The sequence below is a fragment of the Haematobia irritans genome, chromosome 1 (assembly GCF_050003625.1).
Source record: "Haematobia irritans isolate KBUSLIRL chromosome 1, ASM5000362v1, whole genome shotgun sequence".
Taxonomy (NCBI): domain Eukaryota; kingdom Metazoa; phylum Arthropoda; class Insecta; order Diptera; family Muscidae; genus Haematobia; species Haematobia irritans.
The window spans coordinates 37,857,391-37,925,561 of record NC_134397.1 but is presented as its reverse complement, the minus strand read 5'-3'; the positions used below and the strand labels follow the sequence as shown (position 1 = coordinate 37,925,561).

Genomic DNA, 68,171 nt, shown 5'->3' with positions numbered 1-68,171 from the left:
AACTCAATTAAAATTTTAATTGGAAAAATTTTCGTGAAATTTTTTTGTGTGTATGCATTTTTGGATATTTTCAGCCAGTTCCTGGCTCTTCCTCATTGTGCTTCTATTTTGCAGAAATCTGTATTTGTTATTTCTCATGAGATTTCGCAAGTACGCAATTTTCCGAGCTTTAATATTTCGTAGTAATTGTCTATCCAAGCCCATTCTTCTTAAAAATTCCTGGTTTGTTACGTGGTCTGACCAAGCAATCTTCAAAATTCTTCGATGCCTCCATATTTCTGTTCTCATCAGTATTGTTGATAGTCCACGCCTCAACTGCGTACATACAATTTTTTTTCTGATTCAATCACGAAATTAATTGATGCAATTAATTTTTTAGTTGGAATGTCTTCAATCACGAAAATAATAGTGTCAATCACAGTTTTAATTGGACATTTAAAAAATCTTAATTAAAAAATTAATTGATTTCATTACCAAATTTCAATTAAATATTTAATTGATTCAATTAAAAATTTAATTGATGTTGTTCTTTCATTCAAAACGTAACTATTTTCAATTACTTTCTGAACTGGCATAGTGTTTGTTTTTAGTTTAATTAAAAAATTGATTTTTGAAATAAATTTTTAGTTAAAAATTAAAAAAATTTCCATTACTTCTTTTAATTGACTTAGTCTTCCGTGTTTGATTAAAAAGTTAATCTTATCAATTAATTTTTTAATTAAAAATGTTCAATGATTGACTTAATTGAATTACCCCCATTTTCATGAAGCTCCGTTAGTGCTACATTAGCAAACTAACTTTTAAACCAAACTATAGATATATTTGTCATCTTGTCTATACATTCTATATGCCAGGTAGGAGCTTAACTGCTAGAAATTGTTCAGTTAAAGTTAATTGGAGAAAAGACATTTGCAATTTACTGTCTGTTAACTGGCAGTTAAAGCCTAACAGAGCTACATGAAAATGGCCGTTAATGTTTCTATCTTGATAAAAAAAGTGAATTGTATCAATTAATTTATTAATTGGAAAAAAATTTCAATTTCAATCAACTTTTTAATTGGAAAAAATTTGGTAATGTTTTTTTTCTGTGTAGTACAGATCATATATAACGTTTTAATATTCTAACTTATGTTGATAGGTTTATGTTATGATTTGTAAAAACCTTTTTATATTTGAAAGAATTCCATTTTTCGTTTAATGATACACCAAGGTATGTGAAGTTTGTAACTCGTTCGATATTGCATTTAATAATTTTTAGTGTGGTAAATTAATCGAATTTAATTCGGCGTTAAAAATATCGCATAATCCTGTCTTCAAAATATTTTCGCATTTGCCAATACTCTCCTTCAACTCCACAGATACTTCTGAAGCACACAGTATATGTAGACTATCTTGTGTATCATACATGTCCACAAACTTTATTTTTGGCGCCCTACTAAACTTTTTAAAGGGCTTATCTTAGTTAGCAAAATAAAATCAATTCTAAATGTGGAAGACCTCTATTTTTCTGTTCCATTTTTACAAAAAGTTCGTATTCTATCTTTTAGAGATGGTTATTGCTCATTCAAAATATTTATTTTTCAAACTTGGCCATTAACAAAAGTGAATACAACATCGCTCTTCTCTTGTTATACTGCATACACAGAAAAAAATTTCACGAAAATTTTTCCAATTAAAATCTTAATTGAGTTTTAAAAAATATTCAATTAAAAATTTAATTGAATCAACAAATTTTTTAATTGAAATAAAAATCAATCACACAAATTAATAGTATCAATTATTTTTTTTTTTAATTTGATCAATTAATTTTTCTGTGATTGAAGACATTTCAATTAAAAAGTTAATTGGATCAATTAATTTCGTGATTGAATCAGAAAGATATTTTTATGTGTGTATTAAAGAACGACATAACTGAGAAAACTCAAAAAATCGCAACGTGTAATTATTGAAATAAACTCAAGGTTATGTCACAATAATCAGTTCAATCAAATCTGTCGACTTACCTCTAATTTGCATACCATCAATTTTATTTTCCATATTTAAATTGAATTGTTATATTTTGTTAAACGTTCAACAGATTACAAATTCTCATTGACCGGTGGACCCACAAACTTAGCTTTCACACAAAGAAAAAATTATATTGATATCTTTATCCATTCAAAAGTGGCAGAATTATTAAAAAAAAAAAAAAAAACTATTTGGAACCACTGTGCGACGTAATAATTATGTGTTACCCGATTGTTAGAAAAAGGCAGTAAACAGTCATTTAGTTTAAGGTTATTTTTATAAAATGCAAAAAAAAAATGACTTTTCGTCACAAAAAAGGATCAATTACCTATAGAGCTATGTAGGGATAAAAGTAGAAAAATTAAGAAATAAATTATTTTTTCATTGTGTTTATAGTCTCTGGGTTATGATTAAATAAAATAATAGAATGAATGAATTAATATTTATTATTTTGTAATAAAAAGGAATATATTCATGCCTGTTCTGAGTCTGATTGCATTCAACTGATTTTGCTCAATAAAATGTGCAATACATATAAAAAACACATTGAAGTTTCAAAACATTTATTTGTGTTAAAATAAAAAATCTTCTAAATTTGCATATGATCGCCGTACACTAACATAAGCCTACACACAACAAATATTCGTGTACATTTTTCAGGTCTGTGACGGTGTAAAGTATAGTCCAGAACACCTTTTAAGTCTGACACCACACAAAAATGATACATGTGTGTCGCAGAACAGGCACGATTGTTTCAACGTAAATGTTAGCCTTTTTTAATGAATTGTACCGAAAATTTTAGTCGGTCCGAGCCGTTTTAATCGACAGAAATATTTAGTGGCAATATGTTGAAGACGGCGAGATTCGCTGGTTTCGTTCGCTGATCTGAGAGATCTACAAATTTTTGATTGGTTTTCCAAAGGATAAAATTTCGACACCGTCAACACAGTGGATCTTACTTAAATCACTTACTTCTTAAATCACCACTACCCTTGTTCGGGAGTATTCAATTTGAATATTATTCTTCCTAAAGAAGATATTTTGAATAGAAGAATATACAAATTTGTCGACGAGGGTATCTGCGACAATTACATAGACGAACACTATATATGACACAAGCCGAAAAAGAAATTTGCATAAGTTTTGATGAACTTAATATAACCGTTGGATATCACGATGAAAAGGCAATTATATTCAATATGCATGGCATTGTCAGCGGATGGCAGATTTTGCTTTGCTATTTTGGAACAAAAAAGGGGTTTAAAAGCAAATAAATTCACCAATCTCATACAAACGGCAATTACCACAACCGAAGCAATCGGATTTTACGTGCAGTGCATAACATGCGACCAAAGCAAACCTAATGTGTCCTTTAAAAAATACTGTTGCATTACCGACGAAAATTGGGCATCATACTTAAGAACAGAAATTTTTAATGCTCATAGAGTGTATATGGTGTACGATATGTGTCATTTGATTGATGACATCCGAAAGTAATTTCTTAACAATAACCTAAGCCAAGACATGGAATACACGGATCAAATAAAATCGAAATTATTAAGAAAATCAAACTTTGCGAAATGCTACATGAAAATAATATTGTGTCAACTGAAGCACAAATGGGTCGGAGTATTGATGAGAGGAATATATTTAATTTATTTAAAGATTAGTTAAAAAACGAAATTTATGATCCAGAATTAGTTGATTACATTGCTGTTAAAGGCATAATAACTACAATGGCTGAATTTAATGATGTTGCAAATATTATTTTTGATAAATACGATAATTTACAAGTACACTGAAAAAACAGTGAACCCACCAGGAAGAAAACTTTCGGTTAATTTTAGAAAATTTTGAATATTTGTAGAAAATTTTATCTAAAGGGTATTACAAACGTTGGCATCACGCCGATGTCATAAAAATAAGTAAATATTTTTCGACAAATTCAAGAAAATTTATTAGACATAACTAAGTTTTTTCAATAGTTAAAGAAAATTTTGTAGTTTGAAGGAAAAACTTGGAGTTCAAAATTGCAAGAATGTCTTTAGTGACATACGAAGTTCATGATGGACGCATTTTTGGTAAAATTTACAAATTTAAAGAAATTCTGAACTATTTTGTGGAAGATACGAATTTAGTTAATCTTTATGCTTCATTTGAGTATATTTTTTTCCTTGGGTGTAGTTAATTTAACTAACGTACACAAAAAATTATTAGAGTAAAGAAAACTTTCTCCAAACATAATAATTCTATGAACTAAAATAAAGTTAAATTGGCTTTAGTAAAATAGAGAGTTCACTTTTTTTTGAGTATATTTGATGTTGGTTCAATATCAACACAACATTCGGAAGCGGTTTCCCAGGCATTCCGAAATTGCACTTTGCGAACAATATCAAATTACAATGATTTCAAATTGCTGTTTTTGGGAGCCACCGTGGTGCAATGGTTAGCATGCCCGCCTTGCATACACAAGGTAGTGGGTTCGATTCCTGCTTCGACCGAACACCAAAAAGTTTTTCAGCGGTGGATTATCCCACCTCAGTAATGCTGGTGACATTTCTGATGGTTTCAAAGTTTCTCTAAGTGGTTTCACTGCAATGTGGAACGCCGTTCGGACTCAGCTATAAAAAGGAGGTCCCTTGTCATTGAGCTTAACATGGAATCGGGCAGCACTCAGTGATAAGAGAGAAGTTCACCAATGTGGTATCACAATGGACTGAATAGTCTAAGTGAGCCTGATACATCGGGCTGCCACATAACCTAACCTAACCTAAAGCTAAAAAGTGTAATTTTTAAAATGTTGTATAGAAACATATTATTTCAAATTAATTTTGTTGCTAAATACAAAAAATAAATGCTAACTGCAAAAATGCTACAATGGCCACACTGATACGATTAATGAACATCTACGTCACAATGCCTTAAAGGCTTAGACGGATACCTCCAAGAACATAAACTATGCCACTGGGCACGACCAATATTATCTTGTGTGTGAGCCAGGACATTGGCTTGGTAATTTCAATTTGAATTCATTAACATACAGATAACCACATATGTATACAAATTTTGCAATTTTGTTCACTATCTTAATTTGGATCCCCATGTCAAAGTTATATTTATGCATCAGATTTTGGTCTCCGCTCTTTCATCATATTTATTAAAAAATCAGCCTCCGGCCACCATTTGATACGCACCTCATCTTCATGCCCATCTCTTAAGATGCGTGCAATGGCCGACCGGAGGCTTGTGTATTTCGCCCTCGCTGTTGCATAGTTGCAATAGTTATAATCATAAAATTGACGAAATACCGCAGCAATCCCATCTCTGTCAGCTTTTAGCTGACGGAGGGGATACACCGCCGAGGGCTTCGCTGTGAAAGCATCTGGACATTCCCTTAGTTTCCAAAGGAAAGTCAGATTGAGTTCCAGCGATTGGTCTCGTGTTAATGCTAAAATTATAATTATAATACATTCAAAAATACTTTACTAGTATTGACTACTACTACTAGTGGAAGACAATTACCCGGACAATTCTCACGGATTTCTTTTTCTTCATAGAGCTTCGCTCTTTTGCAAGAATCAAAATGAAAATCGAAAATCCAATAAAAATTCGATCCCGAAAGAGAGCCCTAGTGGCAACCGATTAATGATAAGGAGGATAGGATCAGTGTGACCAGATCTAAATTAAATTAAAATGCTAAAAACAATAGTAAAATGCCAAAACTAAAAAGTGGGAGCCACCGTGGTGCAATGGTTAGCATGCCCGCCTTGCATACACAAGGTCGTGGGTTCGATTCCTGCTACGACCGAACACCAAAAAGTTTTTCAGCGGTGGATTATCCCACCTCAGTAATGCTGGTGACATTTCTGAGGGTTTCAAAGCTTCTCTAAGTGGTTTCACTGCAATGTGGAACGCCGTTCGGACTCGGCTATAAAAAGGAGGTCCCTTGTCATTCAGCTTAACATGGAATCGGGCAGCACTCAGTGATGCCTGACACATCGGGCTGCCACATAACCTAACCTAACCTAAAGCTAAAAAGTGTAATTTTTAAAATGTTGTATAGAAACATATTATTTCAAATTAATTTTGTTGCTAAATACAAAAAATAAATGCTAACTGCAAAAATGCTACAATGGCCACACTGATACGATTAATGAACATCTACGTCACAATGCCTTAAAGGCTTAGACGGATCCAAGAACATAAACTATGCCACTGGGCACGACCAATATTATCTTGTGGGTGAGCCAGGACATTGGCTTGGTAATTTCAATTTGAATTCATTAACATACAGATAACCACATATGTATACAAATTTTGCAATTTTGTTCACTATCTTAATTTGGATCCCCATGTCAAAGTTATATTTATGCATTTATTCTATGGTAGTTATATTTTGTCTGTTTTTTTATATAAGTACACTTTAGCCTTCTCTAATACCTTTTTTTGTTGTAAATCTGAGGCAATAATATATTAACAACCATGTATATGTGTATATTTGTCAACTGTGTACTTTTGTGTATGTACCTTCCTTCCTTTTAACACAATTTCATTGCCAACTTAATACAATTTTCTGTTAAAAAAAAAAAACAACAAAACAAAAAAATAGCCTTTAATATATATTGTCCTTATTATTATAATTATTATTATTATTATTAATAACAGTTAATATTAATCTAAACAATTTCTTACATGAAGAATATTATACGTTGATTATAATATGTAAAAACAACAAAAATATATCAATATGGTCAATGACCTAAAACAATAACCCAATTTTATCAAATTTATAAATTGCTATATAAGTATATCATACAATAGACCTGTTTTAAAAATGTCACTTGTCGCTGTACAAAGTCATTGCGGCAAGTATATAAAGGACATGATTTTTTTTTTAATCATAAGTTTTGATATCTTCTAACAAACCCAGTTCGGCTAAGCTGTAATATAATTTAATTTACCACATATCCAAACACACATATTTTATTGTGGCTTTAATTAATGTAGTCTTTCTATCAAAATACCTTGAGTTATGTAAATTTTACGTTACGTTTTGTTTAAGAAATATATAATTTTTTTGTAGTGAAAAAATAAAATATATATACAAACACAATATAATCAGATTATGGTTTTATTCAACGAGAGGGATACAATCCACGATTGCCAATATTGGTAGAATTCTACCAAAATGGAAGGTTTTTCTACCAAAATGGTAGATTGGTAGAATTCTTGAAGTTTTGATAGATATTGCAAAATATTCCTCTCCAACTAAGAAGTACTACATTTTGAGAAAATTTTCTATAGAAATAAAATTTTGGCTAAATTTTCTATAGCAATAAAATTTTGAGAAAACTTTCTAACGACATACATTTTGAGAAATTTTTCTATTGAAATAAAATTTTGACAAAATTTTCTCTAGAATTAAAATGTTGACAAAATTTTCCATAGAAATCAAATTTTGACAATTTTTTCCATATAAATAAAATTTTGATAAATCTTTTTATAATAATAAAATTTTGATAAATTTTTCTATAATAATAAAATTTTGCCAAAAAATTTTCTATAGAAATAACATTTTGTCAAAATTTTAAATTGAAATAATATTTTGAAAAAAAAAAATCTATAGAAATAACATTTTTATATAGAAATAAAATATTGACAAAATTTTCTATAGAAATAAAATTTTGACAAAATCTTTTATAGAAATAAAATATTGTCAAAATTTTCTACAGAAATAAAATTTTGACAAAATTTTCTATAGAAATAAATTTTCTATAGAACAAAATTTTCTATAGAAATAATAGAAAAAGAATAGAATAAAAATAATATTTGACAAAATTTTCTATAAATATAAAATTTTGAGACAATTTTCTATAGAAATGAAATTTTCGATAGAAATAAAATTTTGACAAAATTTTCTATAGAAATAAAATTTTGACAAAATTTTCTATAGAAATAAAATTTTGAAAAAATTTTCAATAGAAATAAAATTTTGACAAAGTTTTCCATAGAAATAAAATTTTGACAAAATTTTCTATAGAAATAAAATTTTGACAAAATTTTCTATAGAAATAAAATTTTGACAAAATTTTCTACAGAAATAAAATTTTGACAATTTTTTCCATAGAAATAAAATTTTGATAAATCTTTCTAAAGGGTGATTCTTTTGAGGTTAGGATTTTCATGCATTAGTATTTGACAGATCACGTGGGATTTCAGACATGGTGTCAAAGAGAAAGATGCTCAGTATGCTTTGACATTTCATCATGAATAGACTTACTAACGAGCCACAACGTCGAATTTTCAGTGAATGGGCCCTAGAAAAGTTGGCAGAAAATCCGCTTTTTTATCGACAAATTTTGTTCAGCGATGAGGCTCATTTCTGGTTGAATGGCTACGTAAATAAGCAAAATAGCCGCATTTGGAGTGAAGAGCAACCAGAAGCCGTTCAAGAACTGCCCATGCATCCCGAAAAATGCACTGTTTGGTGTGGTTTGTACGCTGGTGGAATCATTGGACCGTATTTTTTCAAAGATGCTGTTGGACGCAACGTTACGGTGAATGGCGATCGCTATCGTTCGATGCTAACAAACTTTTTGTTGCCAAAAATGGAAGAACTGAACTTGGTTGACATGTGGTTTCAACAAGATGGCGCTACATGCCACACAGCTCGCGATTCTATGGCCATTTTGAGGGAAAACTTCGGAGAACAATTCATCTCAAGAAATGGACCGGTAAGTTGGCCACCAAGATCATGCGATTTGACGCCTTTAGACTATTTTTTGTGGGGCTACGTCAAGTCTAAAGTCTACAGAAATAAGCCAGCAACTATTCCAGCTTTGGAAGACAACATTTCCGAAGAAATTCGGGCTATTCCGGCCGAAATGCTCGAAAAAGTTGCCCAAAATTGGACTTTCCGAATGGACCACCTAAGACGCAGCCGCGGTCAACATTTAAATGAAATTATCTTCAAAAAGTAAATGTCATGGACCAATCTAACGTTTCAAATAAAGAACCGATGAGATTTTGCAAATTTTATGCGTTTTTAGAAAAAAAAAAGTTTTCAAGCTCTTAACAAATCACCCTTTAATAAAATTTTGATAAATTTTTCTATAATAATAAAATTTTGTCAAAAAATTTTCTATAGAAATAACATTTTGTCAAAATTTTAAATTGAAATAAAATTTTGAAAAAAATTTTCTATAGAAATAAAATTTTTACAAAATTTTCTATAGAAATAAAATTTTGACAACATTTTCTATAGAAATAAAATTTTGACAAAATTTTCTATAGAAATAAAATTTTGACAAAATTTTCTATAAAATTTTTTAATTTTGTCAGAATTTTATTTCTATAGAAAATTCTGTCAAAATTTTATTTCTATAGAAAAGATTTTTCTAGAAAATTTTGACAAAATTTCTATATAAAAATAAAATTTTGACAAAACTGTATATAGAAATAATAGTTTGACAATATTTTCTTTCCATAGAAATAAAATTTTGACAAAATTTTCTATAAAAATAAAATTTTAAGACAATTTTCTATAGAAATACAATTTTCGATAGAAATAAAATTTTTACAAAATTTTCTATAGAAATAAAATTTTGACAAAATTTTCTATAGAAATAAAATTTATACAAAATTTTCTATAGAAATAAAATTTTGACAACATTTTCTATAGAATTAAAATTTTGACAAAATTTTCCATAGAAATAAAATTTTGATAAATTTTTCTATAATAAAAATTTGTCAAAAAAAATTCTAAAGAAATAAAATTTTGACAAAAATTTCTATAGAATTAAAATTTTCCATAGAAATAAAATTTTGATAAATTTTTCTATAAAAATAAAATTTTGTCAAAAAATTTTCTATAGAAATACAATTTTGACAACATTTTCTATAGAAATAAAATTTTGACAAAATTTTCTATAGAAATAAAATTTGGACAAAATTTTCTATAGAAATAAATTTTTCTATAATAATAAAATTTTGTCAAAAAAAATTTTATAGAAATAAAATTTTAACAAAATTTTATATAGAAATAAAATTTTGACAAAATTGTCGATAAAAATAAAATTTCGACAAAATTTTCTATAGAAATAAAATTTTGACAAAATTTTCAATTGAATGCAATTTTGACAAAATTTTCAATTGAAATAAAATTTTGACAAAATTTTCTATAGAAATAAAATTTTGGCAAAATTTGCTATAGAAATAAAATTTGCACAACATTTTCTATAGAAATAAAATTTTGACAAAATTTTCTATAGAAATAAAATTTTGACAAAAATTTTCTATAGAAATAAAATTTTGTCAAAATATTTTCTACAGAAATAAAATTTTGACAAAATTTTCTAAAGAAATAAAATTTTGACAAAATTTTCGATAAAAATAAAATTTTGACAAAATTTTCGATAAAAATAAAATTTGGACAAAATTTTCTATAGAAATAGAATTTTGACAAAATTTTCTATAGAAATAAAAGTTTGACAAAAATTTCTATAGAAATAAAATTTTGACAACATTTTCTATAGAAATAAATTTTTATCTAATTATACAATTATTTTTCGAGCTTTATGGACAGATATAGATTAAGGAACATGGTTAAAAATGATTTCTCCATAAGGAGTTAGCATAAAGGGCCCAAAATTGAGTTATCTCTCCCAGCCAGATCTATACTAAAGGCTGTGGAAAGGTTCATTCGCCCGAACCGAAACATGTACAGTCCAGGCGTGTATAGATTTGTATCTGGCGTTTTCTTTTCAATGGCTCTATTAACCATGTTCCTTAATCTATATCTGTCCATAAAGCTCGAAAAATAATTGTATAATTAGATATAATGCATTTGGACGTCAATTGCCTGTTTCGGTATCAGGCTAACATGAAATATAAATTTTTGATAAATTTTGATAAATTTTTCTATAATAATAAAATTTTGTCAAAAAAAATTTATAGAAATAAAATTTTGACAAAATTTTCTATAGAAATAAAATTTTGACAAAATTTTCGATAAAAATAAAATTTGGACAAAATTTTCACTAGAAATAAAATTTTGACAACATTTTCAATTGAAATAAAATTTTGACAAAATTTTCTATAGAAATACAATTTTGGCAAAATTTGCTATAGAAATAAAATTTGCACAACATTTTCTATAGAAATAAAATTTTGACAAAATTTTCTATAGAAATAAAATTTTGACAAAAATTTTCTATAGAAATAAAATTTTGTCAAAATATTTTCTACAGAAATAAAACTTTGACAAAATTTTCTAAAGAAATAAAATTTTGACAAAATTTTCGATAAAAATAAAATTTTGACAAAATTTTCGATAAAAATAAAATTTGGACAAAATTTTCGATAAAAATAAAATTTGGACAAAATTTTCTATAGAAATAAAATTGACACAATTTTCAATTGAAATAAAATTTTGTCAAAAAATTTATGCTATTTTGGTGAATGCTTTCACTTTTTCAGCAGCGTTTTTGACATTTTAGCAAACTTTTCTGCTCTGTCTACTAAAAAGAATTTCTTTGGGTGTATTGTCCTCTGCATGAAAACGAATGCGAGATTTCAAGGAACTCAATCTCAATTCTAGTAAATATCATTTCTGGTTTAAGAACTCGCAAGACAACAGATTTTCACTAGTGCCCATCTAGAATTGTTTCATTATATTTTCCAACAATAAATTATGCGACACAACTTGTGATTTTATAAATCGGATTTATTGTAAAATCGATATAGGAATATTGTAAAATACTGCATCTGACATCGAAATAATATTGTTGTGCATCTAGTAAATCATAACACCAATAATACATCCAAATGTAAGTAAAAAAATATATACGTAAGTTTTTGCAAAATTAGATACAGGTTTACCAAAAATATGCAATGTAAAAAAGATTATTTGCGCCATATAAGTGGCGGTATACATTTTAAGCTTAAAGGGGGAAAATAGTAAACATAAAACAACACTTCCTCTATGGATTTTAATTGTTCATCTCGTATAGAATATTGGATATAGTACCACTAGATTCGACATTACTAAGAGCAATATTGGCCAGATGAGGTTCATAACGACGAATATTGCGTTTTGCCGTTGAGGTATAAACTACCAGATTACGTAGAATAAGGGCTGCGGTTAAGCGAATGCTTTTGGTAACGGGACCTTCGTTTTCGTCCATTAATTCCTTGCTGTTCATAAAATCAGCAGTATGCCGTTTAATAGCTTGTAATGCTGAAGAGCCCATTGTTGTAGCTGCAGCCTGTGACGACGACGATGAAGATGTGGATGGTGATGGGGAGGCCGTGTTCGTTCTCTGTGACAATTCAATATTTCGTACAATAGTAACGGGTGGTTTGGATGGTGCAATATTATGGACTCCAGTTGCAATTCTACGTTGAACAGATGACCTAAGACTTTCCACTGTCAAGTGGCGATCTATCAGATGGGTCATGAGGGAGAAACGTTTACGTGGTATACCATCACAAAGGCCCGGACCAACACCCCATTGACAAAATATTTCTGCCGATGGGTCCAAGTGGTCGGGAGCATGAGAGGTACATACATGATGTTGCAAATCACTAAGAGATTTAAACATTTTTCGAGGACAATTGCGCCAGTCACAAATAAAAAGCCATTGAGCATCAGCCGCCGATAGTTGAGGTATAGCTGGTTGTGGTGGTGTTGACGATTGTGGCGGCATAAGAGAAGCTGCAGGTGTTGTGACCGATGACGATGTCGTGGGTGTATTATTACCACTTGTATTGGATGTCGTATTGATAGTACCTTGTGCCTGAGTAGTGGTTGGCGTATTATTACCTGGGGCTATCTGAGATACTACAGGTGCTGCAGTAGTTACAGGTGGTATTTTTGTCATCGCATCTTCTTTTTTATCTTCTTTTTCAGCTGGAGGATTTGGTTTAGTAATATTGGCTACTACTGGTGTAGCGGGGCTACTACTATTGACTGCTGCCAATGGTGGTGGACCACTACCAATACCAGGAGGCAATTTAACTGTTGGTAACGATGGTTTTATAAGACTTGGCGGTGTAGGCAATGGTGCCACCCCACACTTTTTGAAGTTGCTTTGATTTGAAGTTTGTATCAGGGAAGGTGGTGCGGATTCGGTAGTCTGTAAAAGTACATTGGAATTATTATAATTTATATAATTTATTGTTAGGAAAATAATATATGTTTATTTGTTTATAAGGATTCAAATCAAAAGTTTTGTTTTTCAAAGCAGCCACTACAAATGAAAAAAGATTTACCAATTTGTAACTAAAGTTATATGTACAAATTGGGCTACAAGTTACAAGTTTTCCGCTTAACTTTAGCAAAATTCTATTTGTATTTTTGTTTTATATCAATTTGCTGGGCTAAAGGTAAAAAATTATAAAAAAAAGTTGTTCGACAAATATTGCTCTATCCCAATTCATATAGTTTTTTTGTTTTTGAGAAGTATTTGAAAAAGCTCTATATCGTCGTAAAAATAGAAAAAGTAATTGAAAACAATAATTGGTTTTATGGGTTTTTGTATTACGAATGCTTGAAATAAATAAATAAAAAAATAATTTGGATTGCAATCACGGATGCCACAGTTGGTAGAATTCTACCAAAAATGGTAGATTGGTAGAATTCTTGATGTTTTGGTAGATTTCGCAAAATATTTTCTCAAACTAAGAGGAACTTAACAAAAAATAAAATGTTGTCAAAAATTTCTATAGAAATAAAATTTTAACAAAATTTTCTACAGAAATAAAAATTTTGATAACATTTTCTATAGCAATAAAATTTTGACAAAATTTTCTAAAGAAATAAAATTATGATAACATTTTCTATAGCAATTTTCAATAGAATAAAATTTTCTATAAAATAAAATTTTGACAAGATTTTATATAGAAATAAAATTTTGACAAAATTTTCTATAAAATTTTCTTTTAATTTTCTATAGAAATAAAATTTTGACAAAAATTTTCTATAGAAATAAAATTTTGACAAAATTTTCCATAGAAATAAAATTTTGATAAAAAAATTTATAAAACCAAACTTTTAACAAAATTTTGTATACAAATAAAAATTTTCTATAGCAATAAAACTTTGACAAATTTTTCTGTAGCAATAAAACTTTGACAAATTTTTCTGTAGAAATAAAACTTTCACAAATTTTTCTGTAGAAATAAAATTTTGACAAAACTTTCTGTAAAAAAAATTTTGACAAAATTTTCTGTAACAATAAAATTTTGACAAAATTTTCTATAGCCATAAAATTTTAACAAAATTTTCTATAAAAATAAAATACACATATAAGAGGTGTACTGGACTATACTTCAAATTGGACTGCACTTCACAGACCTGAAAATGTACATTTTTGTGTGTGTGGGCCAAGTGCGCAGCTATCGTATACAAAGTTAGAAGATTTTTAACCCAAATATATAACGGATTCTGAAACCTTAATTTGTTTCTTATATATTTTGCACTTGCAAATTAAAGTCAGTGTATGTATGCAGGGATCGTTTTTCCCACAGCCTACTGTAATTCTACCGATGAAATAGGTTCAGTTTATAGTTTCTGTCAGCAAATAGGTTAAAGATTAGGCTAAAGTGGCAGCCCAATTAAGATTCAGGCCCACTTAGAATATTCAGTCCATTATGATAAAATTCATATTTCGAACAGAAGTCTGAAAAAAGTTCTGACGTGTGTGAAGAATGTGTATTGTGTGGTGTACAGTGCGATGAGACCCAGAACAGACATATATATAAGATTATTAGATTAAATTTCCGCCGGTAATCTTGGATTTAGATTTTTTGATGAAGGAAACCGTTTTTGCTACAGGGTTGCTCGTTTTTTTCGCAACATTATGCTATCGAGTGTCATTACTTTTAATTGTAATTCACTTTTTTCTGCATTTTTATTATTGTAGTCAGTGTATTGTTTTTGTAAAAAAGAAAGTGCCTGTACGGAGACTTTTTTGTATTAGTGTATATCTCAATTTCAGTAGAATCGCATTTGGGCATTAATAGGGACATTTTTAACTTTAACCTAGTACGACAAATCACATAAAAGATTGTATATTTCGTTTTAAAACATCGATTTGTAGACAAATCGACACGTGACTGCAATAGGTCTTTCCAAAATTTTATATGACTAAATAATAAATTTAAAATAATAAATTTCATTCACATGTGTCTATCAAAGCAAATAGACAATTTTGCCAATTTTGAAATTTCGTTTTGATATAAAGAGGGCTTCAACATTGCATGTATAGTGGAACCCCTCAAAATTGGACAAATCCCTTAAAGTTTAGGCAACCGTGGATGTCCACCTCTGAGAGAGTTCACTGTATACGAAATTTGGTTGAAGATATGCGGAAATTTTGTAATTGAATTACTCTGCGTGACACTGCAATCTAGATAAATGGCATGGAAATAACTAAACGGAAAACAAAGAGCAAGCATGCATATAAGCAATAATAAATATGAATATTTATCTGATAATCTTTTTGCCCTCCCCTCCCCCTTTCTGTATGGTAACAAGGACACACCTTTACAGCTGCTATTAGTGTCGGTGTTTGTGATGTCATTGTCGCCGCAGTTGATGTTACTTGACACTTTCCACTTGTAACATTAAACGTGTTTATATTTCCAGTGGATGCCGCCGAAGAAGTTGCAGTTATTATCGTTGTGGGTTGTTGAGTTGTAATAATTGTCTGTGAATTCAATTGGCATTGTTGAGCTTGCGAAATTGGCTGGGCTGGAGTTATGAGTGTCTCTTTTATTTCGATAGTTCTACCTCCTCCAACAATTACATGACGTTTTTCTGCTGGTCCTGATATTATATGCTGCTGAATAATTGATTGGTGTTGCTGCAAAGGCGGTATTGGAGTCGTTGGTATTGGGATGGTCGCTGATGTTGCTCCTTGGACTATGGCTACACCCTTACCACCAATAGTCATTCTTGACACTGTATTTGGTTGTGAGACCAGGGTTGGATTTTGTTGAGCTACGGGATGATGAAGTTTTACTGTAGCTGGTATCTGATTTAGCTGATTAAGAAGAGAGGGGGACATTTGTCCTGTTTGCAATTGAGAACCCTGATGTGAGCTAGGTAGAGCTTGGGCAGTAGTTGTTTGTATTATTTGTCTGGATTGTACGGGTACGTGTTGTATATGTGTGGCCGTACCGGTTTGAGGATTTATGAAAATCTTTTGCGGTGTCTGAGGCCTTTGAGTCACCAAAACCTGTTGTCCTTGAGGAGTTGTCATAATCATTTTCTGTTGCTGACCACCTGTAGTTATGATTTGTCCTCCTGCTGGATTTTGCATTGTATTTTGTTGTAAAATAATTATAGTTTTTCCGCCGGTCGATTGTTGATTGGGCGTTTGTGTAACCAAAACGGTTTGGGTCGGCGGAGGTGGAGGCTGTACAACGGGTGGTGGTGGTTGCGATTGTTGTGCCACTAAATAGGTTTGACCTTGTTGATTTGTGGCAAGAACATATTGTGTCTGCGTCTGAGGAACAGAAGGCTGTATAATCTGATGGGTTTGGCTATGTTGAGTACCATCCAAGGGTTTTTGATGCAATATAACTGGAACCGTTTGTAGACCTTGGTCAGTTTTAATAGTAGCCATAGCATTGGGAATTTGATGTGTGGTTTGACCTGGTGCGGCTATAGTTTGGCTACTGACTTTCAGTTGAGGAGGTTGATTTGTTTGAAACATCAATTGCCGGGGAACATTTTGGACTGTGGGCTGGATTTTAGCTGCCGGAATAATAAGAGATGGTGGCTGGTGTGTTTCGCTTACAATTGTCTGTTGCCCTGCCAATTCTTCTAGATCTTCATCTTCTAATATCGAAGCCGCCATTTCAGCATATAAATTAGCGGCATTTTTGGAAGGAGTAACTGGAGGATCAGAGTCACCCGAAGGATCTGTTGCCAAGCGCTTGTTCTGTGATGTCACATCGTCCAATTTGCGTTTCTGCATCATAGCTGACGGAATGGGTGGTTCAATCATTTTCTTATCCAAAATATCAACAAGCATTTGGTTTGCCAAAAGAATAGGCCTTCCCGAGGCATCTTTGGCAACATTTGCCCCACTGAGTGGAGCCAATGGAGGTGGAGTCGATTCGGAAATATGAGTTGGTTTCTTCTCCATCGGCACGGTTGGATTCAAAGGCTTTATAGTTGTTTGCCCAACTTTAACGGGGGTATTTTGCATCAGAGGATTATTAACTAATGCCGTAATGGCGGTACTAGCAACTTTTATCGGCTGTGGAGAAGCACTTACCGGTATCTGAGAAGTTCCAACGGATGCATTGGTATTTACATTCACTGCTGTTGTATGATCCTTTTGTTTCTGCTGCCTCTGATTCACTTTATTTGCCAAAAGGCTCTTAATCAGAGATGTTTGGTTCGCCTGTTGGTTAGACTGTATTTGCTGTTCTGATATAGATGAAGTATCGATGCTGTGAGAAAGTGGAGGTGGCTGCATTTGCGATTCTTCGGGCTTTGTTATTTCTTCAGACTCTTCTTCTATATCCATTTTCTCGTCACATTTTATTTGAACATCATCTGTTTGTTTGACAGATTCCGGACCAATTTCGGGTTCATTTAAAGTTGTTGTTGTGGTAGGGTTTGGGCTCATAGTTTTTACTGGTGGTTTCATGGTGCTTTCAGCAATAATGGGTGGCATTGATTCGCCAGTATTCCCCGTCACAGCAACTGGAGCCACGTTAGCCTCTACTTTCAATTTCTTTTTAGGCTTCCTTGCTGGAGAATTCTCACCTTGTTTAACAACTGGAGAACTTGGTCCTGATGGGACAATATTCGATTTTTGTTGCAACGGTAAAGGTTGTGCCCGCATCCTTAGTGAAATGTAGTAAGTTCCTGGCAACTCGGTTCCATCTGTTCGGCGCACTATTGCAGGGCCCACGGCAGAGGTAAATATCAAACGAATCAATTTAGGAAAGTGCATATGATTCACCACAGAGTGTTTACCCGATTTTTGACAATGTGATAAATACATGCGATACAATTCTTGTTGTTCAATATGACATTCAGGAGACGCACGCTCAAATGTGGCTCCCAACCAAGCCAACGCGTATTGGTCATCGTCTTGGGTAAAGTTGTGAGGCATTTGAGTTGGATTTTGTTCAACTGGAGTGGCAGCAACAATATTCGGCGCATGGAATGGAGCTATATTGTCCGCCATGTCTGGGATTATATTTGGATTGGGGACTACCTGCTGCTGCTGCTTATGCATCATAGAGGAATGGGGATTGGATTTGTGCATTACGGCAGCATTTTGTAAGTTTGCAATATTTTGCGCCACCAAAGGCAACATATTTCCGGGAACTGTTTCAACCACTCGCATCAAAATGCATCCATCTGGACCATATGATTGAGCTTCGACTGTAATCAAAGATATCAATTGATCGAATATACCTCTGATTTGCATCATGGCTTGACAGCTTTTTGAACCCATGCAAGTCAATGCATATATAGCTTCCAGCGTAAAAAGCAAAAGCATGATATCATTAAGGGATAGAAAAAGAGCAATGGTACTATAGAATTTTGAATTTAAACACTTGAGAACATATTCCTCATTAGCTTCCCGTTGGCATAGTTTGTAAAGTATTTCAAGACAGTTTATAATGACACCCCTATCGGGACCTTCAATCCCATCACATATTGTTGCCATCAGACAACGACTGAGATCATCCGTGGTGGGATCTGCAATTTCCAATTCCCCAGCAATGTTACTAGTTATTTCCAATGCCTGTATGTGTACATTGCTCCATCGAATGTTCGAACTCATCACAAGGAATCGTAATAGTGTTTTGTTTTTAACCAGTACAGGTAAATTTTCTCCTATAAAGCTGAGATTTCGTAAAATGGCCACGACTTGCAATATTCGTTGGCCCACATAGTCATGGGTACCAAGGCCACGACCCAAATTTAAATAGTAGTATTCTTTAGAATCATACCAAATTCCTTCTTCCACACCAGGTTTGCCGTCGTCCCAATCATCAATTATACCAGCATCCATCAAAGTTTGCTCATCGGTGTATAGTTCCAAGATTTGAGGTTGGTCGTTTAGCAAATCATACCAAAAACCATATAGGGAATGGTGTCTTACGCCGCTATAGATATGTTGGAATAACTTCCTCATGGTGTAGTCGGAGAAAACACCTGTATGTGCCAACAAAGCATCTAATAATTTCGGATATTCATTTACTTTTAGAGTATGCTTGCTTTCATTAGCCATTAAAGTGCAAGCATTGATGGCAAAATCCTGTTCATTCGGTAATGGCGATAGAAGAGACAACATCAGCTTTTCATAAGGCGATGGCTTATGTAAATCCGTGGACAATTTGAATTGTCGCCTTCGGTCCATGTTAACGTGATGTTGTTTGTGATTGTAAGTCATCGCTACGTTATTCATTGTTGATGCTGCACTACCAAACAGTGAAGATGGATATCGAGAATTCCCTCTTCCACCTCTGCCACCACCGGGTGTACCCATTATTTCTGCCATTTCAGCAGCCTCTTGGGCATCAATTTTCTCTGGATCTTCGCCAAAGAAACTAACGCGTTCATACTTTTCCAAAAAACGCCGGTAAATGTATTTCAATCCCGCCGAACCATTTACAATTTTCTCCTTCCAACCCAGCTCAGATAACACTGTGTCCCAGTCATCTCTGGCATTAACTTTTAGAAAGCCTCCCCGCTCGGTTACTACACAATATAGGCGATGAAGATTTACTTCGCGTCCAGATATACGTGGTATATTCCTAATAGTAGTTCTGCAAATATACCAGTCTCAATTGACGCACAAGAGAAAATAACTAACCTTCAAGTGACTTACCCTCTCTTATCATGAAATTGCTGTAAATCCTTATAGAATTCATCTGGAGGCTTTGGTGGATTTTTACCTTTACTAGTGGAGCTGTTATTGTCATCTGTCTGCCTATCTCCTCGATTCCTTGATGACCTTAGTGGTGTTGTTGTTGCCGCTTGTTGGCTTACGACTGTAGCAGCACCACTCGCTGATATATTGTCCATTTGTTGGGCTTTTTGCAAATGATTAGTTTTTGGCGGCTCAGTAATCAACATATTTTATTATCAACGAGAAAACTCCCTGCGGAAATTTGGCATTTTCCGATTAAAATGAATACATTAATAACAACGCGTCTCTGCCACCGCCGTCAATTTTTGTTGAACCGGCTTTTGAATTTTTTTTGAAGCATCAATTTTTGTTGTCAAATCGAAGCAGTGATGGCACAACTTATTGCGAGCAAACACAATCAAGCGATTGTCGGCAAACGGCCTCTTGTTGACGTTAATGCGCTGTCCAGACTATAAGTTTATCCGGACGGATTACAGTGTGGGCGAACGCTACGAATTGTCGGAGGTAAGTTAAATATCGACAATTGTGTTATCGATCCCATTAACAAGCTACAGTATCGATTATGTCTTCGAACATAACTTATACTTTGGTCAATGTCTGAGATATATTTCACACGAACACTGACGTCCGGATAAACTCAGGACTGCACATAATGCATTCTTATGCGCCGTGCAGATTATAAATTTATCTGGACGACAATGCTCGTGTCGAACATATCCCATATCTTGGCCACATTATAAGTTAAGTCCGAAGGCATAATATATACTGCTGCATGTTTGTGGGATCAATAACACATTTACCGATTATTTCAACGAATCGTCGTATCGATTGGATACACTTTACGATTCTTTACAAACACAGACATTTCGTCCGGAAAAACTTATAGTCTGGAAAATGCATTACTCAAGGTGAAATCTAAAGGCCGCTTGCACATGATGAAGACTCCAATTTATTAATAAATTATGCTAAGAAGCCACCAGTTAAACAAATTGGAATTAGATTTTCGAGATCCCAAAAATCCCGGGATTAATCCCGTCCCAAACCTACTAGGGCTGTCACACGGGATTCTTTTATAACTATCTTAAAATGCACTTTGTCTGATTGTTTGAAGGGGCTCTTATTGGCGTCCTTCTAAATGTATCCAGAAGGGCTCCTAATAATTGCACTCATGCGATACTTTTTTGTAGTAACTTGGCGTGGTACAACTTCTCAATAGTGACGGCGCTTTTCCGAGGAGTTTTGGATATCCTATACGACTGTTTTCGACGTAGTGGGGATTCTCTGAAGCGCCCCCAAATTCAAAAAATGTTGGCAGGGCAGCTGTTTAAAAACAATCACAGAAAAAAGTGAAATCTAGCATTTTTAATGTATGAAATGCTCCAATTAGTAATAAATATTTACTGCTGCGATTATTTATGACACTGTACCACTTTGTTTCATGTTTTTCGAAAAAAATAGTCACGATAAATTGCTATTGTGAATCGATGAAGCGTCACTTTATCAAAATACAATCTGGCAACATCGGCGAGACTTGCACTGATATGATGTTCTAGATAGAACACCAGTGCAACGATGTTCTGGATAGCCCATACAAATGTTGCATCCAGTGCAAAAAGAAAACAGCCCTACTAATATCTCGATATTTGTCTTTTATTTGGAGGACTTTTTTTGGGATTTTATATTTATTTTATAGAAATAGGAGTACAATTCTTGCTTGAATTGCCATGGTTTTATTGTGAAATCTCCAAGAAATGTCTTTAATTATGTTTTGCACACTACCCCAACTTTCTATTATGATTTATTGTACTATAATATCACGTCTTGTGAACGGCACATAGCACGCTACTACTTGTGAACAGCCCATAAAAACAAAATTGGATTGTAAATCTCATTTCATAGCGCAACATTTTTCAACTGTGATTTAATTTTGTGTAATTATTAGATTTTTTAAAAATAGACGATTGTCAGAATCATGTCCAAAGACGATAAAGATGTTAAAATACCTATTGTTGACAAAGAACTAGATCTCTCAAACGCTGGAAGAGGAGTTTGGTTAGTGAAAGTGCCGAAATACATAGCTCAAAAGTGGGAGAAGGCACCATCTAATATGGACGTAGGCAAATTAAGAATTAGCAAAACGCCAGGACAAAAAGCACAAGTTTCACTTAGCCTCTCCCAAGCAATTGTAAAATTGGATCCCGATGAGGAAATCCCGACTGAGCATATCTTGGACGTGTCTGTGGTAACTAAACAGACATTAGGTGTTTTTTCACACATGGTGCCATCTGAAAACACAAGTAGCAAAGATACATCCTCCTCCCAAAACACAGAAAAGCTATATATGGAAGGCAGAATAGTACAAAAATTAGAATGTAGGCCGATTGCAGATAATTGTTATATGAAACTCAAATTGGAATCTATACGCAAAGCATCTGTGCCCGTAAGGAAAGTTCAGCCTATCGATAAGATTGTTCAAAACTTCAAACCTGTCAAAGATCATGCACACAATGTAATTATGAAACATCACTATTTCAATTCTGTTTTGTTTGCTTAATCCAATCTGTATATATATATTTCTTTTAGATTGAATATAGAGAACGCAAGAAGGCCGAAGGCAAAAAGGCTCGTGATGACAAAAATGCTGTTATGGATATGCTATTCCACGCTTTCGAAAAACATCAATATTACAATATCAAAGATTTGGTTAAAATTACTAAGCAACCTATTGGTTATTTGAAAGAAATTCTCAAAGATGTCTGCGATTACAACATGAAGAATCCACACAAGAATATGTGGGAGTTGAAGAAAGAATATCGCCATTATAAGACTGATGCTGAAAAGAAAGACGAAGATAAACCACCAACAGATAGTGACTCTGACTAGCAGTAAATGCATTTGTCAGATACTCCCATAAAGACTTAACTATGAAAAAAGGCAAACGTATTCTCCATGTTCAGCATGAGTAAAATTTACAAAAACAAAAAGGAGGAACGATTTGTTCAACTATTATCTATTTATGGTTCCCGGTTTCATATTCTCCTGTAATCAAACAATAAGTTAAAGAGAAAAAAAATATACAAAATATCATTTTATACAAATTTTATTACAATTTTTTAATTTGATTTTAATTATGCAGAAGCGATTAGTATAGGTAATATTGGTATAATGAGGTGATTCAACGGTTCAATCTCAAAATTGTGTTGGTGACACTTGTGATTTTTTCAGAACATCTAAAAACCATATCCCTTACCATTGAGCTAAATACAGAATTGGGCAGTACATCAACACCAGAGACGTTAACACCTTTGGTATTGCAATATATAGTGTAAGTGGACCTAAAATCTCTGGCTTCCACTAACCCTAGCCTAATAATAGGCTTCATGGTGATTTTAGATTATTTTAAGTTATAAGATCGCCGGTAGTAAATGGCCGGTAGTCTTGCATGGCCAAAGTTCCATGTTCGATCCCCGGCCATTGTGGAACTTGCAAGAATAATTAATTAAGTTCATTAATTATTAAGTTCATTACTTGTTCAGGAGGTTTACGTACCATGGGTCAATCTGTCCAAAAAATCGAATAGTCGATTTTTCAAAATTAAAAAAAAAAAAATAAATTTTTGAAGTCGGAAATTTTAAAAATTTACTTTTCTGGATACAATCCCTAATTACAAAATTGTGCTTCTTTTGTCCAAGTTTTGAAAGTTATTTATCTTATTAAAGTAGCCGGATCATTGGGCATTAATGAGAATAGAATTATTCAGATATACAATGCAATTAATCTCCATACAATCCTAAATGTAAATTTTGTCGAATAAAATAAAGAAAAACATTTCTAAATTAAAAAAAACATTATTGTTTTGATTTGAGCTTAAAAAAATGTGTTGGATAAACTACAAGATTAGCTTAACCAACAGAGGAAAAGTATGTTTGTCTAATTTATTTGGGCAAAGCCCTTTAGACACAAGATGGTTGGATGGACGGCAATTTCGGAATTACCACATTTTTAATCAGCATCCTCTACTTGCAGCAAAATTATCAACTAGTTATCAGAATTAAATTAAGAAAATCCGAAAAAATGTAAAATCGTTATTTATGTTTGCAAACAAATATTGATTTCCTTTTTCAGCAGACAAAAACTGTTAAAACACCTAACATTTTTATTGTTGTAATAACTATTTCTTTTGAGTGCAAGAATAGAATAAATATTAAATTTATCCGATTCTGTATTGAAGCATTCATTTGTTTTTGTTTTATTATATTCCTATGCTTTCTCGAACCATTTGCTGACTATAAACTATTGAAGCTCTTCAAGAAAATAATCACGCATTTATACTTAATTTTAATTTGTTTTTATTTAAAATGATGTATGCATTGATTTTGTTTTTTTTTGTTTGTTTGTTTTTACAATATTATTTATTAATAGACTTGATTTCGTACTGTAAAAGTATTAGCATCTAATTTTATTTTTTTGTTTGTGTTATCCTTTTTTTATAGTTTATTTGTAAAAATGTTCCTTGTCAATTTTCAAATTATGTTAAAGTTCTCACATTCTCTACAGTCAGACTGTCATGTATGTAATGTGGTATGTATGTCGTATGTATGTATATATATATATTTATTTTAATAATGCACAGATGAAAAATTTTTTATTTGTTATAGTGAATAATTGAAATTGTACAATAGTATGGCAAAATAGGCAATGCGTGATGTGATTGTGTATGTGTTAAATCAATAAGAAAACTATGTAAGTTATAAATGGAAAAACAAGATCTTGGAGTCTCAATTAGTGGGTCAACAGGTTGTTTTTAAAATCTTAAACTAAATATAATAGTTCATAATGTTTTATAATCGAAGAAGGAATTTAAAAACACTCGTAGAATTTTTTGGATTAACTTGGCCACTTGGAAAGGCATAATGCTCGCTAGAATAGCTAAGGTTTTTTCTCGATTAGGCATAGTGGCAGTCCGAAGTTTTGGGCCCACATAGACTTTTCAGTCCATTGTGATACCTATATTAAGCTCACTGACAAGAGATCTTCTTCTTATAACCGATTTCGAATGTTGTTTCACATTACGGTGAAGCCACTTTTTGTAAAAGTTTGATACACTCAGAAATTTTCACCGGATTTACTTAGAGGATGGTTGAGTTAGGTTAGGTATAGTGGCAGCCCGATATTTCAGGCTCACTTAGACTATTCAGTCCATTGTGATACCACAGTGGTGAACTTATCTCTTATCACCGGGTGCTGCCCGATTCTATGTTAAGCTCAATGACAAGGGATCTAATTTTTATAGCCGAGTCCGAACGGCGTTCCACATTGCAATGAAACCACTTAGAGAAGCTTTGAAACACTCAGAAATGTCACCATCATTACTGAAAAGAGATAATCCAGAACTGAAAAACTTTTTGCTGTTTGGTCGAAACTGGCTTCGAACCCTCGACGCTGTGTATGCAAGACGGGCATGCTACCCATTGCACCACGGTGGCTCCCGTGGTGCTTAGAGGATAAACCACCGCTGAAAACCTTCTTGATGTTCGGTCGAAAAAAAATTAAAATTAAGCATTCTCTCTCGGATATATTAGGATCCAATGCCCGATGTCAAACCAATGAAGAGAATACAATAACACCTTTGACATGTATACACCTAAAACAACGTACATAATTAGTTTTTCCGATATACTATAGGCACGTTGTGGTCAACTGTTAGAGCCCTTTTGAATATCCATAGTGATATGATGGGGCATTAATCACTCGTGAATATGGAAAAGCTATTCGTGACAATTCCAATACCACTGCAGAAATAACTGTGCAAATATTTGGCTTAAATTTTTTCGATTTATTTTAACTGTGGGTCTATAATTGTAACATTTTCATTTGAATAAAATATTTCTATAGACCAGAAATACCCCGGAATTGCTGCATGAAGTTTTAGGGTTTTTATTTTATATTTATTTAAAAAATTAAAACCATAATAAATTATGGTATTAAATGAGGGAGGGTTTTAACACATGATCACACTAGGCAAATATTTGGCCAAAATGATCGAAAAAAAACTTTTTCCAGGACCATTTTTGGAATATTTGGATACCGGTTTTGAAAATAAGGCTACCATGATGAGTTAATGGTTTGACTGTGGCGACGAATTCTTTTTTGATTTCTGTCAAATATTTGTATGCGATTTAACACACAAACATTTCAGCATACTTTTTAAGCTTTATTCAGGGTCCTATTTAGAGCGTAAAGACGAATGTTACAAAAAAGTAGCTCCCCAAATCTGGCGACAGAGAAAACTAACCAGGAAACAAATGCTACGAACAGGCCATAACCGAACAAACATACTGAACTAAACGGAGCAAAATGCCAAAAACAAAACAAATATTGGAGTAGCTTTAGCTATAAAAATGTCCAAAGTCAAAGTTGGGGAGTATGACCATCTGTTTTTTTCGGCTCGTAATTTTTATTGGAGTTCCCTAAATCTCCAAAAACTTGAACAATTTGAATAAAATCTGATATTATCTTGGAAAATCTTCGATTAGAACATGTTGACTTGAGATTTTACAAAAAACGTTAATAAATTAAATAATTGTACTTAAAAAAAACTTTAAAAAATTTTGTTTGGTGAAACTGGAAATTTCATGAAAATGAAAAATGCTTTTTTAAATCATAAAGAAAAAGGTTGTAAAATGCATTGATTGCAGTTTAAGGGATTATATTATATACTATTAAGAAAACAATTTTAAAATTTATAGTTATTTAATAAATAATATATGTACTTAGATTTGGGCAAATTGAAATATATGTTGTTCCATATTTTTATTTTTACTAAAGGAGAGCAATATGTAAAAAGGTATGTATATGTGATGAGATCGATTCAAATTGAAAAAAAAAAAACCTTCCATCATCCCTAATATATATTTTTTATGGAATTTCTTTAATTATAAATGTTTTGTTTTTTTCTAACTGAACTTTTTGATGATAAAAAATAGTTTGTATGTTAGCTGGTCACGTTCGTTGCGATGAGAGAACTGATGTTTGTATAGCTTTATATATATATATATATATTTGCAGTGGATACTAGGCTTATAGTTTGCCAATGAGATTCAATTCTTATTCAAAGAGTCCATTTGTTTTCAAAAAAAAAAAAAATATTTTGTTTACTTAATTAAAATATTATTTATATTTGTTTTTTGTTTTATTATCAAAAATTATGTTTATTTATTTAAATTGTTTACTAAATGCTAAACTTAAAAAATATGTTACTAACAAATGTACAGTATGTAAAATTTACAGTTTAATACTAACAATATAATTATGCAATTAGCTTAAAAATAAATTGTTTTGTTTCACTTCTTGTTTTTTAATTCATTTCATTTTCTTTTGTATGTATAATCAAATAAATGATTGATCAAGTATTCTGATTAATAAATATTAGAATCACAATTAATTGATTAATCAGAAGGCCTGATTAATCAATGAAATTCGATCAATCGATCATCTATCAGCAATTTGATTATTCCATAGTTATGTATGTTTTAAAGTGTATTTTGTTTTTAATAAAAAGTTTTCTCATGGTTTTCTTTTTTTATATAATTTTTGTTTTTCTTTATTTATTTATTGGCATATATTTTATTTTTATTTAAAGCAATATTTGTATATTTTTCTTTTGTTGTTGTTGGAAAATGTGTGTGTGTGTGTTTTATGTATATTAACAAAATTTTTATGTTTATTCGAGTAAAATATATATATGTAATTTCAGTATTCGTTTTCGATAAATTAAATAATTAATAATAAGATTTTTTCTTTCAATACACAAAACAACGAAAAAGAAATTTTAAAAACTCATTTGTATATATATAAAAAAAATAAAATAAAAAATGGTTACATTGTATACATTACGTCGATTATGATTATATTGCATAAAAGGGGGAGGGGTCGGGGCAAAAGATTATGAGAAAAAAATTGTATATATGTATGAATTATATAAATATTTGAGTATATGGTGAAAAAAGTTTATAACGCTTTCATGATTTTTTGTGTTGTATTTTCATTTTTATTTTCAAAGGAATTATTAGACAAGATTTTCGGACTTTACTAGGACTTAATTGAGAGCTTTTACCATCTTCTTGGATTTAAAACCAATTTATCAATACTCGCTGGCTACCAATACGACAGGTGTTTGGTGTGGCATTTTGCGTACTCTACAATATTTGTTTATAGACATGCAGGAATCACTGTTTTACATTTTTATTCTATGAACTTGAATTGGGAAGAAAGTTGTTGTCGTTTAAGAATCAAAAAATTGATTTGTCCCTCATAAGATGTGAGTGGGTAAGAGCTATACATGTTTCTTACAGCCTATATCTAACGAAAATCTGCAGATCATAGAAATAGCTAAATCAAACTAAGCGTATCATTCCTTCCTTCCAATGTTTCAATCAAAACAAACATCATTCAATGATTATTTTAATTAGACTTTTGTAAATGGCGTGCGCGATTTTTATTATCACTATTGAATGAATTAAAAATTTTTTGCACCAATTAATTTAGTGATTAAAAAGATTGATTCAATTATTTTCTTTAATCAAAACAAAATTAATTGAATCAATTAAATTTTTTAATTGAAACTGTTTCTATATCTGCAAGACTTCAAGGCACTTCCTTTGAGGATATCAACGTTGGATTTTTTCGGAAAACTTTTCGTTTTCTAAGCCATATTTATTAATCCAGATATGAAATAAAGCAGATATATTACACTTTAATGCTTTTAGGAATTGTATATCAGACCAGTATATACTAGCTTTACATAAATATCACAGCTTTTCAACTCTAGAATTTTAAAAGTTAGCTGTTTAGCTGGCGTAAATTGATAAGTTCAATCACTATTTGTAAAAGAATTCAAACTTTGAATTGTAATCTCAGAATTCTTAATAATTTCTCTATATTTTAAAAAATTCTAAAAAATTTTAAAATATGCTATCAATTTAGCAAACTGTGAAATTAATTTATCGTTATTATAAAATTCTTTCTATTTTTTCCTCCATTGAAATCCCCTCTTTCACTTTTGAATTGACACAATCGTACCCACCTTTAGGGAAATTTTCAATTTGTAAATATAATATCACAAAAACAAAAGAAATTTTCCTCTATGTCTATTAACGGGTGTTCTTACCAATATATAAACTATTAATGTTTGTTTATTTAAACCTAAAAGTAATAATTAATCCAAATCTAGCACTCTGAAAAAAATGTAAAACAGATTCATATTACTTTTGCTAATCCTGTACATGTATATTTGTGGGGGGTTATATTTTCGAAATATGATCTTCCATATTTCTTTATTTCAATGCCAATTATGGTATCGTTTCGAGTTATATACGAGCAGGATAATCCATGTCAAATTGTTCTTGACTAGAACTTGAGGTATAAGGCAAGAAGAAATTGGTTACATTGGGATGGCTGTATTGGCTATAGTGAACATTTTGTTTAAGTCGTCGGGGATTCATGCTGGCATTTGTATTGTACATAGTATTTGTATCGTTGACATGTCCCACAATTCGGGCCTCATTGTTTGTTAAATTGATATTGACAGTATTCGAGCCGGTGTTTGTTTTAAGACCCGTTACCCAAGAGATCAACGTTATGATTGCTATCTCAATTAAGCGCAAAGAAAACTGATAGCCCCATTGAAACCAGTCTATTTCGGCAGTCACTTGGGTTATCATTGGCCTTGTGGACGATATACTAATGGCACCGAAAATTTGCAAGGCTGCCAATAGAACAAACAATAATGCTGTGGCTATGGTTATGTGTATAGCATACGACAGATTTTGATAGCCATGTATATAATTCTGAGATTTGTTTCTCAGGACACGTTTTAGAATGCGATACAAATACAGATAGAGAAGTCCTAAACTAAAGCATACAAAGATGTAGATTATTTGGCAAATCAACGATAATACTCTTGGTGGATTTGGTGGAAGTGGAGCCACACCGGCCGCTGCCAAATTGTGATAATTCCCTGTTTGGCCTGTTGCCGCCGCCGATAGTGGTGAATTGAATGCCATACTTTCCAAATATGAGTATTGATTCTGGGCGAAATTGTGATGGACGTAAGATTGTAATTGCTGTTGTTGCCGTTTCATTAACAATTTTTGTTGCTGTTGGTGATTTTGCAAGGTATACGATTCCACATAATGCAATGTGATACACAGCATTACATGGACCCCACACCCAACCACCACAGTGAGCGGACGTATTAAAGCCGAGTATCGATTCTTATGATTCAGAGATTTAAGCGAAAGAAATAATATGAGAACGGCAAAAGATATGGTCAGGAATGTGGCCGGTAAATTTAGTAAAATCTCCGATATGAATATATGAAAACTGGAATGAATATTATAAGCGTCATAGCATAAATAGAAGGTACGTATGGAACATATGGTAATCAAAATAATATGAATGCATAGGAAATAAGATTGGGAAAATAAATGCGTGAGCTTATTGTATGTAACCATTTTGTAGAGCGAATAAACAGCCAATATGGTAAAGAGTATAACGGATAGGTAGACGTGAATGTTCCAGGCCAAAGATGAAGTCGCCAGACCAGATGCAGCCGCCAATGTTGACGATGAGGTTGATGAGGTGTCATCGCCTCTGTGTGTCGGTGATGAAGATGAGGAATAATTCGTATTACTAGATACTGATACTGTTCTGGAAGTGGGCACTATGACGGTGTTCGTTTTAATACCACCAATTGCAGCTGCCGAAGGAGTTGAAGTTGAACTATTTGTGGCATACATATGACCCGTTACCGATTTGGTGGTAATTTCTGGTTGTTGAGGCTCACCATCATTGCCGTCTATTCCCTCAATTTCCTTCATGTTTTTGATTTTATTAATATTTTGCTTATTATCCACATTGGCATCAGCTGGTATAATAGTTTCCCCATTCTGGCTCATGTATGTATTAATAACAACAGGTGACGATGGAGGTTGATGGTAGTTTGGCCGCGTTGTCACTTGTTTCAATAACACTTCAGGTATATCACCTTTGCGACCATTCGAACCACTTAATATTCGTCTAATGCTTGGAAGGACTTCTTTGCGCACCTTGGAGTTATATGAATTGCGGAAGTTATCCGAGGTATCTAAAAACATGCTACCCGATGATGGACTTTGGATAACATCGGTATTTAAAGAGTTATCTGATTTAACATCCGGTGGTGGAGATTCTACAGTTGCCGCTTTCGTGGCATTATTTGAGATTTTCTTGTCATTATCCACTAGGTGATGTCCATTTGATGAAGCCAGAGGATTAACTGATGTAGATATACTACCAGTTTGTGGTAGATGTGGGCCGGGATTTGCCACATTTGTTTGTGGCATTCCTCCATTACTGCTTGGTGCTCCATTTGCCAAATCAGGAGGTCTAAACGGTATTCTTTCGTGTCCTGGCATTAAACTCGGTGGTGGTATGGGACGGCGATTTATATAACTACCTGTGTTCGGTACAATACCTCCCTCATTGTTCGTTCCCCTCAATGTTGGCTTATCGGCAAATGGATGTTGGTACTCTGGAGGTAATGGCGGAGTGAAAAATGAACGAGCTGGTGGTGAGTATGAGGGAATGTCAGCACCCGAAAACATGGGTATTGTGGGTGTATGGCCATTGGATTTTTTCAATACTTCCGGTATTGATGGTAGCGGTGTTGAATTAATCACATGTCTATGTCGGTCCCGATCATTGTTGTGATGACGATTTGGATTTGGGTATGTAGGATTACTGTTGCTCTTCAAAATATCAGCATTTGGAGCAGTTGTTGGCAAGGCATGATCCCTTTCCAAATCCAATTCATAATTACGATGATGAACATTCAATTGGGGCTGTCGAGACTTCTCATGGTATCTTTGCGTAGTCAAGAGTGGAGTAGCTATTGTTGTTAGGCTTGAGGCAAATGTATTATCCGGAATACTGCGTTTAGTTGTCGATGTTGTGCCATAGGCCACTTTTATTAAAACTGCAGCCAAACTACGTTCCAAATTATCCAATTTATCGAGATAGGCACCACTTCCAGCAGATGATATGCTTAAACTCTTACTTTTGGAGGAGGATGACGAGGGAAACTTATCGACGTCTATACCCTCTGCTTCGTGTTCTAAAGATAATAGAGATGTTTTTGTTAAACTATAATTATTCTTAATACTATTTGAGCTGCTGCTGCTGTTAGATGAGTTGGAACTGCTGCCGCTATTGAAATTTTGCATTGATAAATCGCTAGTAATATCGGCATCTAATGGGGCCAAATCCAAGCCATATGCTGGAGATTTAGCCGCTAATAAACCTTGCGTGCTGCCAGAATATTGTGCTAATGTTATGAGTAAGACGAAAAACAAATGACATAAATTATCGGCCTTGATATGGAAATTTGACAATGAGTTCCATAGCCAGGACGTGGTGCAATGAGGAGAGTATTTGGGGTAATCCAAACGCTTAACATGTCTATGATGACAATCGATATTTTCTTCTTTTGCCAACACATTTTCCCTGTTCATATTTTTTCTCTTAGAGTGATGCTTAACACTTAACTCTTCTTCTGTTCTGGCATTCGGTTCACTTCGCTCAATTATCATATTTGATGTTCTGGATGATTTAGTTGTTGTATCGACAGTTAAATTAATTTCCTTATTTGATATTTTTGTAAATATACATGTATTCGAATTGTCTACTATTAAATTATATGGTACAGCATAAGTATCCAAGTGAGTGCAAAATGTCCCTTTGGAGAATGCCGATGATTCTGTGTCATGATTTCTTGAACGTGGTGGTGGTGGTTGTGGTGGATCTGGTGTTATTGATGAGCAGTAGTTTGAGCTTGTTTTTCTTATCATCCTTAGAGATGAGCTAAGTACCTGCTGACAACAATGCTGTCGCTGGTTATTGTGCTGGCGAGGATCTTTCTCCTCATATCCGTCTGTTTGTTGATGTTGCAACAGATGAAGTCGTCTCGCTGTTGCTTCATCATCATTTTCCCCTTCGTATTTGCGTTTTAAGTAACATTGACACGTCTGGAGTTGTTTGCTGTCTGCCTTCCCAAAAACGGTAGTTATAATCTTGTTGTTTTCGCATTCTTTTACAGCGCTCTCATCGTCACTAACATCGCTCAGATTAATGAAATTTGAATTCATGATTACATCAAGACTCTTTCATTAGATGTTATCATGCATTTGCCTATATCAATTTGGCGATATTTTCGAAGAATAAGACCGATTGAATTATACAAAAGTCTCCATCACTATATATTCGTTTATGTTTATCTTATTCTGAAACCATTAGGAGGAAACATTGCAATCGTTCGGGAGTGTTTTGTGTTTTTTACATTCGGCTTCGTTGTGGCTGAAAGTAGAGAAAGTTTATAATTATTAGAGAATTTGTTTTTGCCGACGTGAAGACTCGAGAATTTTAGATATAATATTAGAACGATAATTTTAAGGGATGAATTAAAAACAAAAGTGGAAAATGGAAGACACTCACTATATTTATTTATTTATTAAAAAATTCTGTAATACTAAGTCAATAGAGGCCTATAAAAATATATTACATCATAACAGAAATACTGAGCAATCGATATAATGTAAACAAGTTAATACATTAAACTAAGAAGAAACTGATTTAATTGGCTCCCCAGCCGCAAGAGTAGTGATTATTTAAATAGCGATGATATAAAGATAATAGTCCTATGAAGTTCCAGATTTTGGACTTAGGAGAGAAATTTACTCCCACTCTTCTAAGGGCGGAGGTATACATAGCATCAATATTTCGCCCACGTTTTTTTCCCAAAAACTTACTTCTCTGGATCGCCAGGGGGGGGGTCAAACAATATCATTCTTTTAGACACTTTCCCCCCAATAACTATATTTCTAAGCCCGCACATTCTAATTTATAAATACAAATAAATTTCAAACTCTGAGTAAATAAACTCATGTGAGAAAATATTACTTAAAAGTGGATCCTGACCAATAAAACAACACAATTGAAGTTCAGTGTGCCTTTATTTGTATCTTTTATTCGACAAAGCACCAGGACTGCCGATATATTGGAAATTGGTCAATTGTTATTTTGTCAAAAATATCATACAAATATTTTGAATGTATTTGACAACATACGATGAGATAAACTTAAAAATTCGAAAGTTATGCTGTTTCTCACGATTCTATATCTCCCGATGGCAGCCACCGTGGTGCAATGGTTAGCATGCCCGCATTGCATACACAAGGTCGTGGGTTCGATTCCTGCTTCGACCGAACACCAAAAAGCTTTTCAGTGGTGGATTATCCCATCTCAGTAATGCTGGTGATGGTGGTTTCACTGCAATGAGGAACACCGTTCGGACTCGGCTATAAAAAGGAGGTTCCTTGTCTCTGAGCTTAACATGGAATCGGGCAGCACTCAGTGATAAGAGAGAAGTTCACCAATGTGGTATCACAGTGGACTGATAAGTCTAAGTGAGCCTGATACATCGGGCTGCCACCTAACCTAACCAAACCATATCTCCCGATCTAGGACAGATATGAAAAATCTGTAAAGACAGAAAGATGCGCCTTCAAAAACTATACACAACATAAAATTTTTGAGAAATTGTCCTATATGGACTTATGAGGTTTTGTCATAATTCCACAGATATGTAAATAAAAGAATTTTTTTCTCAAGGAACACTACGGTCTCATATTGTACAAGATGAGTTTTTTCCAGATCTATTTCTCCCATATAAATATGGATGTTCATTTTTTCCATTTGGTCAAACGTTTTTCTCTGTTTCGTATTTTTGGCAAACTTGTTACCAATGAGATTTTTTGAATGGTTATCAAATTGTACATAAAAAAAAGTCTTTTCGCATAGAATCACAACTATGATTACATTCACTTATTGATTAGCATCCAATCAAACGAGTCTGATGTTCGTCCCACTTCAATAAATGCCCATTAGTACAATGGGTTACGAGGATACGAGGTCGAGTGGAAACAATGTGCTAAAAATGTTTGTAGTTCTTTTTTATTAGCCTTTTGCGAACAAAAAGCGGCGGATGCTATGAATGAACTGAATCAACTAAAACAAAAACAACAACAACATCATCATCATCATCATGGAGACAAAGGGTTTAATTGGCAGTTTCTATGTTATTCTATGCATCTTATTTGGGCAAAAAAGGAGGAACACACTCATTCAACACTGTAAATACACAAAGCTTTTAATGAAAAATGCATATATGTCTCCTGCAAAACTTTTCCATACTTAATAGTTGAATGACATTTGAAGAATTACATGCAGCTAGTTATGTTATGTTTCTACAACTTGTCCATCTTTTTTTATGTGTAAACAACTAAAGGAATAGAAATACATGTACAACGCATGATTACGTTGAAAACTAAATCCCATGAGTTCAGATAAAAAAATTTTAAAAAATATCCCATCAAAAATATGTCCGAAAAATTTGTGATACATCTTAAAAATATTTTTCATCTCTGAAGTCATAGTTTTAGTGCCAATTTTAAGAATGAAGGTGCGCCAAACGCCAGCAATGAGGACAATATCCCTGAGGTCTATAAACTTGATGGGCCAAAAATGTAGTGTGATGAGAGCACGTGCAATAAATGGAAAAAAGCTAATAGACTACTGTCTATTAAAGCAAATAGAAAAATGGACAAAAACTAAATTTTTAAATTTGGCTTACCATTGGGGGGTTAATTTACTCTAATTGGCATGATGGCTTTAACGAACACATATATTCATTTACGCATATTAAATATATGTTTTCGACATTTTTCATAAAGGAATAAAGGAAACATTGATTTAGAAAAACATCTTTAAAACTTTATTTTGTTTTCTATTCGAACAACAACAACTTTGTCTATTTGGTGGTCATATACATATAATATACGAAAACTGCTACTCAGCGGCGGAATCGAGAAGAACCTTGCAAATTCAGGCATGTTAAATGCCTTAAATTGGAAGGAGTTGAGTTTATAAGGCATGCATGTGTACTGATTTTACAATAATCGTAGGCCCTCTAAAATCAGACCTGTAATTAAGCATTGCGTTTCATTTACTTTTTCATTTTATACACCCGGACATTCTGTTTGCCTTCTTTATAGAAGTTGTAAAGGGTGATTCTTTGAGGTTAGGATTTTCATGCATTAGTATTTGACAGATCACGTGGGATTTCAGACATGGTGTCAAAGAGAAAGATGCTCAGTATGCTTTGACATTTCATCATGAATAGACTTACTAACGAGCCACAACGTCGAATTTTCAGTGAATGGGCCCTAGAAAAGTTGGCAGAAAATCCGCTTTTTTATCGACAAATTTTGTTCAGCGATGAGGCTCATTTCTGGTTGAATGGCTACGTAAATAAGCAAAATTGCCGCATTTGGAGTGAAGAGCAACCAGAAGCCGTTCAAGAACTGCCCATGCATCCCGAAAAATGCACTGTTTGGTGTGGTTTGTACGCTGGTGGAATCATTGGACCGTATTTTTTCAAAGATGCTGTTGGACGCAACGTTACGGTGAATGGCGATCGCTATCGTTCGATGCTAACAAACTTTTTGTTGCCAAAAATGGAAGAACTGAACTTGGTTGACATGTGGTTTCAACAAGATGGCGCTACATGCCACACAGCTCGCGATTCTATGGCCATTTTGAGGGAAAACTTCGGAGAACAATTCATCTCAAGAAATGGACCGGTAAGTTGGCCACCAAGATCATGCGATTTGACGCCTTTAGACTATTTTTTGTGGGGCTACGTCAAGTCTAAAGTCTACAGAAATAAGCCAGCAACTATTCCAGCTTTGGAAGACAACATTTCCGAAGAAATTCGGGCTATTCCGGCCGAAATGCTCGAAAAAGTTGCCCAAAATTGGACTTTCCGAATGGACCACCTAAGACGCAGCCGCGGTCAACATTTAAATGAAATTATCTTCAAAAAGTAAATGTCATGGACCAATCTAACGTTTCAAATAAAGAACCGATGAGATTTTGCAAATTTTATGCGTTTTTTTTTTAAAAAAAGTTATCAAGCTCTTAACAAATCACCCTTTATAACATGGGTGTTAAAGTTATGCAGCAGGAGATTTGCTTTGAGCTCTCTATTAAAAGAGAGTTTTAAAATTGTTTGCATTTCTATTTAATTAAAATTAGAATGCATTTTCAAGGCCTTTCTAAGTCAATCGCTCATTTTATAAAATCATACTTACAAATAGAAGAAGAAGCATCTAATTGGATTGCCTTCAACTTCCCAAAATCTGCCATTATTTTCTTTAATTTCTTGAATTTAAATTCTTCTAGCTCTCGACAACAAATGTGGCGAAAGGAGTCCAGACTGGAAACAAAAAATAATTGTGAATTAAAACAATAACTATGCAGTATCGTATTATTTAGTAATAAAAAAGCCATTCTTTTGAGTACGTATACACACACAAAATTATCACCAAAATTTTTTCAATTAAACACTTAATTGAATTTGGAAACGGATTCAATTAATATGTTAATTGATTCAATTAATTATTTAATCAAATCCGAATAAAATCCAATTAAAAAAATGATTGATATTTGTTACGTTACCAATTAAAATATTAATTGATTCAATCAATTTGTTAATTAATTCGGAAATAATTTTCAATTACAAACGTGATTGAATTTTTTTCCGTTTCCAATTACATATGTGATTGATCCAATCACCTTTGTGATTGAAACTGAATAATTTTTAGCAATGGAAAGAGCGAAAAGAGAACAAGAGAATGGGTATTTATTCAACAATGTATGATGGAGAGATCAGTCTGTGGAAGTAACTCGTAACGAACGGTTGGGTTTTTGTTTTTCGCGTAAATTGAAAAACATGATTGGCGACACTCTGTCTGCTGCTTTCAAAATGTGTGCATAAATATTTTGAACGCAACAACAAATCATAGCAAAGGGTTGAAATAAATAAAGTGTGCAACAACAAACGGACACGTGGTAAAGGTTTGAAAAAAATATATGACAGAACGCATTTGAAATTACCTGTGTTTGTGTTTTGTGGTATTGTAAAAATGGAAAACAATCTACGTTTATTGAAGGTAAAAAATTGTGAATACCGTTTTCCATTGAAGCCTGTTTACATTAAACGGACTAAAATAATATATTTTTTATTCATTTCTTTTAGTGACCAATTTTATTTCGTGAAATTGACCAATCAATCCCACCAACTCCATCATTTTATCAAATATATAATAATATGTTTGCAATAAAAAAGTGGGTACCGTATTGATCTTTTAAAATTATAAATTTTTTTCACTCCTAGTTTTCTTAAAACCAAGAGCGGTATGGGTTTGTTGGAAGATTCACCTTGAAGTTGCGAAGTAGCGTTGGCATTAAATTGCATTTTTGTTTTACCTGTCTTTTTCAGTTTGAACCCAAGTAGAGAGCAGTATATCTGGTATATAAACTAATGAGCTGAATTATGTAATGGTAAAAAAGTTCTTTCTTTTGGATTTAAAAATATGAAAAATATCCGATAATAATAAAAATATGTATTTTCCATTTATATTTTTTCTATTTCCAGAATTTGCAAAGTATCATCAATATAATACCAAATATTACATTGCTTTCCAATTATTTTTGTCTTTGATTGGTTCAAATTTTAATAGACGATTTTAATGTGTGGAAATTTTGGAAAGGAATTGTTACTAAAATTAAATTACCGAGCTCCTTAATACACCTTTTTATGCTAAAAGACTACAACTGCAAAAGAAGATTATAAATCTGCAACCTGGAACTAAGAATTGAACTTGATATTCTATGCAGGTAATGTTTAACTAAATTAACTTTTAGTTGTACAAAATTAAGTTCTAATTATTCTGTATACTTTCAAAAAAATTAATTTAGCTTACAGGCTGCTGAATTATTGGAAATCTAGGCGCATCTACATATTAGAAGGAACATGCTAACATGGTTATTATTATAAGGAAGATAATGATTTATATAATTTATTTTTTCACCCTATAGTTGTTATTGATAGTAGTTGTATTTGTAAGTTATGTTAGAACAAAACACAAATGACAAGAACCAAATTTATTTGTCTATTGCATAATTCAAATAATAATAAAATATTAAATATGTTTTATAAGAAACACATATTTTCTTTTATTTCAAAAGAAAAAAACTAAATACGATTTTGGGTTCGCAATATATAATTTTTTTGATCGAAATTTATAGCCAATTTCAATTAATTATTTAATTGAATGAATCAAATAGTTGATTGATTTTTGTCGCGAAATTAATTAAAATTTTAATTGATTCAATTAAAACTGTGATTGAATTTTATGTTAAAAATCAATCACGTTTTTAATTGATTCAATCACACAATTAATTGATTCCGTGACAAAAGTCAATTAAATTTTTAATTAAAAATCGTGTTGGTTTTCAATCAAAATGGGTGATTGATACTATCATTTTCGTGATTGAAGACATTTCAATTAAAAAAATGATTGAATCCGCGATTTTCGTGATTGAAATCAAAAAATTTTTTTTTGTGTGTAGGGAAGACCTTCCTGTACTATAAAACATCTTCTTGGCGTAGCGCTGCAATATGCCTGTAATCAGCAGGGGAGGTGTGGTTCTATTTTCAGTAATTATGTAGGAATTCTAATAAACACCCCTGTACAACTCCTTCTGTTTAGAGGGCTCGTGATCGCCCTTTTATGTAAGCTACAAAGAAGGCCTTGTCCTCCAATCTCACCCTATGTTAAATGGAAAGGAAGGTGTAATGTCCTAAACAGGCCTCCGTAAAGCCTAAACAGGCCTGGAAAAAGGCATTCCAAGCATATGAACTACGCCGCTGGGTATGTTCAACATAACATACAAGAGTAGCTTCAAAACTTTCCCTTGTTATGTGATGTTAATATTTCTTAGGCCGATTTGATCACAAAGCTGCTTCAGTCTGATAAGTTTTAATTGTTTTGTCATCAAGTCTGCCAATTGATTTTGAGTTGAAATTTGATTAACTTTTTCGGATTCTTTTTTGCGTACGGAGAAATATTTTGTGCTGATATGTTTTGCAATATTTATTCTGGGTTCTGATCCAATCGAACAGCGGTAGAATTATCAACGTACGGAATTTCATTTAATCCAATCAAATGCTTATAAAGACGTTTAAGCCAAATAACTTCCTTTGTTGCTTCTGATGCAGCAATAATCTCAGCTTCAGTTGTCAATGTGGCTATAGTAGTTGTCTTTGGCTTATTCAGGAATTAATACAATTTGCATATTTGACAACGACGCCATCCAATTGTGGAGCAACCTCCGCAGTCAGCATCACTGAAGCCTTCTAATCGCCGATTCATTGTATTGTTGTAGTAAATACCGTAATTGACTGTTATTGACATATATCGAAAAACCCTCATAACACGAATTATGCCTTCTTCTGCAGGACATACTAGTGTTCTTCATAGAAATCCAACGGAATATGCCAAGTCAGGTCGTGTTCCTATTTTATCGACTACCACCGTACCGTTTGGCAAAGCTACCAATATTTTTATAACCATCTATGAAGCTCTTAGGAATTTCAGCGAAGCGATGCGCCAACATTTTATCCATTTTGCTAAATATAACGCAATCACACTATTACGCATGAATTCCATCACGAATACATGTTTCAAAAATAAGGATACAATGCTCATCGATGGAATTGTGGCCACTATGGGGATCTATATGTCATTTTGGCATTGTCGAGGACTGGGCACTACCTACCCTGTTTTGTGGGCCATTTATTATGATTCCCAAATATTTTTCAATATTCCTTTTAAAGAGATAGAGGACCAAAAGATCTATCCTTGACTTATCTGGATGCCCATTTTTTTCAATTTGGCTACAGTAGACACATTTCTTTCGAGAAGTGCGTCCATATATTTCTATGCCATTATGGGATTCCCAATATAATACCAAATACATTCTGCAATTTCAATTTTTTACCTTCGGAGAGAGGACTTAAACTCTAAATCGTCTTTTTCATTTGACTATAGTATGCGAATTTCCCTCTGTTTCGTAAGTGCTATGATTCAGAAGATTTCTGTCAAAAGGGTTTTATACAAATCTAAACTTTTCGTATCTGTGTATATTTGGTTAAAATTTAAACTTTCTATCTCTTTTCCATAACAACATTTTGGCTAAAAGAACTTAAAATATTTAAAAATGGAACAAATGAAAATTGAGGCAAAAAAAAAATCAATATTAAAATGAAAATAATAAATTTAAAAATAAAAATAAAATAAACGCCTCATTTAAGCCTAATAATAATAATATTTAAAGTAAAAGATGAAGAGAAAACATAAATAAAAATTTTATATATTAAACATTTGCACTGTGCTGTCTTCCCGTTTTTACCCAATTTTTATAGTCTAGGTTAGGTTAGGATAGATATAGTTGCAACCCAATATTTCAGGCTCACTTAGACTATTCAGTCCATTGTGATACCACAGTGGTGAACTTTTCTCTTATTCACATTGCAGTGAAACCACTTAGAGAGGCTTTGAAATACTCAGAAATGTCACCAGCATTACTGAGAGGACACTGGCGCCATTACTGAGAGGGATTATCCCCTCCGTTGAATAACTTTTTGGTGTTCGGTCGAAACTGGTGTTGAACCCTCAACCAGTGTATGCTAGGCGGGAATGTTAGCCTAATCTAGGAACTCATTCTTTCCTACTGTTGCCACAAGTATTCTGCAATTCACGTTGATAAGTGGGACAAATATCAGTCTGTTATGTTCTACTACTTTCGAATGTCTATCGTCTCGTCTGGAAGCGCCAGATTCCGTTTCCTCTTATACCGGTAGTTGATATAATTTGAAAGATGTTCTGGTATTCTACTACTGCCCAATATATAGAGTCAATCAATCTTCCTATGTTAACTGAAATAGTAAACATACGCCTGGATAGAGTGAAGTGCAGTGAAGAATAAGCGCAACATGAAAATATTGCAACAGATCCTTCGGACTTTTTGTATTGGAGTAAGTGGGGCTATGATGACCACATGCTCTTGAAATGTACGTGAGTAATCCTATAAGTACATAGCCTCACCGCCTGGTCCTAACTATTTAACTGAAGTCGAAACGATTAACTAACGTGGAGCCGATTGACCGTATCCGGCGGACGTAAGCAGGGCTATGGTGACCACATATTTTAAGACTTACATGAATGATCCGATACACGCTTAGCTTCAATAACTGCCATTCTAGGAATTTAACATCGTGGACACGGATCGTGTGAAAGGGCTAAGTATTCATCGAAATAGGGGACCCACTTATCATTCAGTATAATCTACAACTGTTTGTAGAATTCTACAAACTAATGTAGATATCAACCAAACGCAGGCGCTAAGTGGGCTTGCACAGAAAGGACCTATCCTAGGTTAAGATCTATACTTCATCCTCAAGGGAGATGCATACATTTTCACTAACTTAAAGTGCAGTATTCTAAATCTATGGTGAATCAAGTGAATTTTCCGCAAATTTGTATGTACGTATTTCTATAGATTTAATGACATCCTTTGAATCAGCGGCTAACATTCTATAACTGAACTAATTTCAAGATATGTAAGGTATCATTCAACAAAAATATGGTGATAACCATGTTCGGGCTTATTTCCAGGCAAAAAATTATTTAAAGTTCAGTTTCCAAATCCTTATTCCTTTTATATATTCAGAAAAAATGTTTGTATATTTTACCTTTCTCTCATTTCAATTTATAAATATCTAAATAATTATGAAATTTAATTGTACTAATTTTCATTGTCTGTTCATTCCGAGTAATTTCACATTTGCCAAACAACTCACAAGGGTTTAGAGTTACATTCTTAGTATGTAATATATTCTAGATGGTCATCGCACATGATGGTGGAGGAGGGGTGAAGTGAGTTAACGAGTGAACCGCATATGTATGTATATACACAATGAATATTTAATATTTTTGTGCAATTATAATAATAATGCTTTCTATTTTGAATAATATCATCATCGTCATATTGGCACTTGTAGATATTCAAAAATGCATCTATCAGATACTTACCTATAGTAGTCTTGCAGACCGTGGACCTTAGTGATGTGTGGTATGTTCCAAATACATCGCTCGCACGAAGAAACCCACGAAACCTGTTCTCAGGCTGGCAGCCAGACAGCAGACACACACCACAAAAGACAAAAGAAGACACGGTGGTGTTTCAATATATGTGGACCAGCCGAACACCAACAAGTAGTAGAATCTTTCAATGATTAATCCGAGTTTGATATTTCTTGGTTTATTTTATAAATTATTTTCTTTTTTTCACTTTTAATATTTAATTATTTCCTTCTGTATCATATACTCTCATTTCGGCCAACATACACACAAACACGAACACAGTTCCACCTTATACCAATGCTGCTGCTGCTGGATGTCTCTCATATGTATGTATTAGTTTTCGTCTACCACTCTTCTGAATTTATGTACAACATAACAAAGGCAGGCATCAAGAAAAATATTTTACACTGGGTTTTATGATTTTATTTCATTATTTATCTATTGGTAAACACTCATTAGCATTTTCTTTAAAAAGAAAACGTATTTATTTATTTTATTTTCTCCATTAAATCAAATTTTCTCGTATCACTTCATTAACTTGTACCACCAATTTTTTTTATATACACACACTCTTCTTCAAGCCACATATAGAGTACCAAAGCAATACAACCCTGCAACACACAAAATGGCCAATATATCGGGTTGCAAGTCTTGCAACATAATAGTGGTGAGTGAGTGAAATGAAATTGATGGAACTCACTGAACTTCACGAAATGTAGATGTGAATGGCACCACAATATTCGGTAATATTTTATATTAAAGTTTTGGCGAAATGAATGAAAAAAAATCTCCACTATTGTATAAAATCGTATGAAATATTTTCTAGACGGAATCGTAAAAACGCATATAACTTGCGTTGGATTGCACCATATGAAATTGGCTACTCCCTTTTAATTACTACAACTACATTCCAGTAATTATTAACTTAAAGCCAGATAATTTGCCTTTATATTGGGGTCTGTGTGTGGTATGAAAGTAGATAATTTAGACAATAAAAAGTTAAATTTTATATTATTTTTAAAGAATGTTAAGAAAATTGATTGTAGTCCCAATTATTATTTTTGTTTTGTTTGTTTTTTTTTAGGTAAATTTAATGCATTTTCTTTATGTTGAGTATCTCTGTAACCGTATATGGCCATTTGGGCTTGGTTGCAAAATTAGTTAAAATGAATAAATAAAAAATAAATAAATGGTCCACCCGGTGTTTGTTACAAAATTTATTTTACACACGCGTGATTCAACTCCATTCACGCACTTATCTCTAGAATGGTGTAAAATTCAACTCTGTTTTTTTCGTTTACAATAGGGTGTGTGAAAAAAGTACTGAAGGTAGTAGAAAAAGTAACAACGAAATTACATCAAGCATGATGAATTTAGTACTATTATATCTTTTCTACTACAGTTTAAATCATGCTTGCTTTAATATTAAGTGAGTTCGCGTACTTAAACGTGCAAGTCTTGTTGGTGATATACTTAAAGCGGACCTTACACGGTCGGATAAACACTCCGACAGAGGTTCGTCTATTTGTTGTGTGTTCGTTCAATTTTTGCCCTTACACTGCAAGAAAAAATATGATGGCAACATGAAAAAATAAGAAGAAGCAAAACCATAAGCAATGAAGAGTTAAGGGTGAAGCCATTTTTACTGAACAAATGGAAGAAAATAATAAAACTTCGGATATATGTGGCTAAACAATGATTCCTGGAGCAATTCAGTCAGGGAACGGCCCACCCAACAATGTTGGATATTTAAAAATATCTGGGAAAAAGTAAATGAAAATTTCTGAAAAACTCTTTGGTTTTAATTAACAAATTATAATAGCGGCAATAAATTGCAACAAGCGGTAAAATATATTTTTTTATTTGTTGCTCAAAATTTAACATTGCTTTATAAAAAAAAAGTTTTCAGCAAAAAGCTGCAAACATGTATGGACCTAGCGCCGCCACTTTGTACTCACTATTGTCTTTCATGAAAAGGAGGCCTCTTACACTCATAGAAAAAAGTCGCCTACAAACAGCATTCAATATTTGCTATTTTATTTTGGTACTTTGTGGTCTGGCGGATAACAGCTCATAAAATATTTTGGTTGTAGAATGTTATCCAAAGTATTTCCTCCAAGTATCAAAAATAGTTTTTCATATATTCCCGCCATATAATATCCTAAAAATCTCCTAAATACGATCAACAAACATTTTGTTTGCTGTTATGCCTTAATTTGAGATATATTCCAATTTTTTTTGGCAAATACAAGATATAATTTTAATTTATCGTTTTTATTTCGTTACGTAGCCCCTGTTATGACATTTTTCTTTGTTTCAACGAAACTGAAACATGTTTAAAAGTAAACAAGTTTAGAAAATAGTAGACAATGTTTGCTATTTCAGCAAACAGAGACTGCTTTCCCCTTTTCAGCAGATTTTCTGCTGTTGTAGCAGTATTTTCTTTTGGGTGTATCATTGAGTATGTCATAGAAACGGACAGCACTATTGATAAGATAGTACAGAACATCACAGCCTGTGGCATTGCAATGGAATTGTTAGACTGTTGCAGAACACCACATACACCAGTTTTGCTAAGCGCTGGATGAGAGTGTAAATAAATTAAAACCACTTAATTTTTTATCGTTTTTTATTGTTGTTTTTTGACTTTGTTGTTTTTACAAAGCCTTTTTTATGAAAATATAATTCTCTGTAAAGCTATCATTTATAATAAGTACCTACAATTTGAAACAATAATATATTTTACAATTTTGCATTATAAATTCTAATTTAAGTATGGTATATTTACATTATTATACATTGCTAAAAATCGGTACATATTTCAATACAGGTTTGCATTTAGTTGGGAATAGCAAGAATTAAATTATGTCGTAAAGCAATTACTATAAGAATTTAAATTAAACCGCTGATAAGGGCAAATAAAACAAAAAATTAAAATTACAATAATTAAGAAAACTAGAAAAAATTCAAAAATAAAAAAAGAAAGGAGAATATAGCGAACTGAAAGAAAAAATAATTTAAAAGTAAAACATAGAACTCAATAATAAATGAAAAAACTCAAAAGAATACAAAAAAAATAAACTTAAATAATAAACACAAGTGGAAATAAAAGCTTCCGTTTTTCACAATCTTTAAATGGACCACTCAGACTAACATATATTGTCGGACGTCGTAGATTTGTCTCTTCAGAACAAACGCCGGATTTCTCTACATATAATTTCAACTGTATTTTCATTATGGATCTTTGAACGAACCAAATGTGAATGGTTTACAATAAACCGACGGCATGTATCTGCAGTTTAATTCGTATGTATCGGAACAACATATAATAGTAAAATTAATAGTCTTACTTCCAAAGTTACTGGACATTGTGAAAAAGGCATTAGAAAGCAAACATAAAAAGATAACTTCAAAACGAAATAAACAAAACTAAACAAACTCTATGCAGCGGTAAAAAATAAGGTTTTACATCTTGAGGCAATATATGGGAGTTAGTGAAAGCGATTTGACAAAATATTTATTCTTCGAAAATTTGGTATGAAGGAAGTGTTTCATTTGACTGAGGTATCAAAAAACATTTCAGAGCATTCCCTTTGCCTCCTTTTTTAAGCAAAATTTACCATTTTATGTTAGATCCCATATTTGAATACAATAAAAAGCTAATTTTAAAACATTTTTTTTATAATATAATTTAAGTCATAAAATGAGCATAAAAATTGCAATATTTGGACAAAATTTCATAAAATTGAAACCACTAAAAATGATATGAAATAAATATAGCTAGTCCTTATTACCTATGTGGTTTTTACATAGCACTTAATAAAATCTAAAATAGTATGTCTACTAAAATAATAAAAATTTGCCTTGGGCCTAAAACTATTTTATGAAGTGGGTTGATTTTAACTCCTTGGGAGTTAAAACACTATATACTATGTATATGTACATTAAAATGTTCACATTTATAAATTATTTACATTTAGAGAATTTAAAGTGTTTAGCTTCCAAATAAGGTTCCTAAAATAATGGTTAATGCAATTTTTGAGTGTTTCTATCACATTATTCCAAACATTATGGACAACCTTAACATAATTAACTATTCAGATACACAAATTTTTATTGTAGATTTTTTTAGGGATTCATGTCAAAGACGGCATCCCTAATGTATCTGTGATGCATGTAATTTATACGAATTGAAAATTTCACAACAAAATATGTTTGTCTTTGAATGAATCAATGAATCCGACGAGTTGCAGATACATTAGGGATAGCGTTAATTGACATTAATCGCTAAAAATATGTCCAAAAATATATGTGTGCGTGAATGGAACGACGAGTTTACCTATTTACACACTCTAATTGCCAAAACTTCATCAAATCCTCAATTTATATTTAGATTGCATTCTAGGAAATAATAAATTTTCCTATATATGGACCATTTCTTATTCTTCATATAATTCCGCTCAACTCAAGGACTGCCGCCTTCCTGTTGAGAATACAATGGTGCATATTCATAATTTCTTCACGCTACTTACTGTCTGCCTAAATAAAATATGTATATAATTTGAAAATAAGGGTTTCTTTTAAACATCAGGCAATCGCCGAATCAGGACTTTTTTTATGCACATGATTGGTTATACAATGATCATGTTCTAAAATCTGTAATGAAAGAAATGATTTTTTTATTTTTCTTTTATAAATGAAATTTGGTATAAACTCTATTTACAAAAACAATACAATGTCGATATTAGATAACTATGTCCGTGATTTGATAAGGGTTTATTAAAATTTATATTTATCGTAAGTTTTCAAAATATATAATATGGGTTACGTAAAGTGAGTAATATGCGAATTGCATGTATATCAAATTTGTGAAAGGTATCCCTTTAGTAAAAATATACACCTAGCCTTCAAACTATTTCGGTAAAATAAAATTCGAAAAAGCATGTAATGTCCACATTAAGTCTACTTCCAAGATTCATTGTTTTTTGAGCTTTTTTGAACGCATAATGATGGAACTCTGGCATTTTCGCACAGAAAAATATGTATGCATATAATTTCGCAAAAATAAGTTAATAATCCACCCTATTCACGCTGATACATATTCATTTTTCGAATATCAAAATCATTATCATAGGCCTAGATCACGTTTTCGAATGTTTCTGCGAAAACGAATTTCATCATTTATCACCGTGAATGGGATCCCAAACACAGGATTGTTAAATTATTTGTGCGCAATAATATGCATCACTATCTGTTGGAAACAAAGATTTCGTAGTTACTCCCGATTTTTAAATGGAGTATAACTGCGTAAAACGAATATCAGTCTTTATCATAATGTATAGGTTCCCAAAACACAGGACTGTTAACTAATTTTTGCGAAATAATATGTTTGCCTATTTTTTCGTGCAGAAATTTCAGAGTTGTATGACTAGCTGCACACAAAAATAAAAACTCAAAATAAATCCTTCGCAGTTATTCCGCGCAAACGTTTTTTATATATAGTATAACAGTTTTTCGTGCGAAATTGTGATCTTAGTACTAGGCTTATGTCATCACAATAGACTTGTTAGCCTGAATTCGTTTACAACAACAGATATCATACACACCCAAAAAAATTTGTTAGTAGAAACAGCAGTCTGCTAAAACAGCAGAGTCTGCTGAAAAAGGGAAAGCAGTCACATTTCGCGGAAATGGAAAACATTGTCTGCTATTTTTTAAGTCCGATTCCACTAAAACATGTTTTAGTTTGGCTGAAACAAATAAAAATGCCAACTTAGTGGCTATCTTAATACAATTAAAACAATATTTTATTAATAGCTATGTTGTAGCATTTGCCCAAAAATCTGAATATTTATCAAATTGAGGAATAACAGCAAACAAAATGTTAGCTGATCGCATTTAGGGACTTGTAAGTATATTAATATGTTTTGGGGAAAAATTTATAACCTAAAAATTTTATAATTTGTTATTTGTCAGATCCTGAAGTACAAAAATATAGCAGCAGACATCGACTGATGTTTTTAGCAGACTTTTTTCTATGAGTGCACCATATCTAAGCTTGACCTTACAATTTTTAATTGGTGATAATGACATTTTATTTATATATTTTTCAATTATAATTTAGATAGGTTCTTTCGGTTATGCAAACCGATAAACCCATTTTTGACACTATCTATTCCATATATTTTCAAAGATTTCCAATTGCGTGTCTGTGTTTTTATTATATATGTATGAATGTTATTATAACATTGACAATTTGTAAATTAAAAAAAAATATTGCATTGAGAAATATTACGTACACTGGATTCTTAATAAACTTGTATCACTTATGAAATCACTTACATTATTATCTAAAAATTATTCACTGTTAGAATTGATTTGATTCTTATGGAAATAACAGTTAATTGACTTGGTAGGCCTATTATATTCCCTCTAAGATCAATATATCTATTACGAGAGTACATTCTATTTCCATAAGAACCTATCCATTTACAGAAAAAAACATTACATGTTAGTATTTTTTTGTAATAAGACTACAAAAAAAAATATTGTTAATTTTAAAGGCATTTTTATAAGTTTATAAATTCTTAAGCAAATATGTTAAGTTTAAATTTACAATTGAAAATAAAATAAACATAAAATCAATTATAAAAAGGACTTTATATCCTTCGAATGCAAATAGTACACAAAAAATATTAAATCTATACGACAATTAAACGAAGATCTAAATAAAATTATAACTAAAACACAAAAATATTTAAAATTACAAATTAACTTATAATAATTATATTATAACTACTACTATCTTAGGCCAATCGGCCCAATTATTCGATATGTTTCGTAGAATTCAAAATAAGATTTAGGTTAAAAATCAAATGTAAAAAAATATGGTGACAAATTAAAACATTAATTGACGAAATAAACATGAAATCTAAATAATAAAGTAGTTAGATTAAAACATTATATATTTGTACCATATTCAACAAAATATTCAACAAAATATGTCTCTTCTATTATCAAGACATTGATACTTCATCTAATGAGAAAATGCCCGAGTCATGGTCATCTCCTTGTCTGGGTATTTTCTCAATAGGTTTCAACATTACGCGCATAGTATTAAGATTTACTTCTGGTTGTGTAATATTTGCCTGATTAGCCTGTCTGCTGGTGGAAGGCACCTCAGCAGCAAGAGGTGGTAGATATTCTTGACTTATGATTTGAAGATCTTTCGTATTTTTGATTTGAGGTGTACTCGTCGTCGGCTCTCCTTTGAATTTCTTTTCTTTTAAATGTTTTGTCGGACTAATAGTGGCAGAACGTTTCACCTTGGGTTTGCTTGATTTCTGCAGAAGAACAAGGGGTTCATCCTCGTCCTCGTCTTCATCCACTACAATCATTTTCTTTTTCGTCTTCTTTGTTTCGTGTTCTACAGTTTCAATATCTTGTTTGCGCTTTTTGTTATGGACCATACCTATGTTATCTTCTATTGCAACAGTGTGACGTTTTGTACTTAACAATTTGAGTCCAATATCAGACCAATCTGAAGGACTTTCACTCGATTTGTTGTTTACCGATATATTTACATTGCTTTGATTGGCCAGCAAAAGCGTTGATAGAAAATAACGTGATACATACGATTTATCCTTATCATGCATTATATCATTGAATGTGGTTTCACCTCCTGTGTGAGTTGCTTGTATGGTATCAATGATTTCTGTACCCAATTGGAAAACATCAAAATGATGACGTTCTCTAGATTTGGCCAATATGGGACGCAAATGTTCATGCCATTGTTGAATCTGTAAATGGAATTAAAAGGAAAAATAAAATTTTGGTAAAAAAATAGAAAAAAAGAAACAGGCACTAGTTGAGTTAAGATTGATGTTCGCATGTTTAAGTTTAGGTCAGGTTTGGTATAGTGACAGCCCGTTATTCAGGCTTATTTGGACTGTTCAGTCCAATATTAAATATTGACAATTTGTTGTAAATAAATCAATTACCTTTGTCTTTGCACCATGCAAATTCAAATCAAACAATTCATTCTCCTGTTGGCTATTGTCCTCAAATATAGTTGCTATGTCTAATGGAACAGTATCGTCTTCCAAGTAATCGTTATTCAACGATTGGTTTAGATGACTGGTTTCCGTGTTATTTACGTCAGCTATCGTTTTTTCTTCCAATTTATCTTCTGCGTTTTCTCTCTCGCTTGTATTTGTAGAATTGTTTCCGGTGGTACTTGTTTCATTTGTCATCTCTTTATCCAATGGAGTTTCATTGTTTTCGTCTCCCTTTGTGTTTGTATCAATTTCATCATCTTTATCTTCCGTGGGCTCGATTATAGACTCCTCTGACTTATCCTCGTCTGTTGTTCCAAGTACACCATTGTTGCAGGATTCTTTCGAGTTATCTTTTTCTTCGATTACTTGAAGCGATATTGTGCTTGTCATTTCTGTATCGCCATTTGTAACATCCGTTGTTATTACATCTTGTATTTCAGCCTCCAATGCAGTTCTTATAGAATCCGGTAGGTCACTTAATATTTCATCCGTTGTTTGCATATCTTGGGCTTTCGTTAACTCGTCATTTAAGTTAACTTTGCATTTATTTACATCAAGAGAATTTTCTTCAAAAATTACTTCAAGGGGTTCTTTTTCAGGTGTCAATATCGCCCCATCTACTCCCACACCAGAATCACGACTTAGGCGATGAGGAGTTATGGGAATTCTATTTGGCTCTTCTTCGTTAAAACCACAAAACTCGCTACACATTGTATCGTCGTCCTGCAACATTTCTTCATCCGAAAATCCATAAAAATCTGACTGGTGTCCAGGACTATTAGGTGGAGTGTCTATAATCCCAGACATATCGCTATTGTTTAAAGCGAAGAATTGCATTTGTTTGGACAACCGATATTCTTTGATTGGCGCAACCGGTCGTGTAGGCTTCAAACATCTCTGAAAATACATATTAAAATAAATTTAGGGATTTAAGTAGAAATTATACGGTAATGATAGAGTTTTTTTAGACCAGGACAAAAAAACCCAGATAGACGGAGAGAAAGATAAATATAAGTGTCTGAAAATATTTTACTATAAATTTCGTGACCAAATTTCTGAAATTATAATGCCACTCGGTGCATATCCAAAAATTAATTACGGCTTAACCCTTTCGACCCTAAAGTGGCCTGTGGGCAACTTTTTGTGTTTTGAGACTCACTGTCAGCGTTGTTTTTGTTCATAAAACTGTAACGGTATCGAAAGCTACAAGTGTTTTCTTCAAGTTGAATGAAAAATCAGCTAATTTGGTTGTCAATTAGCAAATTTTTTTTCATTAATACGCACCTCTTTGCGAATTTAAAAAGAGGTTTTTATACATGTGACTTTTTTCAAAAATTACAACTAAAATGTTGAAAGTTTTTATTAAATCTATTGTAGTACATGTCAAATAAAATATTTCTGGAAGTCAAATCTTAGAATTGCAAAAAAACAAAAGATGAGAAATTTTTAAAATTGAAAAGTTGCCTGTGGGCAACTTTGGGCAATTGTGGTAGTAAAATTACATATTTTTTGTGGACATAAGACCTGGAGAAAAAAGGTTTGAGAAACAATGATATTGAAAAAATTTTTAACTTCATTTGGGATGTCCCAGTGACGAGAAATGCGGCGATGATGTGGAAAACATATCTGCAGTGCAGTGGGGAATTTGGAAGGAATCGTAAAAAGGGAGGAAGCCACTTCTTGGCAACATACTAGGGGATTAGCACGAATCTTGACGTTTTATAATATTTTGGTTTTTTACACCGCCAGTTAAATTGACATGGGTTAAAAAAAAAAAGAAAAAAAAAAAAAACAAAACATTTTCGTGAGTCACGCGAAGCCGTGAATGAAATTTAAACGAAATCTCGTGAATGTGCGTGAACGTGATTAAAGAAAAATGCGTGGCGCGTGAGTAAAAATCAAATTGTGTTCGTGATTGTGAGTGAGTAAACTTTCTCCGAAATCACGCTCCCGATAAAAATTTACTTTCACGATCCAACCCATGCTCACGATCCAACTCACGCTCAAGATAAAATTCACGTTAACGATGAAATTCATATTCACGATAAAATTCACACTCACGGTAAAACAGACACAAAAAGTCACAATCACGAACAAATTCACGTTCACGATTAAGTTCCAGCTCACCGATTTTAATCACCTTTACTTATTTAATCACGCTTAAGATTTCAATAGCGTGGGTCACGAGAAATTTCGTTACCAGAATTTTACTGAGCCACGTTTCGTGTTCCGAAAATATTCGTGACTCACGAAATTTGTCGTGAATTACGAAAATTGTCGTGAATCGTGCGAAAGCGTGTGACGTAAACATTGTTCATGTGTGAGCGTGCGCGAGCATGACGTTTCATTTCGTGACCGTGAATTCCTACCCACATGGCGTGCGTGAGTATAAATATTTCTTCGTGAATGTGTTTTAGCGTGATGGAAATTCCACTCACGCGCGCATCTAAGTATATATTTACTGTAAAATAACAAAAAACTTAACAAAAATCCAATAAAACGTAATACGTCTATCATTACAATACAAACTATTTTGTAGTCACAATTGCCCAAAGTTGCCCACAGGCAACATTCTCTACCGCCTAAACGAATGGGCGTGGCAACCCGAAATTTTGGCTAGACGCTTCTTAAATGACTTCAACATGATTAAAAGTAAAAAAAAATTAGCGATACCTATAAAAATTCGGGGTCGAAAGGGTTAAACATGAAATCGTTATACAATATATCAGCACGGCTGATTTTTTGCCTTATGCAAAAATCTTTTCCGCCCTTGAATCAATATAAAAATTTAAATAAAACTCGTAGTCATCATTAAGCCTTGCTAAACCCTTTCTCACATAGAAATGCCATATTGGAGAAATATTAGGTTTGTTGTATATTTCGGAATGGTTAATAAGTGCTATTAAAAGTCGATATTAACAATGATGTGACCAGACGATTCGAAAATTTCACAATTCCCTTAGCGAAAATATATTCTTATTTTAACTCGCTATACGTCCAACTGGTTTAGACAATTAGTAGGACGTGTAATTCATAAAAGAATCTAACCCATATATGCACTCCTCACATTTTCATTTTTTTCTAAATTTTTTGAATAAAAATTAAATACTTTTCTTATTTTTCTTTTAAACTTACCGCCTTTAAATATAAATCCATTTCAGGTCCCAATTTAAAGAGAATTTTTCTTTTTAAAAGTTTCGGTGGTATTTGTAAAACGTTCAACAAAATCGGATATTCTTTCGGTTGTTGTATCACAGGTACATTGTAAGTTTCTTGAGTACAGTTATCCATTTCTCCATTCGCTAGAGCCTCCCTCAATTTATCATCCATTAATATGGTAAAATCTTTATTTGAATTATTGGCGATAACTGGCGATAGCATCTGTAGGTCGCCTTCAAATACATCGGACAAATGCACACCCTCATCGTCCGTAGTTGATATTTGCACATGTAGTCGTTCCGAAGGTTCTGGAAAATATCGAAAAATTAAACATTAATTGGGTTTGTATTATATTTTGTATTATAATGAATAAATAAAAAAAAATGTCGATAAAAGGACATCCCGTTCCTGACAAAAGGAATAAAAAATTGTTTTGATTTCTTTGTTTATATTACTCACCATTTTCATTATCACTCATTACATGAATTTCCAACTCTAGAAAATCATCTTTGTCATTTAGTGTGTTTTCGTTGGGAACATGTTTGTCTTTTGACAGATTTTCGTTTATACAAATTTCTTCCTCATTTGCTGTGGTAAGCTCTGTTGCAGTTTTCTCCGTTTCTTTAGCTTCATTTTCCGTAAGTGAATTTTCCATGGTAGTTTGAATGTTGTCGCTGGTAGAGTCACTTTGGACCATAGCATTCTTTGGTTCAATTGCTGCTTCTACAACGACCTCAGAATTCTCAAAAGTATCACCTGTTGTTTCCTTAGTAGAATCAGGATCTTTTTCATTTGCAATGTTCCCATTAGTGTCTTCATTACAATTGCCATCATTGCCATTTTCCTCATTTGGAATTTCATCTTCAACCACGGGTACGTCGTCGCTTTTTTCCTTATCTCCATTTTCTTGTGTCTCGGTTTGGTCTTTTTTTTCTGCATTTACATCTTCGCTTTCCTTGGGGGCTAAACATTTCTCCAAATCAGTATTTTCTGTTGATATTGCCACGTTCTCACTGGTTAGTGAAATCTCCTTATCAACTTTATCATTTTCAGAAGTTTCTTCATTCCTATTTAGCTCGAGTGTAGTTTCATTAGATGGATTCGTTTGGTTCAATATACTATTGCCTAGCGCCGAATCGTCTGTTGATATTGCCTCCTTATCAACTTGATCATTTTCAGAAGTTTCTTCATTCCTATTTAGCTCGAGTGTAGTTTCATTAGATGGATTCGTTTGGTCCAATATACTATCGCCTAGCGCCGAATCGTTTGTATTATTTAAAGTATCATTTACGGTTTTATCAGCAATCTCCCCTACAACAGTTGCATTACTTGAAGATGTTTCAGAAGTTGTGCTATCTTTTTGGGTAATATCTAAAGAACTTTCCAAAATGCTTGTACCCATTCCTGAATCATTTATAGCGGAAGTATCATTTACTAAAGATGTATTTACATTCTGCAGATCATCACTTCCAGTAACATTTAAAGGCACATTTTTCGTTTTCTCTGAAGGTTCCCATGATTTCGTAGGGTCGATTTCCAGCTGCAATACATGATTTTCCAAACTAATATACTTCTGCACATATTCTTCTGACAATGTGGGCCATTCTTTATTTCTATTATAGTAGCCATCGTTGGATTCTTCATCGGCTTCTTCTTGGGCATCTATGTAATCTTTGACTTTGAAATGTAAACGGAAATTAATATCCGGGACAAGAGTGTTATAACGATGTTCGACTTGATATGTAAATAATTTATAGTTTCTCTTTGTATCAACTTCTTCTTCGTTTTCCAGATCATAGATGGTTGCATACATGTATGATGCCGGATGTATTTGTTGCTCAACTTCAATGTTGCGTGGCAAGGATTTTATTTTGGTGGGAGTTTTCGGAAGGGCAAAACGTTTTTCTGGTGTCATCTTTTTGAACTTTTTCGGTTCTAATTGTACTTCGTAGGGATCCGTTGGAGTATCGAGAGCACGTTTTCGCCCTCTTTTAGGTTTTTCGGCAGGTGTTGTAGTTTCACTTGTTTCCTCGTTTTCATTTCTGTAAAACATTGATTTATTTTTAAATGTTATTGTTTTTCTGCTCTTTAGTAAAAAAAAACACATCCTCAGAGCTATTTGAAATTGCTACTTCTTAAATTTTAATTTAGGTAAAAATGTAAGCCTTTTAATTATTACAAATTATATATTCAATGTAGGAGATATATAAACCAAAAAGAGTACACAAGAAATGTTTTTGAGTAATACCAATATTAAAAGAAATGTATTACGGAAACGTCCAATGTTCATACTTCGAAGAAGTCGACTTTAAGCTTTCTGATATATCTCTACACACAGATAAAAATATCACAAAAAATTTTCCAATTAACATTTAAATTGAATTTTAAAACGTATTCAATTAATAATTTAATTGGTTCAACATTTTTTAATTGAAACAAAACAAATATCAATCATAAAAATTATTTTTTTCAATTAATTTTAATTTTTCCAATTAACATTTAAATTGAATTTTGAAAAATATTTAATTAATAATTTAATTGCTTCAAAATTTTTTTTTTAATTGAAACAAAACAAAAATCAAACACGACATGTCAAGAAAGACAGTCAATTTCGATCATTTTGGCTGGATCCCAAAAAATTTTTATAAGCCTGATTTTTAAAAGACGGAATTTTTACCTGGGAATTTTTACAATTTTCTTACTAAGAATTTCACCATGATTCACATCGCCTTTAGATGTTTCGATACATAAAGGCTAAATACACACAGAAAAAAATTGTTTCCAATTAAAATCTTAAACGAGTTTTAAAAAATATTCAAATAAAAATGCAATTGATTCAAAAAAAAAATTTAATTGAAATAAAAATCAATCACACAAATTAATAGTATCAATTAATTTTTGAATTGGCTGTCAATTAATTTTATAATTGATACTATAATTTCTGTGATTGAAGACATTTCAATTAAAAAATTAATTGGACCAATTAATTTAGTGATTGAATCAGAAAAAATTTTTGTGTGCAGTAAAGGACAAAAAGTTACCCAAGAAAATTATATACTTTCTCAATCCATTATTAACTTGTTTATTGTAGATAATTAAAGAAACAAATAACTAAATTGGGTTCTTGATTCTAAAAAAGCATGCAGGGTGATTACAACATACGTAGGGTAATCCTTAGATCATCTAAGAATTTCTCCCTGATCAAGACTATAAATACTTTAAGGGATATCAATCGATATTTCGATGTATTACAAACGGAATGGCTGGCATATTTAATATACGCTATCCCCCATGGCTTTAAAAAAATAATAATCGCAAAAACAAATACCGGCTAGAATAAATTATACTCACTGTTCCTTTTGCTGTTGAATTTCCTTATCGGCATTGGATAATGTGCATATTTGTTTTTCTACTAAACTCTGGACATAGTCGACTCGTTTAGAATATATTTTTGAAGAGTTTACAAGTAAAAGACCAGCTTCATTTAATATTAAATCTTTGTCTATTCCAAGTCTTTCAAATAAATCCAAATACTACAGGGAGAAAAATTCGTTACTTGCATAATGTAAAGGCAGAATTTGTGGAGCTACAAAGGACTTACATAGCTTAATGATATATTAAAATCCGTTGCAAACTCGGCATGATCAGCTAATTCAATTAATAACAGTACTATATTCTTTTGCGATTGATCCTCTTCCACAGTGCGTATAAGCTTTGCCACCCGAGAATTTGGATGCTTATCAGCCGCCCGTAAAATATCATTTAGTGCACCAGCAATATTATCTAGAATGCAGAACAAGCATGTTTAACATAAAATATTGAATAAACATAGAATTCACATATAAGTATACATAATAAATCACATCATCACCGCCACACAATTAAAGGGATCAATAGGTACCGACTTCTAATTGAGATCTTAATAATCCAAAAAGAATCAAAGATCAATACAACAATAAATATATTACAGGTAAAAGCTGTCACCTAACGTAAAACTGTAAGGAACGCACATCCAATCACATTTTCCAATAAGGAATTACAATTTTTCCTCATGGGTAGCGCTTCCATCCATATACCTGTATGTTTAGAGTATATATGTGTGTGTGTACGTGTTACACGGGTGTAATGGAACTGTACTATTCAAAAAGCAATTAACTTACCCATTTTTTTAGTTACAGATATTTATCCTTTATTGTAATTGGTGTTAGATGTTCAAATAGCTATTTCACGATTTTATTACTACACTTTTTATTTCATATATTTGCCTTTTCCTCGCTATTGAATATGGTACACAATTTTATCTTCATGTTTGCCTTTCTCGATACGCGTGATTTCTATGCGGGGGCAAATTAGTATACCAAACAAAAATCCACTGCTTAAACAGGTAACCACATTAATTTAACATTTAATAGTGTATATTTAACATTAACGCCGATATTAACTAATCGCGGAGTATTTTTATTTATTTTCTTATATTATTATTTCCTTTTTCTGTTTTGATCTGTACTCACTTAGGGATGCCATGTTACTGAAGGCAAGCGATAAAATGGCGCAATTTCGATAACAAATTATTAATGTCAATGACGCCGATATGTATTTGCCACGGCTATTTGAAGCAGTCATTATTTTTTCACTGGCTCTGAAGGCAGAGATTCAAATTTTGTAAACTTAATACGAAAAAAATCATTTTTCTATAGTTACTGGGCCATAATAACAAATTCTAAGACTGTTTTGTCTTTTGACCACTTTCGATTATCTTTTAATAGGTTTTTTTATCTTTTTTTTTTATCAATTTTTAAGAAATAATATTTATATTAATTATTAAAAAATTTACAAAAAATCCAAAAAAGATTATTTCAATTAAGCGGCTAAACTGAATATTAAAATCGACATTTATGTATTTATTTATTCATTCAGAGCATGGCCAAAATAAAGCAATTACAATGGACTACTTTATAGATTTTTATACAATATTCATATACTATAATACCTCATACACATTAAGCATTTGTATGGTAAAAGGCGAAGTTTTTTTATTGAAGACATTATTTTTTTCTCATTTTGAAACATAATTGAAATCGCTGTTTATTAACAGAACTGTCATTTATAAAAAATCTTTATGTATTAAAAAAAAATATGTTGTTCGCTAATGATTTCAAAAAATGTTCATTTAATTTAAAAAATTAAATTTAAAAAAGAAAACTTGTTGAATAGATATTTTGAGCAATTTTCTCCAAGCTTTGTTAATTTTGTATCAATATATTTGTATTATTTATCTCTTAATTTAAATTTATAAAATTAATCATAAAATTTGTATATTATATATTTCCTTGGTTCTATGTAATTTATCTTTCATCGGGCTTACGACTTCAAGATAAAAAATTGAGCAAATAAATTAAATTAAATTGATGAAAATTGATTGCAATTGATGCATACATTTTTTTCATTTAGATTTCATGAAGACATAATAGAAATATGTTTCGTTTTCATATAAAATTTTGAAAAAGTAGCCGAAAATGCTAACATTGTAATGGCATATAAAAAAATAAATACGTATTTAACGTGTCGCTTTCGTCGACCGAATAGGTTCGTCTTTAATTGCCAATCTGTATATATTTGCATTGTCAATCTTAAAAAATCGATTGGCAACGCATTACAATGTCAATGTAGAATCATAGACCAATTAAAATAGAGACATACCTTGACAATTCACCAGTGACTCAATAACGCAGTCATCGCACTCAATTGCACAGACTCAATTCCACTTAGGAGAATGCGCTCCGGACGACAGTGCTCGTGTCGAACATATCCCATACATTGTGCACATTATAAGTTAAGTCCGAAGGCATAATCGATACTGCTGCATGTTTATGGGATCGATAACACATTTACCGATTATTTAGTCATCGCCGACAAGTCGTATCGATCCGACACATTGTAAGATTCTTTACAAACACCGACATTCCGTCCGGAATAACTGATAGTCTGTAAAGCGCATAAAAAGGAGGAAGACATTGCCAATCCAAGAAATCAATATACGCAGAATTTACACGAAATAGACAGCAAACTTACTCGTATTGAGGAACTGAACAGGATTGCAGAAAATTTTCAGAAAACAATAAGTATCCTTCAAAAAAAGGACTTGGGTCTCCGGAGCTTGTTAATCGCAAAGCAACAAAAAAAGGGGTAACATTTTCGAATATGTTTTGTGCAAAGAGAAAGAACTACACAGATGAAGAAAAAAATCTTGCACAAAGCATCTATTTGACCTCACCTAAATGCTACAATTTTATGGGTGAAAAATTAGCTCTCGGCGTCCCATTTCAAAAATAAATACTGGCATTGACCCCTGTTAAAAATTGAAAAAAAAACGTTGTAATAAATTTTTCAATTCGTGAACGTCAAGCCGTTTTACTATTCGACGAAATGGAAGTAAGAAAAGAACTACAATATTGTAAGGGAGAAGATGTAATTGACGGGTTCGACGATCGGGGGTATGGCTGGCGCATACCGGTTCACGCAACAAAGTGTCTTGTCTTTATGGTGAAATGAAGTTGCAGTGATTGGAAATATATTATTAGTTGTTATGTACTGGCATCATCAGCAAACGTGGAGTTCCTGCAAGAGTTGGTAACCGAAAACTTAGATGCAGCCTTAAAAATAGAACTGCATATGAGTGCTCTGATTTGCGACCAAGGGGCCGGCAACTTAAGATTGTACAATTTACTTGGTGCCCAACCGGATGTTCGGGAAGATCGACATACACCCATCCATCGGTTCGGGAAGTTCGACATAGCATGGTCAGATTGGTTTCTATTAATATCCTTAGCTGTGTTAAGGCCGGTACTCTGTTCGGTTTTCGCGTTGAAACTCCATACAAAACCAAAAAATGCGAAGGTTAAGGTTAAAGTGGCAGCCCGATTAAGATTCAGGCTCACTTAGACTATTCAGTCCATTGTGATACCACATTAACTAAAAGTACCTATTACATATGGGCACTTCTAGTTTTAACCGCTGAACCTTCTTGATTATTTTTCTTTGTTGAACCAACCAGATTCTTCCAAAAACATTAGCAGACTGCTTAAGTTAACGTTTTCCAGATCCGCCAGTAATCCGAAGCTATATGCTCCTAAAAGTTGCTTGCGCTTTACACAAAATGCAGGACACTCGCACAAGAGGTGTTTAATTGATTCTTTTTCCTCCGCATCATGACAGCTCATACAATAGTCATTATACTTCGCGCCAATAGTTTTTGCAAAATCTCCTATCAGGCAGCGACCCGTTATAGCAGATATCAGGAGTGATATCTGACGTCTCGAGAACATTAGCATACCTAGTGTGCGGTTTAAGTTGAAATGGGGCCATATTTGCTTGGTGTCGTTACAACCCTTGTAATTCTCCCATCGAACATTTGCCATCATAACAGCCTTCTCACGCAGCATGAGCTTGCAGGTAGCTAGGGGCATACCAACAAATTCTAGTTCCCCTGGAATATGTAAGGTAGTCCCTAGCCTTGCCAACTCATCCGCTTCGCAGTTCCCCGGTATGTTCCTATGGCCAGGCACCCATATTAGGTGAATATTGTACTGCTCAGCCATCTCATTGAGAGATTTGCGGCAATCGATGGCCGTTTTCGAGTTGAGGAACACAGAGTCCAAGGATTTTATTGCAGGTTGACTGTCTGAGTATATATTAATGCCCACATTTTTTGGAACATTACTTCTCAGCCAATTCGCCACCTCTCTTATTGCTAATATTTCAGCCTGAAAAACACTACAGTGATTAGGTAATCTTTTCGCTATTTGAAGTTCCAGATCATTAGAATATACTCCGAACCCCACTTGTCCATCCAATTTGGAGCCATCAGTGTAGAAATCTATATATTCTTTATTCCCCGGGGTCTGTGTGCACCACGCCTCACTGTTGGGGATTAGAGTCTCAAACTTTTTGTCGAAAAGTGGACTCGCCAAAGTGTAATCCACTACGTTAGGTACATCTGGCATTATTTTGAGGACAGAACTGTGACCGTAACCTTTTTCCGACCACAGCGATAGTTCGCGCAACCGCACAGCCGTTGTTGCAGCTGACTGTTTGGCCAAAATGTCTAAAGGCAATAGATGCAGCATGACATTAAGGGAATTTGTTCCTGTCTTGCTGAATGCGCCTGAAATACACAAACACGCCATACGCTGAACTTTATCTAAACCAGTCGGTTTCTGAAGTGCCGGCCACCAGACTACAACACCATATAGCATTATAGGTCTAACCACTGCCGTGTATAGCCAATGCACAATTTTTGGTTTTAGTCCCCACTTTTTTCCTATTGCCTTTTTGCACGAGTACAAAGCTACAGTTGCCTTCCTCGCCCTCTCTTCAATATTAAGCTTAAAGTTCAGCTTCCTGTCCAAAATAACGCCAAGGTATTTTGCACAATCACCAAAGGGAATTTCAATACCCCCTAAGGAAATAGGCCTAACCGTGGGAGTTTTGCGATCTTTGCAGTACATGACTAATTCTGTCTTTGCAGGATTTACCCCAAGACCATTGTCTTTCGCCCATTGTTCAGTCATCCGGAGGGCCCTCTGAATAATATTTCTGATTGTGGATGGGAATTTTCCACTGACTGCCAGAGCTACATCATCTGCGTATGCCACCACTTTTATCCTTTCTTTTTCTAGAGTAACCAGAAGGCTATTTATAGCAACATTCCAAAGAAGAGGTGATAGAACTCCTCCTTGGGGAGTGCCTCTGTTCACATACTTTTGTATGTTTGCTTGTCCTAGTGTGGCTGAAATACGTCTCTTCATTAGCAGTTCGTCTAACAGCCTGAGTATACATGGATCAACATTCAGAGTTGTCAGTCCATTTAATATCGAGCTCGGATGGACATTATTGAACGCCCCTTCGATGTCTAGAAACGCCACGATTGTGTATTCTTTGACAGATAGTGAGCTTTCAATAAAGCTAACTAGTTCATGTAGTGCGGTCTCAGTAGACCTGCCCTTCGAGTATGCATGCTGTCGTTTCGAGAACAAACATGAATCGATGCTAGTTCTGAGATAAATATCTATCATCCTCTCCAGAGTCTTAAGTAGGAATGAGGATAAGCTGATTGGTCGGAAATCCTTCGCCCTCGAGTGAGAGGCTTTTCCTGCTTTAGGTATGAAAACGACTTTTGTTTCCCTCCACTTTCCTGGGATATATGATAAGTTGATACATCCTTTATATATCACCGACAACCAGGGGATAATTTTGTCAGTTACAGCTTGTAACTCCGCCGGAGTAATTCCATCAGGTCCAGGGGATTTGAATGGTCCAAAGCTATTTAGCGCCCATCTTATTCTAGTTTCCGATACAATTTCCTCGACAGGAAACGACCGCTGAGCAACTGTGGCACCGCCAGTACATGGTTCAACCGTCTGATTTCCAGGAAAATGTGTGTCCAATAGTACCTCCAGCGTCTCCTCACTGGACGTTGTCCAATTGCCCTCCGATGTTTTAATGAAACCTGGAGCGGAGTTGGTGGATGCTAGAACCTTCCGTAGTCTGGAAGCCTCGGACGTATTCTCAATACTGCTGCAGTAAGCATTCCAAGAGTTATGCTGAGCCTTTCTCAGTTCTCGCTTGTATCCTCTCAGATTCTTCTTGTAAGCGTCCCAGTCCTCAGGGGCTCTGGTGGACTTTGCCTTGTTAAAGAGCTTCCTGCAGGATTTCCTCATATTACTTAATTCCGTAGACCACCATGGTGGTCTATGTTTCCCCCTTGGCTTTCCTCTAGGGCATGCAGCTTTCAGTGAGATGTTGAAGGCCTTAGTAATCCGCTCCACTGCGTGTTCGATATCTTGCACATTTCTCATATTTGTCTCTGTTATTTCCGGTATCATCATATTGAACGATTCCCTATACCTATTCCAGTCAGCTTTCCTAACATTTGGCGGAAATATGATCTTGGTGATATGAACATCAAATTTGAAACTGATGTAGCGATGATCTGAGAAGCTGTGTTCACTTAAAACCTGCCACTCAGATATCATTTCATTCAGTTCTTGCGAGGCCAAGGTGATGTCCAAAACCTCTTGCCTGTTTTTAGTGACAAAGGTTGGGACATCACCCTTGTTGCAAACTACCAGATTAGTACGCAAAATAAACTCTATTAGCGACTCTCCCCTTGCATTAGTATCACTACTTCCCCATATACTATGATGTGCATTCGCATCGCATCCCATAATGAGTTTCGTCTTTGTTTTCAGTGACTCCTCCACTAAGGTCTTAACGGCATATGGAGGCATCTCCCTGTCATGTCCCATGTAGACCGAAGATACCCAATATTTGCATTTGGCTATTTCTAAACATGCAACGACAGTGTCTGTATTGCACATTGAAGGAAGCAGAAACAAGTTGAGCTCGTTTTTAGCAATTATACAGGCTCGATTTACATCATTACCAGTATACTGCAATAGTTTGAACCCCGGAGTACTTAATTCACATATTTTGTTTTTATAAACATATGGTTCTTGAATAAGAACTATATCTATGTCCCCTTTCATCAGGAGAACTTTTAAGGCAGCACATGCAGCCTTACAATGATGAAGATGTATCTGGAGGATCCGTAGGACCATCGAGATTTTCAACAACCGTCACATCAGCCGCTTCAATCGAGTCATCAAGAATGTCCTCTTCAGAGATATCGGTGACTCTCGCAATAACCATAGGTTCAACTTTGGTGAGTTCTGAGGCAGTAGAAGCCTCCTCACGCATACGGTATCTATCCATGTCTTCAAATGTTTTGGTATCCTCCTCGACTTCGCAAGAGGATCCGCTTACTTCTGATTCAGACAGAGGCTTGTCCATTTCTGAATCCTTTAGCTGATCGTTTTTATACACCTTCATTTGGATATAATGAAAGCCATAACATACACGGCCCTGAGACTTTGCTAGATGTGGCAAAGACTGAGTGTTCAATATAAACACTGCATGCCGTCGTGGCCCATCCACTTCATCCAAACGGCCAACCTTCCAATCAGCTGTTGGAAGATCTGGATTGCATTGTTTCAGTCTATTTAAAATAGATTCAGGGTCAGGAGGGTTTGCAGGTATCCACGCATGTGCTCTTGGTCTAGCCGGTATGTCTTTCTTCTCGACTAACTCTAAAGCAGCTCCTTCCCAAACTTCACCAATTAGTATCAGAGCAGCTTTAAAACATTCTATAGTCCTCTGGTCCTCAAATGCGACTAGCTTAAATCGTCCTTGATACCAACCAGCCTCTTGGTGTCGAGGATCTGGGCCGGGAAACTTTTCCAGCACCTGTGAGTAGACGCCAGACAAAGCATTCTCAATTTCCCCCCATTTTTGCTTTGGAACCATACCGTCCAATGCTCCTTTATTTATGATAGCCATCACAAGGCTGTCTTTAGCAACTGAGGCAAACGATCGTTGATCCCTTTTGGAGGATGGCAGCTCATCCGGTGATCGTTCCCTTTTTCCAGCCTCAAGAATTCCTTGAGCCCATTTTAAGGAATCGCTTTGTTTAGCCGACAACGTGCTTGGGTCGACTGATCCTAATTTCTTTAGGATAAACAAAGCATTTCTGCGTTCTTTGAATCTCTTTCGTGAGAGAAATGCGAAAAATTTGCGAAATTTTTTCCATTTGTGATACTTTGTTTTTTCGTGTTGAAAAACTGACGTTTATAGCCATTTGCAATGTGAATTAAGAAATAATTTATTTATTAAAAACTATTTGTGCGGGTTTATAAATCAAACACGGACCATATTTTTGTTCCGAAACTATACAAAGGATCAAAGGAATAGCAGATCAATTGCCCAAGGAAAAATAAAATGTTATTTTGTAAAAGCAAGCAACAACCACCAACTTAATCCAATATCGCTCCCTGTAAAATAGCGCTCCAAGCTACCTAAAAAAACGCCGCTTTCTATGTGTGAAATAATGGTTTCCATAAAAATTTTTCGCAAGAATGAACATAGTACCGGCCTTTAGGAACAAAAACTACACTAACTGTAGTAGACGAAGCGAAATTCCTTGATTGGTCCGCGGAGTTGAGGCAAAATATTGTTCGTACAATATCGTATAAAACCACCGATGCCGATGAAATAATTGAAGCATTAAGTTTAGTAGACGTTTCAACATCGACAACGAGCCTACTGAAGCTGCAGGCCGAGAGATATGTAGAAGGTTTTACAATATTCAAGTCCGTAGTCTCAAAATCATATTGCTGGAATTATAAAGAAAAGCTATTAAAATATAGCGCAGAACGCACTTCAGAAAAATTTTTAAAATCAAAAAATTATAAAGAAGAGCTTTGTCTAATTAATCCCTCAGACATAGCATTTGCAGTGTGCCACGTCGTTATAACATTATACCGAAAAGGATTTGATATATTTCCACATGTGGAAGGTATAAAAAACAACTTTTCAATGTTATTTTTCAAATATTAAGTATGCGGTATGACCGGTTTAGCGAAAGTGAATGTCTAGAACATAGGAAGCAACATATACTATATATGCTGAGGACATTGCTTTTAAAATATACTATGTGGTTGTCAGCCGATTTAGCTCTACAAGATGCTCTAAAAAAAACGACAAAAAACTAAAACAATTAAATGCTAAACAATAAATTTTAATAACATAGGTAAATATATAGAAATACTAACAAAATATCTTAAATATAATATTTTTTTTTTTCGATTGTATTCCTTTCTATAAATTTTGTATAAATTCAAACATTATTTTTTTTAAATCATTTAGTTATTTATTTTTAACAGATCTCATATGGGTATTCTGGTTGTGAATACTTGAGTTCTCCCACTAGGTTAGGTTAGGTTAGGTTATGTGGCAGCCCGATGTATCAAGCTCACTTAGACTATTCAGTCCATTGTGATACCACAGTGGTGAACTTCTCTCTTATCACTGAGTGCTGCCCGATTCCATGTTAAGCTCAATGACAAGGGACCTCCTTTTTATAGCCGAGTCCGAACGGCGTTCCACATTCCAGTGAAACCACTTAGAGAAGCTTTGAAACCCTCAGAAATGTCACCAGCATTACTGAGGTGGGATAATCCACTGCTGAAAAACTTTTTGGTGTTCGGTCGTAGCAGGAATCGAACCCACGACCTTGTGTATGCAAGGCGGGCATGCTAACCATTGCACCACGGTGGCTCCCACTAGTTCAGACATTCTGTTCCCTCTTGTGGCACGAACAGTAACATTGGTTTTCTTTTTCGACGATTTCAAAACTTTTGTTTTCTTTTTCTGCCTCCTCTAACACCATTGGTTTTTCTGAAAATGGGATTTGCATTAAATAAATCTAGGCAATACATTTTTTAAACAGATTTTTGTGTAAAACATTCGTGTACTCTTAATGTGTTAAGGCCGGTACTATGTTCATTCTTGCGAAAAATTTTTATGGAAACCATTATTTCGCACATAGAAAGCGGCGTTTTTTTAGGTAGCTTGGAGCGCTATTTTACAGGGAGCGATATTGGATTAAGTTGGTGGTGTTGCTTGTTTTTACAAAATAACATTTTATTTTTCCTTGGGCAATTGATCTGCTATTCCTTTGATCCTTTGTATAGTTTCGGAACAAAAATATGGTCCGTGTTTGATTTATAAACCCGCACAAATAGTTTTTAATAAATAAATTATTTCTTAATTCACATTGCAAATGGCGCCGTGCTATAAACGTCTGTTTTTCAACACGAAAAAACAAAGTATCACAAATGGAAAAAATTTCGCAAATTTTTCGCATTTTTTGGTTTTGTATGGAGTTTCAACGCGAAAACCGAACAGAGTACCGGCCTTTATGGATTTTTAGTTGGTTATGCTATTTTTTGGTTATCTTTTATTTTGAATATAAAAACAAGTGAGGAAAGTAGAAAGTC

The 68,171-nt window shown here is 33.3% G+C and overlaps 4 protein-coding genes and 2 long non-coding RNA genes across 7 annotated transcripts in view; 2 read left to right on the top strand and 4 right to left on the bottom strand.

The window, feature by feature from the left end:
* Positions 1 to 11,710: 11,710 nt before the first annotated feature.
* On the bottom strand, positions 11,711 to 20,224 carry Bap170 (Brahma associated protein 170kD). Its single transcript, XM_075289844.1, has 3 exons — positions 19,875 to 20,224; positions 15,552 to 19,812; positions 11,711 to 13,142 (listed from the first exon to the last, which is right to left on the bottom strand). Exons 1-3 carry the CDS (start codon positions 20,120 to 20,122, stop codon positions 11,997 to 11,999), a joined length of 5,655 nt encoding a protein of 1,884 aa, XP_075145959.1. The 5' UTR covers positions 20,123 to 20,224; the 3' UTR covers positions 11,711 to 11,996.
* Positions 20,225 to 21,757: 1,533 nt separating this feature from the next.
* TfIIFbeta (transcription factor TFIIFbeta) lies at positions 21,758 to 23,014 on the top strand. Its single transcript, XM_075289843.1, has 2 exons — positions 21,758 to 22,425; positions 22,500 to 23,014. The coding sequence occupies exons 1-2, from the start codon at positions 21,889 to 21,891 to the stop codon at positions 22,797 to 22,799; spliced, it is 837 nt and encodes a 278-aa protein (XP_075145958.1). The 5' UTR covers positions 21,758 to 21,888; the 3' UTR covers positions 22,800 to 23,014.
* Positions 23,015 to 27,086: 4,072 nt separating this feature from the next.
* LOC142220617 (uncharacterized) lies at positions 27,087 to 43,644 on the bottom strand. The gene is made up of 2 exons (XM_075289842.1): positions 43,010 to 43,644; positions 27,087 to 33,308 (listed from the first exon to the last, which is right to left on the bottom strand). Exon 2 carries the CDS (start codon positions 33,098 to 33,100, stop codon positions 29,285 to 29,287), a length of 3,816 nt encoding a protein of 1,271 aa, XP_075145957.1. The 5' UTR covers positions 33,101 to 33,308; positions 43,010 to 43,644; the 3' UTR covers positions 27,087 to 29,284.
* On the top strand, positions 37,638 to 39,076 carry LOC142238197 (uncharacterized). The gene is made up of 4 exons (XR_012722677.1): positions 37,638 to 38,023; positions 38,110 to 38,414; positions 38,509 to 38,750; positions 38,832 to 39,076. It is a non-coding gene; the product is annotated as an uncharacterized LOC142238197 (long non-coding RNA).
* Positions 43,645 to 45,671: 2,027 nt separating the features above from the next.
* On the bottom strand, positions 45,672 to 58,800 carry Cap-H2 (Chromosome associated protein H2). Of its 2 annotated transcripts, XM_075289841.1 has the most exons (8): positions 58,437 to 58,800; positions 57,878 to 58,059; positions 57,628 to 57,809; positions 54,736 to 56,318; positions 54,253 to 54,584; positions 51,061 to 52,014; positions 50,188 to 50,859; positions 45,672 to 47,716 (listed from the first exon to the last, which is right to left on the bottom strand). In XM_075289841.1, the coding sequence occupies exons 1-8, from the start codon at positions 58,438 to 58,440 to the stop codon at positions 47,648 to 47,650; spliced, it is 3,978 nt and encodes a 1,325-aa protein (XP_075145956.1). In that variant the 5' UTR covers positions 58,441 to 58,800; the 3' UTR covers positions 45,672 to 47,647. The 2 variants fall into 2 exon arrangements, with proteins under 2 accessions (XP_075145956.1, XP_075145955.1); XM_075289840.1 differs by lacking the exon at positions 45,672 to 47,716 and having other exon boundaries at positions 49,262 to 50,859.
* An 8,159-nt stretch (positions 58,801 to 66,959) lies between these two features.
* The window catches only part of LOC142220615 (uncharacterized), a 7,537-nt gene continuing 6,325 nt past the window's right edge, over positions 66,960 to 68,171 (bottom strand). The window contains exon 2 of the long non-coding RNA XR_012717897.1: positions 66,960 to 67,569. This is a non-coding gene — a long non-coding RNA (uncharacterized LOC142220615). The remainder of the gene's footprint in view (positions 67,570 to 68,171) is intronic.

Excerpts from the sequence above, each read along its gene's own strand:
- Bap170 (XM_075289844.1), bottom strand. The coding sequence starts at position 20,122 with ATGTTGATTACTGAGCCGCCAAAAACTAATCATTTGCAAAAAGCCCAA. Across the intron at positions 19,813-19,874 it reads CAATTTCATGATAAGAGAGG|AACTACTATTAGGAATATAC; the intron begins GTAAGTCACTTG and ends GTATATTTGCAG. Across the intron at positions 13,143-15,551 it reads CACTAATAGCAGCTGTAAAG|ACTACCGAATCCGCACCACC; the intron begins GTGTGTCCTTGT and ends GTACTTTTACAG.
- TfIIFbeta (XM_075289843.1), top strand. The coding sequence starts at position 21,889 with ATGTCCAAAGACGATAAAGATGTTAAAATACCTATTGTTGACAAAGAA. Across the intron at positions 22,426-22,499 it reads TCAAAGATCATGCACACAAT|ATTGAATATAGAGAACGCAA; the intron begins GTAATTATGAAA and ends TATTTCTTTTAG.
- LOC142220617 (XM_075289842.1), bottom strand. The coding sequence starts at position 33,100 with ATGAATTCAAATTTCATTAATCTGAGCGATGTTAGTGACGATGAGAGC.
- Cap-H2 (XM_075289840.1), bottom strand. Across the intron at positions 56,319-57,627 it reads ATTCAACAGCAAAAGGAACA|AAATGAAAACGAGGAAACAA; the intron begins GTGAGTATAATT and ends AATGTTTTACAG. Across the intron at positions 50,860-51,060 it reads TGCATGGTGCAAAGACAAAG|ATTCAACAATGGCATGAACA; the intron begins GTAATTGATTTA and ends TTCCATTTACAG.